Source organism: Bidens hawaiensis, unplaced genomic scaffold (assembly GCF_021521415.1).
Source record: "Bidens hawaiensis isolate Kalapana, Puna unplaced genomic scaffold, B.hawaiensis_p1.1 tig00037674_1, whole genome shotgun sequence".
Taxonomy (NCBI): domain Eukaryota; kingdom Viridiplantae; phylum Streptophyta; class Magnoliopsida; order Asterales; family Asteraceae; genus Bidens; species Bidens hawaiensis.
The window spans coordinates 100,731-172,819 of record NW_027496589.1 but is presented as its reverse complement, the minus strand read 5'-3'; the positions used below and the strand labels follow the sequence as shown (position 1 = coordinate 172,819).

The 72,089-nt window shown below is 36.3% G+C and overlaps 2 protein-coding genes, 1 long non-coding RNA gene and 1 other non-coding gene across 4 annotated transcripts; 3 read left to right on the top strand and 1 right to left on the bottom strand.

Moving 5' to 3' along the window:
• The first annotated feature begins 21,523 nt into the window (after positions 1-21,523).
• Positions 21,524-23,179, top strand: LOC143589632 (trans-resveratrol di-O-methyltransferase-like). The gene is made up of 2 exons (XM_077070341.1): positions 21,524-22,318; positions 22,469-23,179. The coding sequence occupies exons 1-2, from the start codon at positions 21,524-21,526 to the stop codon at positions 22,769-22,771; spliced, it is 1,098 nt and encodes a 365-aa protein (XP_076926456.1). The 3' UTR covers positions 22,772-23,179.
• A 994-nt stretch (positions 23,180-24,173) lies between these two features.
• On the top strand, positions 24,174-25,382 carry LOC143589631 (uncharacterized). Its single transcript, XM_077070340.1, has 2 exons — positions 24,174-24,915; positions 25,016-25,382. The coding sequence occupies exons 1-2, from the start codon at positions 24,270-24,272 to the stop codon at positions 25,192-25,194; spliced, it is 825 nt and encodes a 274-aa protein (XP_076926455.1). The 5' UTR covers positions 24,174-24,269; the 3' UTR covers positions 25,195-25,382.
• Positions 25,383-58,738: 33,356 nt separating this feature from the next.
• Positions 58,739-58,812, top strand: TRNAI-AAU (transfer RNA isoleucine (anticodon AAU)). The gene has a single exon. It is a non-coding gene; the product is annotated as a tRNA-Ile (tRNA).
• Positions 58,813-59,761: 949 nt separating this feature from the next.
• Positions 59,762-61,521, bottom strand: LOC143589629 (uncharacterized). The gene is made up of 3 exons (XR_013145317.1): positions 61,380-61,521; positions 61,123-61,228; positions 59,762-60,034 (listed from the first exon to the last, which is right to left on the bottom strand). It is a non-coding gene; the product is annotated as an uncharacterized LOC143589629 (long non-coding RNA).
• Between the last annotated feature and the right edge of the window lie 10,568 nt (positions 61,522-72,089).

Below are 72,089 nucleotides of genomic sequence, written 5' to 3'. Positions count from 1 at the left end.
CATTCCAACCTTGGAAAGGTGTGAAAGCCTGGCTTGGAAGCTGTTTTTCCATAAAGGATCTTGGTGAAGCCGCCTATATTCTGGGAATAATGATCTATAGGGATAGATCAAGGCGGTTGATAGGTTTGAATCAAAGTGCATACATTGACAAGATCTTGAAAAGGTTCAAGATGGAAAACTCTAAGAAAGGTTTGGTACCTATTCAAAGGGGAACGATGTTGAGTGCTTCTCAATGTCCAAGCTCAAAGGATGAGCAAGACAAAATGAGTGGTATCCCATATGCATCTGCTATAGGATCCATCATGTATGCCATGATTTGCACTAGACCGGATGTGTCATGCGCCTTGAGCATGACAAGTCGATACCAACAAAATCCGGGAACTAGCCATTGGATGGCTGTTAAGAGCATATTGAAATACCTTAGAAGGACTAAGGATATGTTTCTAATATATGGCTCTGGTGAGGAGGAACTCGTTGTAAAGGGTTACACTGATGCGAGTTTCCAAACTGATTGAGATGATTCTCGATCACAATCGGGATATGTTTTCGTTCTCAATGTGGTGCTGTCTCATGGAAGAGTGCAAAACAAGATGTGGTAGCCTTATCCACCACTGAATCAGTTGACATCGCCGCCTTATTGGCAGCTCAAGAAGCTGCATGGATTAGAAAGTTCATTACCGATCTAGGGGTAGTCCGTACCATTCAGGACCCTCTAGAAAACTTTTGAGACAATGAGGGTGCGATTGCTCAAATCAAGGAACCCCGCGCACATCAAAAGACTAGGCACATTGAGCGGAGATTCAACTACATAAGGGATGAAGTTGAAAAGGGAAAGATATGTATTCGCAAAGTTCACACTGATCAAAACATTGTGGACCCACTCACGAAACTCCTTGAAAGGGCCGAAGCATGAGGGTCATACTTGCTCCTTAGGACTTCGATATTCTAGTGATTGGATTTGATCAAAATTTGTATTTGGATATTGGAACAATTTTATTTTAAACTCAATCATATGGTTTTGGTTATGGTCATGTTCTTGAGTTATGTTCCATTTTAGTATATTTAAATCCGTGAATAATTTGAATTATTCTAAACGTCCGTAGTCGTTCATATTTGTGGGAACAAATGTGAAAGTAAGACTATTATGAACCTGGATTGGTAGATATTCATGAGGTATGAATATAGCAAAAGGTTGCTGCCAAGGTTCATAGATATTTATGGGATAAATATTGGACTGACTCGCTCTCAATTTTACTGCATGTAATCCTTGGGATTTGTGATCATAAGTAAATTTGAGTAAAGGCGAACTTCATAGGATCCTCCGACCTGAGATACATATTGGGTCTTGATATTCATCGACCATTATGCTTTGACTTAGTTTCTTCGCTGCTCTGAAATATGTCAGTACATAAGGCTATGCTCAAGTATAGTACAAGGTGATAGTGAGAGACGTATGTAGTCAATAAGGGATTTGTCTCTCTTATTCGTTGAGAGTTAAATGTCTAAGGCCTGAAAAGTTAAATCAACAGAGAATGATCACTCTGTGTCTCTGGATTTAACATGACATTTGTGGCAAAAGGATAAATGATAGTTTCACCTAAATCATTTTCAAGTGTGGGACTTGAAAGGGATGATGTTATTGAATGGCACTTCGTCATACGTATTAGGTGTAGTAAACCGTAGTTAGGCGGTATTTGCTACTTGCATCAATCTTCTATGTATCTTGTGCAAGTGGGAGATTGTTGGACTCGGTCTGCCCAAGAGATATATTAAATTGATGTGGCTAGTACGTTATGATCCAAGTCGGGTCATACCCAATAACAAGCTAGACAAACACCGATAATATTCGTTCATATATGATGTGATCATAACAAATGAATATTAACACTTGAGTTATTTGGAAAGGGGTTTCTAAATAAAATGTACTTGTGTAATAAACAAATCATATGGATGATTTATGTTTTATGAAAGAACATTACATAGTGTTATTTAAGTTGGTTAAATAACAATATGTGAATAATAATAACCGAGCATGTCTCTTAACATATAATAGGTTTTATAAGTTATAAGTTATAAACTTATAAAAGTATACATGTATGGATATATATATATATGTTTAAAGTTTTATAAAAGAAAAAGATAATAACTCTTTCAAATATATTATTTTTTTTATTATTGAGTGGAGACATGCAAAGGGTTTGATTGGTGGAGAGAAAGATGGCTTTGAATAAAACCAAACTTTTCTCTTTCATTTTTCATATAACACACACAACATACATGCAAGTAAACATCAATTCTCTCTTCCTTTCTTTCTCTTGATTTCGGCCAAACTAAGGCAAGGAAGAAGGTGTTAATCAAGTGTTTAAATCCTAGCTAAGAAGGTGTGTTGTTGAAGCTTGGGGTATACTAGCTTGAGGAGCTTCCATATTCAAGTTCTTGCCTTTCAATCATCATCCTTTTCACACTTCTTTGGTTACTTGAAAGGTAGTTTAACATGCATGAACTTATAGTGACATGCATGTGTTTGATAGTGTGTAATTCGTATTTGGATCCGGGTTTGGGTTTTGCATGTATTGAATTGGTTCTATACACTAAAACTAACAAGATTTAAAACTTATATCCGCTGCGTTTTTGGTAAAATAAGGATTTTATCACTTTGATAATCTTGTTAAAACCCAACAATCATAGCGAAGGAAATTCGCTCCTGAGAGGAACGCGATCATACAAGAAGAAGTTGAAAAACTTCTTAAGGCCGGTATGATCAGAGTGGTTAAGTATCCTCACTCAATGGTGGATGCAACGGCAGGACATGAGATGCTTACCTTTATGGATGCTTCCTCTGGATTTCAACAAATTCATATGGAACTATCTGATCAACAGGACACAGCATTCATGACTCCTACCCGGCATATACTTTTATATTGCTATGCCGTTCGGACTACGAAATGCAGTGGAAAAATTTCAAATATTGGTCAACATGGTGTTCAAGGATCAGTTAGGCAAGACCATGGACGTCTACATAGATGACATGGTGGTGAAGTCAAAAAGGGCAGAGGATCACCTCAGAGATCTTGAAGAAGCATTCAATATCCTGGATAAGTACAATATGAAGCTGAATCCATCAAAATGTCATTTTGATGTCAAAGCTGGGACGTTCCTAGGAAACAAGGTGACCAAAAGAGGAATAGAAGCAAGCCCCAAACAGATAGAAGCCATCATTAATTTAAAGTCTCATGTGAATTCTAAGGATGTCCAAAGACTGACGGGAAGAATAACTGCTCTCAACATATTCATTTCCAGATATTCAGAGAAGTGCAAAGACTTCTATGATATCTTGAGGAAGAAAAAAAAGTTTGAATGGACTCAAAGGCATGAAGATGCACTAAAGGCTCTTAACTGTTACCTATCCTCAGGGCCCTGCTTTGATGAAGTCGATTGATGGTGAGCCGTTGTCTTTATACTTAGTCGTATCAGGTAATGCAGTTAGTGCTGTTGTGGCCAAGGATCATGAAGGGCAACAGCACCCGGTATATTATGTAAGTAAAAGCCTCTTGGATGCAGAGGCCGAGTATTCTCACCTTGAAAAATTAATTCTTGCTTTGATTATGGCCTCAACCAATTTGAGATACTATTTTGAAACACATACTATTATTTTAAGAACTAATTATCCTGTTAAGAATGTGCTTAGAAAACCAGAATTTTCAGGAAGGATGGCCAAGTCTGCTGTGAAATTGAGTGCATATGATATTCAGTGTGAGCCCATAACAGCCATTAAGTCACAAGCGCTTGAAGACTTTGTGGCTGATTTCAGTAGTGACATGCAGAAGGAAGCTGATTTAGAGGTTCAGCAACTAGAAAAGACCAAGGATCCTTGGATCCTCTTCACAGATGGAGCATCCAACGTAAGGGAAACATGACTAGGTATCCTACTGAAATCGCCACAGGGGGACATAATACCCCTGTCCATTGCATGTGCAATTCAAGCCACCAACAATGAGGCAGAATACGAAGCACTTGTCGCAGGTTTACTTTTAGCCAAACAGATGAGGATCAAGTATCTTCAAGTTTATATAGATTCTTTACTTATAACTAACCACTTTAACGGCTCTTATACCGTGAAAGGTGAGAATATGATCAAGTATTTAGAAATTGTGAAGGAATTAGCAAAATCCTTTGAGTTGTTTAGTATCATACAGGTACCAAGAGAAAAAAATGTTGGGGCGGATGCCTTAGCAAACTTAGCATCATCATTGAAGATCTCGGATGATGTAAAGATACCTACCATTCATATATTGTCTCCGGCAATTGGAGAACAGGAAGCTGTGGAGGAAACAGTGGATTGCACAGGAGAGCTTAAGGATCCTTCATCCTCTCCAAAAGCAGAATCTTGGATCCTTCCAATCAAAAAATTCCTCCAAGATGGAGAAATCCCCACAGGGGAAAACCCTAAATCTTTCAGGTTGAAGGTATCAAATTTATTATTTTACAAGATATTGTATATAGAAAATCTCTTGCGGGTCCCTATTTGAGATGCATCAAGGATCCTAAAATTGATAATATCTATTCAATCACTTATTCATTTTCATATTCTTATTATTAACCTAATGATGATTTGTTCTTAAAGTTTGTTTTTTCCAAGTTTATCTTATGGGTTTGTCCCAGTTTTTTTGGGTTTACTCCCAGTTAAAATCATAAATTGTTTGCATCAGGTATCCTAAGTTCGATTATTAGGATCACAGAAGGATCAACGTCTATGGATTCAAGATCCTTAATTTGTTTTCGCAAGGATTACAAAAGGTTCAATACTTATGATAACTTAGATCTAATTTGATCGTATGGTATGATTTCTACTTATCTATTTACATTTACTTAAATGAAATCATTCATTAACTCTCTCTTGTAAGGATTTAAGATCCTTAATATAGTTTTTGCAAGGATATTATATCCTTAAGACTTTTTAACTTAAAGATATTTTTTAACGAGAATAAAGCTATATCAAATTTGCTTTCAAAATAAAATATAACAAATAAATAGCCGAAAGATATTGTTTATTAAAACTTACTTAATATTACCAAAAGCTAACCCGGACTTCACCATTTAGACATGGACCATCCATCCAGGTTAAAGTAAGTTGTTACTAATAGTTTAACCAAGTGCATGAAAATAAAAGGCAGGGGCATCAAAGGCTTCATCTGCACAAACAGAGGATCCCTCCATCTTTGCTACCCCTGATAATTGTCTTAAGGATCATATATCCTTTACCCTAGATTACTAATGTCTTAAAGTACACAACCAAATATCCTGAAAACATCAAAAAAAAAAAAAAACAGACCCAGGCTTGTCTTTATCACCTTTATTGCCCGTTTCCACAGCATCCCCCATCCATTGCTGCCTCCTTTCCCTCGTCCTTGTCACCGGCATCCTTCACACCACTTGTTCCGGCTTCACCCTCATCTGCAGCCTTGCTTCCTTCACCGGCATCGACCTCATTCTCTGCTGCTCCCAACATAGCCAGAGATTTCTTCCATTCGTCCACCTCCCAGTTAGCCCTGTCAAATGAAGGATCATTGTCCTCAGTCACGACCTGGATCCTTGCCTGCAAGATAAGCTTTGCCAGATGTGTGAAGTTGTCAACTGTATAAAAGAAAGAAACAAATCAGTACTTCAACCTTGATCAGTAAGCAACAATAAATACAGAAACCCTACCCCACCTAATCCACTTGGTAGGAAGGATATTTCCGTTTGGAATGGAATCTCGTTTGACAAATAAAAACTGATTCTTCCAATGAGAATCGTTTTGTATAACTTTGTCGAGTGGAATAGGCTGGTGAGGCTTGGATTTGAGCAGGAAACGAGTGGAACCATTGGTGTACAGGGAGTATATGTATGACAATTTGGAGAGTCCAAACTCGAGGTCATGGTCGGCTATGATTTCTTCAAGGGTCAATAATTCTCGCCATATCATCGGCATAGCCTGAATGTAGCTAATGGCGGTAAGGGTGAAGAACCTCTGGGTAAACTCCGGGAATGGGTACGAGTAACCGAGCAGGAAAGGACAGGCCGGAAAACAGACCCATACCTTTGAGGATATTTCGCTCGGGGTTGATGAATCATAGGGTCTGAATACGGTATTGGAAGGCAAAGAGGGTGCTATTTGGTCAATCTCGGGGTCAGTGAATTTGCAAATTTCTGACGAAGGGTTTTGCAGTACCCCTTGACTTTTCATATCTCTGGACGAGTTTGAAAAGTAACTATCGGTAGACATGGATCGATACTGAATATAAAAGGAGGAAAGAGATAAAGGATTACCTAAAATATAGAGGATTGGATATGAGAAGCTTCCGGAAAGAATGAAATATAAAGGGAGCCGGTTTTTATCTTTAATCCCTATTTGTGTCTTTTCACCTAATCGTTTTTGCAACTTTTTGAAATTTGAATGCAATTTGACATCTGTGAATTTATCATCATCCGCCAAATTGGGGGCAATTGTTGAGCCACAAATAATTAAGTACTGAGGATATGTTATTCTTGATGACGAATCTGGATCAGTTATCCTTCTGAAGGGTTCCGGAGCTGTATCAGGATCAAGGATCCTCAGTAATTGGTATTATTAACAATTGTTTCTTGTGTGTAGGTTGTTGTTTAATAAGTGCAACGGCTCCAAGACTTATTCCACCTGAAATCTCGCTACTTGACTTGTCAAACACGTGGTCAAAAGTCGTGATGAAAGATAGTGGGAAGATGGCGGATTTGTAGGTGTTGGTGCATAATGTCAGTAGTTCATAGTCTAGTGTCTGTAATCCAGTCTGTAATGTTAATTGTGTTTTGTTTATGTTTAAGCGAAGTTACTGACAAGTTCGCTTATCAGGCGAACTTGTTAGTCAAGCGAAGTTAGCAACAACTTCGCCTGAACATATCAGGCGAAGTTGTCGTGTATTTATACGCTAGGTCACGGTTAGTTTGAGTTGTTGAAGGTAATCGCATACAGACGTGTGTGAGTCGAGAGACGTGAGAACCAGAGAGTATTGAGTCTGTATTCAGTGATTATATCACGTGTTTCGGTTATAATATAACGTGTGTTCGTTTATTCGTATCGTGTGTTTGTTTGATTCGTGTTCTACGCTCGTAACAACCTACGCAGGGATTCCGCACCTGTGTAGATCGAGATATCCCGTGCAGATCCATCCAGGGAACCTACAATTGGTATCAGAGCAGTTGCTCAATTGTGTGGTTCGGGATATTCACGCGGGTGTAGAAATCGTCCCGTTTCGACTATTCGCGGGACGTGTTTTCTGTGTTTTTGTGTCATTCTTACCTCCTACCATCGTATTCAACCCTTTACACCGTCAAAAACCTCGAAAAACCCAGAAATCAGATCTGCAGAAACTTCGTGTTCATCAGGCGAAGTTGCCGTCACTGTTCGTAGGGTTTCGGCGAAGATATAAGGTTAAGCGAAGTTATCCACAACTTCGCCTACCTTCTCAAGTTCGCCTAACTCAAGCGAAGTTCTCTACAACTCCGCCTACCTCCTAAGTTCGCTTACCTCAAGCGAAGTTAAGAATCAGCGAAGTTCTTCAGCGAAGTTAAGACTTAAGCGAAGTTATCCGTAACTTCGCCTACAGTACTTTTCAGAAGAAATTTTTTTTTGTTTGTTTTTCGGGTTTCTTAGTTTTTGAGAAAGATGTCGTCAATTAACATCTCAGAGTTAGTTAAGATGGAAGTAGAAGCAGGGTCAGCTACTAAGGCCCCAAAGTTGCTTAAAGGAACCGACTTCGTTGCTTGGAAGGATCGGTTCGAACAATATGTCAAGTACCAGGATGCGAAAATGTGGGTATGCATCCAGGATGGTTATATTCCACCAACTATGGAGTACGAAGGTCGTGATCAGATCAAAAAGTACAGCAAAATGGAAGAAGAAGAGAAAAAGATGTATGAGGCCGAGAGCAAGGCTCATGCTGCTATCACTATGGCTCTTCCACAAGAGATCCTTCATACTTTTAGAAAGTACAAGACAGCAAGAGAGCTTTGGGAAGCTCTTGAGAACCGGTTTGAAGGAAATGTGGGAATCCGTGCTTCGAAGATCAAATTGCTCAAAACTCAATTCTCGGTCTTCAAGTATCTGAAAAACGAATCACTTGATGATATCATCACCAGATATTATCATCTGATGACTGAACTCAGCAACTATTCAATTGCATACAAAGAAGATGAGATTGTTGAGAAGCTTCTTGATGCTCTCCCACCAAAATGGGAGATGTATACTGTGTTGATGAGAGAAGATAAAGACTTTGCTGACTATGACCTTGAGACAGCAGTTAACAAGCTCCGAACCTTTGAGCTTAACATGGTTAGAAAGGAGACACCTACGGATCAGGTTCAAGATCCAGGTATGTATGGTGCTAAAGTCAACTCTATTTCAGGTTCGAAGACTGAATCAGCTGCCTACTACTCGAAGGGAGAGTCGGGCGCCAACTCATCACATGAGGGGCATGTGTCAGTCAACACGAATGGTGATGTTTGCTTTGTAGTAGGTAGATCTAGTGCATCTAAACCGCAAGCAAGCAAGAGTAGTTGCTCTCCAAGTATTCCTAGCAACAACTACTCTAAGATGCCTATGAGTGTCAAATCTGCTGAAGAGCAGTTTGCTCTCTATGCTTCTTTTATTGCTTCCTATGAGAACTACATTCAGGGGAAGATTGTTGATCCAGCTATGTTGGATGAAGACTATGACCAGATTGATGCTGATGATTTGGAAGAAATGGATCTGCAATGGCAGATGGCTATGATCGTGAGAAGAGTGAAACGGTTTATGAAAAAGACCGGAAGAAAGTTTGTCGGTGGAAGGCCAGGGTTTGACAAGACGAAGGTAAGATGCTACAACTGTCAGCAAAACGGCCACTTTGCTAAGGAGTGCAGAAATGAGCGTGTAGAACGTGGTCAAGGCAAGTCTACACAGCATAATGGGGGTAGTAAAGATTATAGTGCCATGATTTCCAGAGAAGATGGTGAATATAACTGGAACCTGCATTCTGAAGAAATCTTTGAACAGGCAAATTTGGCGAATGTGGAAAATAAAGAAAGTGAGAAAGCTACTGGAGAAGAAAAAGCTTTCATGGCTGATGCTAAAGACCAGCTCTCCGAGGTATGTTCTAAACCTACTTGTTCTAAATGTGAAAACTTGTCAGAGCAATTAGCAACTATAACTGATCAGTATGTTAGTTTGGATGCTGAGTTTAAAACTCTAAAAGAAGATCATCATTTTACAAAAGCAAGAGAAAATAGCTATAAAGTTAAAATAAAAGCTTGTGAAAAAGATATTAAAAGTCTAAAAGCAAAACTTGCTGAAAAAAATTCAAGTGATTGATCTAAGCTATGAAGTTTTGGAAGAAAAAACCAAACTAATAGCTGAAAGAGAAAAACAGATTGCTGATCACCAGGTGAAAGTGGTGGAACTGAATAGAAAACTTGAGCAGTTCAGAAATTCCTCTGCTATTCTTGATCACCTTGTTAGTGATCAAGGTTCCTCAGTTAAGAGGGGAGGAATTGGTTATCATGAGGTTCCACCACCTTATAATCACAATTACACTTTTAATCCTAGTAATCAGAAATCTATTGACTTTGAGGTTGTTCAGACAGTTCCAATTAAGATAACTAGTAAAGAACCAGATGTTAGTACAGGCGAAACAAGTCCGCCTGTGTCAAGTGTTAAAATTTCTGTTCCGAGTCCGGTCTCATCAGATTCGGATAAGTCATTCGAGTTGGGTAAGACAAAGGAGGAGGTTGTATTACCAAATAGTGGAGAGAAAGATAAAACAACTAAAAAGAGTTCTCCGCTAAACCCTTATGTCCCACCATATGTGAGACGAACGGGCGTTAGTACAGCCTCGACATCCAAAACAACTGTTGAAAAGAAAGTTGAGCATAGGTGTTGTTTTAGGTGTAATCAATTAGGGCACCTAGTTGCAGATTGCCCTCTGAAGCAGCGATTCAGAGGTGTGAGGCATACCAAAACTGAGACTAAGCCAAATGGTAATTATAATACTGGTAAAAGTGAAAACCATTCAAAATTCAGAAATCAGACTAATTCAGGTTTTCAAAGAAACCAATCTCAGTTTCACACTGCTGATAACCAAATAGTAAGTTATAATTCTTTCAATTCACAAAGGTTTGGAAGGCCTCACAATCAATCTACAAGGAGGTATACTAATAGGACTTACAGGAATTATACAGAGACTAACTGTGGAAAGCCAAAATTCGGGATGTATAGATCCAAGACCAATTGGTCTTGGGTCCCTAGATTCTAATCTTTTGCTTTAATCGTGCATGAACAGTTGAACAGGGCTACCAATAATCTTTGGGTTGTGGATAGCGGCTGTTCCCGGCACATGACGGGTAACAAAATCTTGTTACACGATTTGAAACCTGTTCAAGGAGGGAGAGTGAGCTTTGCTGGAGAAAGTGGAGGCAAGATTACAGGAATGGGAACGGTGTCTAATGGAAAGATGACTCTAGAGAAAGTAAACTTTGTCGAAGAATTGAAGCACAATCTGCTGAGTGTGTCGCAGATCTGTGATAAGGAGTACACCGTACATTTTACAAAGAATGAGGCGATTGTGTTGCATCCTGGTTTTCAGATACCAGAGGAGTGGATTGTGATGAAGGCTCCACGTGAGAGGAATACGTATATTATGGATATGAGGTCGACTGAAATGGCCACGGAAGAATCATGCCTTATCTTCGGAAGATGAACCACATTGTCAAGAATGGACTTGTGCTGGGCGTTCCCTTGAAAAGTTTCAACTTTGAAGACAAATGTCTAGCGTGCAAGAAGGGAAAGCAGCACAAGAAATCCCATCACACCAAGAAGGTCAATTCTATTGTCAGTACTCTAGAATTGCTTCACATGGATCTCTTCGGTCCCGTGAATGCAAAAAGTCTAGGAGGTACTTCTTATTGCTTGGTGATCACTGATGATTACTCACGATATTCGTGGGTATATTTTCTGAAATCAAAAGATGAAACGGCTCAGATGGTGAAGAATTTGATTACCAAAGTTGAGAACGTTATGGATAAAAGGGTTAAGTTCATCAGGAGTGACAATGGAACGGAGTTCAAGAATTTTGAAATGGAGATCTTCTGCCTTCAGAAAGGGATTGAGCACCAGTACAGCGCTCCGTATACTCCGCAACAGAATGGAGTGGCTGAGAGGAAGAATAGAACATTAATTGAAGGAGCCAGAACTATGCTGGCTGATTCCAAGCTTCCTGTGGTGTTCTGGGCTGAAGCTGTTGCTACAGCCTGTTATATCCTGAATAGAGTCTTGACTGTTAAAAGACTTAATAAAACGTGTTATGAGCTTATGCATGGGAGGAAGCCCAACTTGAGTGGTCTTGAACCATTCGGGTCCCCTTGTTCGATTTTAAAGACAAATTCTAAATTTGGTGAAGTAGCCGATGAAGGAATCTTAGTAGGTTATGTTGTTGGGACTCCCAACAGACGTGTCTTTAATACATCGACCGGCAAGGTTGAGGTGGTGTGTAACACCGATATCACAAGTTACCAACCGCCAAAACCAAGCAACGGACCTGCTGAGTTTTTCGACTATGATAGACTTTTTAAGTCTTTTAACATACCTTATTTGGATAGTGCAGAAGTAGAAGAAAGAGTTGCTACGAAGATGATCCTTGATGAGGAAGAAAATCTAGTGCAAAGACAGTTGTTTGATAAATGTCAACCTTCCTCATCAAATGCTATCGATACCCCTGCTGCCTCTCCTGAAGAAGAATTTTTCAATCAATTTCACTCTCAGCAAGGAACAACCATTGACGAGCTCTCTTCTAACTTGGAAGACAATTTGCATGTCGGTTCGGTTCCGACCACGAGAATTCATAAAGATCACCCTTTGGAGAATGTGATTGGTGATGTGTCCTTCGGTGTATAAACAAGACGTAGCTTGAATGAGCACACCTGTGTTTACACAAGCATTAAGGAGACAGGCATAATCAACGAATGCTTGTACACCTGCTTTATCAGCCAGATTGAACCAAAGAATTATCAAATGGCTCTAAAGGACAGCTCGTGGGTCGAAGCCATGCAAGAAGAGCTGGCTCAATTCAAGAAAAATGGAAGTTTGGACTTTGGTTGAAAAACCAAAGAATGTGCATGCGATAGGCACAAAATGGGTTTTTAAGTGCAAGAGAGATGAGAAAGGGATTATTATAAGAAACAAGGCGAGGCTAGTCGTTAAAGGTTTTAATCAACAAGAGGGGATTGATTATAATGAAGTGTTCGCTCCTGTGGCAAGATTGGAAGCCATTAGATTGTTTTTGGCATTTGCTGCTTATAAGAAGATGAAGGTATTTCAATTAGACGTGAAAAGTGCGTTCCTAAATGGGAAAGTTGATGAGGTTGTGTACGTTGAGCAACCTCCGGGTTTTCCTGACCCAGACTTTCCAGACCATGTGTACAAGTTAAGCAAGGCGTTGTATGGACTACATCAGGCACCTCGTGCCTGGTACTCAACCTTATCAGATTACTTGCTTGAAAATGGGTTTGAAAGAGGGAAGATAGATAGCATGTTGTTCTTCAAGAGAGAAGGAAGCGACTTCCTGCTGGTGCAAGTCTACGTGGATGACAATATCTTTGCTGCATCAAAAGTCTCCACGTGTCAGGAGTTTGAGGCCGTCATGAAGAAAAGGTTTGAAATGAGTGCTATGGGTGAACTAACTTTCTTTTTAGGATTGCAGGTTGATCAGAAGAAGGATGGGATGCTCATTCATCAGACCAAGTATGTCCATGATGTGCTCAAACGCTTCAAGATGGAGGACAGCACTCCATTCGATACTCCAATCTGCGTCAACCATAAATTGGGTGCTGAGACAGACAATGACGCAGATGTGGACCCAACTCAGTATCGGGCTATTATAGGTTCTTTAATGTACTTAACTGCTTCTAGGCCTGATATTATGTTTGCAGTTTGTCTTTGTGCTCGTTTTCAGGCAAACCCAAAGGAATCTCACATGAAGGGTGTGAAGAGGATCTTGCGATATCTCAAAGGCAAACCTAAGCTGGGGTTGTGGTACGCGAAGGGAGGAGACTTGGAGTTGGTAGCTTACACAGATTCTGATTATGGAGGGTGCAATCAGAGTCGGAAGTCAACTACTGGAGGATGTCAGTTTCTAGGAGGCAGATTAGTGTCCTGGCAATGCAAGAAGCAGACATCAGTCGCCATTTCAACATGTGAGGCAGAATACATGGCAGCATCCAACTACTGCTCCCAGGTTCTGTGGATTCAACAACAGTTACGCGACTATGGTCTGAATTTCTCACTTACTCTAATTTGTATTGATAACACTGCTGCGATCTCAGTAACTAATAATCCCGTAAAGCACAGTAAAACTAAACATATTGACATACGTCATCATTTTATACGGGATTGTGCTGAGAAGAAACTGAATGTGCTTGAAAAGGTGGATACGCTTGATAATTTCGCTGATTTATATACTAAAGCGTTTGACAAATCAAGATTTCAAAACCTTGTTGAGTTGAATGGGATGATCAATCCCGAGTAACCATGCTTTTTGTGCATATATATATAAAAAAAATGTCACTATCGCTTAAAATTATTTCGGTTACCTCAGTTTGAAGGACATATCCTCGGATATGTTTGGTCCTCATTTTCTACTTGTAGAGTTTGAGGGTTGCCATTAACCAGATGACTGAAAGTGACCGGGGTGATTATGATGTCTTTTTATTCTTTTGCTGAAAATTAGTCGATCATACTTAGTTAGAAGGACACATACTAGTATGTGGTCGGTCCAGCTGATCCATTGGATCTTCGGGATAGCCGTTAACCTGAAGACTTTGATTTGGTTGGGCCGATAGAAGTTAAATTTTTCTTTTAGGGAAATGAAATTATTTTTCAAGTCTACTACTTCGTAAGAAGTTCTGTTACTATTTTTTAACAGAAAATTGATCCAACCTTGGAAAATGATAGATTTACTGATTCTGTGTGCTTAACTAGTGAAGTTATTAGGCTTAAAAGGCTTTAGAACAGTCATTGTATGTCATGGTAGCTTTTTATGGTGCGTAAAAGTAGAAGTGATACTAACTAAATCTACTCGATTTTATGTGGAAACTTCTTAAGAGTTCTGCATGTCTGCATATATATCTTTCCGAATGATAGGCAGAAAAGCGATTACCCAGTCATACACGAGCATGTTAGTGTTCTGATTCTCGTGAAGAAAGTGTGTCAAGAGACTGCAGTGATCCAGATTCGGGACTTGCAGTTGTTCTCTATGTGTTTGATAAAAAAAAAATTATAAGTCATTGAGACATTCTTTAACTTGAAATGTCAATCATGATGTAAGAAAGAGAACGGGAAGCAGAGTCTAAAGATCGAAGAATACTTACAACTTAATCAGACACTACGGGTCGAAGTCAATTCGGGGTGACTTGGGGAAAGCCAAATACGCTTTGAGAATAGATAGGAGGCATCATAATCTATGAGTTGTTGCCCACTTAATTTTTGAGCTTAATTGAACTTAACTCGTATCACAGAAACGATGAAAACCATCTTAAGTTATTTACCTGCCTACAACTTGTTTCTTTATGTCATAATACAGCTAAACACGGATCTATGTGACAGTCACGTAATTAGTATGATTTCTGTTCGGATCTTTTCTAAAACGTAGTAGTCCCTGTCAAGACTGAAATTTGATCCCTTGTACTTTAATTTTTAAAAGTTTTTCGTACTTAGGTAGTTTATGATTTTATAACTGGTTACTTGGACTTGATCGTGTCATTTAATTCTTAAAGGGAAGTTTTTAAAACTTAATTGCAAAATGTTCAAACTATAGGGGTTTATTTTGTAAAATCGGCGAACTTGTGAATAACTTCGCCCTAGGCGAAGTTATCCACAACTTCGCCTGTATTACTCCGCTCCTATATAAAGGAATTTTTAAGGTCAAACAGTTTATTATTTTCTGATTTCAGCGAACTTATCCTCACGATTAACCTCGGCGAACTTATCGATAAAATTTTCGAATCCTTCTTCTTTTTTTCTTTCTCAGTTTCGATTATCGATTCACGGTATGTGGTGTCGGTACTTCGTGTTATCTGTTCATTCTTGTTTATCGACGGTCGTTTCGATCTCTGTCGTGACCTCGGTCGGTCGGACCTTAAAACCGATTTCACACATTGTTTTTACGTGGTCATGAACAAACTAATCGTCCAGAGGTTCTTAAAATCTTGCGTTTTTGAGTCCTCGATCTCCAAAATCGCCAACTGCACGTCGTTCGAATCGCCTTACTGTCGCCGATTCAGATTCAGGCGAACTTACAGTTTGGGCGAAGTTATCCGTAACTTCGCCTGAGGTTTAACTTCGCCTGAGGCGATGTTGTGGTGAGGCGAAGTTATCATTAACTTCGCCTGGACCTTTTTACTTATTAGTTATTAGACGAACTTAAAGATGAAGCGAAGTTGTTCCCAACTTCGCCCCACCTTTAACTTCGCCTATACAGATTTTATCACAACTTCGCTCATGGTAACAAGCGAACTTGTGTTATGCCTTAACGTTTATCTAACTTGGTTCGTTTGTTGCAGATATGGCTGCTGTTGCTGGTGCTGGAGGTGCTGGTGGCAATGATGGAGGAGATAATGAGAGACAATTCTTTCCGGGTCATAACATGTATATCACACTTGACCCAGACGCCAGTGGAGTAGATGATTTCCGCGAAATCATCACATTCCTGCTACGCTCGCGGATATTCCACGCCATTACGACAACTCTGCCGATTTCCTTGCCCAACATTGAGGATTTCTGGCAGACGGTGGAATATGACTGCCGCGTCGACCCCCCGGTGATGCGTGCAACGGTAAATGGTCAGGATGTTCAGTTCTCGTCTGAACAAATCCGGGTGGCTTTGCAATTCGGAGAGGAGACGAGGGACGACCCGACAGAGTTTGTTGCTCCGTTCCGTGATGGAGCATTTCTACGAATGGGATATTCTGGTCCCTTGGGGGATACACAAAGAAGGAAAGGTTTCTTGCTCGATCAGTGGCGCTTCCTCATGCACGTAATGATTGTCTGCATGTCAGGGAGGAAGGCGGGCACTGACGGGATGGGCGCGACCTTGCAGTCGGCGATGACTGCTCTGACTTATAACAAGCGTTACAGCTTGAGTCAGATGGTCTTCTATGAGATTGATCGACAGCGAAGGGCGATGGGGCGTGAGAGATTCATCATGTATCCAAGATTTCTCCAAATGATCTTGAATCATGTTGCTCCCACGTTGCCTCAACGTCGCCCTATCAGATACGTGGAGAGTGTGAACAAGCGTATCTTTGCTCAATGTAGAACTTCGAGTGCTAGAAGCAAGCCTGAACTGCGTCCTAGGCATACTCCACTGTTTGGGTATTTAATCAACCCGGAGTATGTTCCTGCTAATGGGGACGAGTTTAGAGATCCTCAAACACAACAGGCGGGAGCACCTCAAGCTGTACCTGCTGCGCCTGTTGTGTCAGCTGAAGAAGAGGTAGACCTTGACGCTGCTTTTGGCGGCCAAGGATTTTTTGACATGGACCGAGTTGATCTTCAAGAAAATATACAGGTCTCGGTTCCACAGAGTACGGGAGTAAATGTTACTAGAGCAGCTACGACGGTGGATGACTCAGATTTTGATGATGTAATGGATGAGGCAAGACGTATGATGGTGACTCAAGAGAGGACGTATGGAAGAGAAAGAGGACAGATGACGACAGTGAGTCAGAAGAAGAAGAAGACATTCATAAGTTGATCAGACGTTCAAGAAGGGACAGGACAGGTGCAGGTAGGGGAGCTGGTGAGAGCTCTAGAGTCATACGTTTCGCTCCACCCGCACTGTCCGGTATGTCAATTGTCCCTACACCATTACAGGTCACAAGGCCAAGCGCCACGGACGTTCCCATGGTGGCTACATCATCATATGTTGGCCTCCCATCCATCACACTCCAGCTGACGACTCCAGATATTGTATCGTTGCCGCCTCCAACGCTTACTCCGTCGGAGGTTGTTGCACAGGTTATTGAGTCGACAGTGGTTCACACTGCAGGGTTGTCGATCACGATACCACCTGCGGTTACGTCCACAGCTACTTCTGATGTCCCGGTTTCATTCGAAATCCCTCCTCAGTATACTCAAGACATATCTCACATGAGGTTCGATTTCGATGCAACCCTATCAGACTCGGAAAGAATAGCTCACTAGAGCGGGTCGTGGCAGAGCAATCTAGGATATATCTTATCCAGACCCAGGCTATTCAGCGCCTAGTAGCAGAAAATCAACTACAGTCGTCCCTCCTGGTTGAACATGGAAAAATTATAGATGCTATGAAGGAGTTCTTGGCATCTCAGGGGGAGACGAGCTGTAAAGGCGACGAGCTCAGGACAAAGAAGAAGAATGACAGAGACGATGATCCCAATGCATCGAAAGGTGCAGGTGGTGAGTTGCCAAGAACTACTCAAGCTCTTGGGACAACCACAGCTCAGGGGGAGTCTGCAGGTGCAGCTGGCGGTTCTGATGGTGATGAGGTGGTGATGGTAGATGACGAGGAGATGGGAGATGATGTGATCGATGCCTTGAAGGAGTTGGATGATGATATGTTAGATGTTGATGATGTGTGTGATGATGATGTGCTGCCATTAGAAGAAATTGAGAAGATTGGTGTACAGATAGTGATAGAAGATGATGTTGAAGAAGGTGAAATTGTAGAGGAGAATGTTGAACACGAGCTTCCAACCGTTGAGAAGTCGAATGTATGTGAAGATACAGTAGTTGATGATACAGAATGGGAGGAGCAGCCTAGATGGAAGGAAGGCTATGCTCATTGGTTTATCAAAACGAAGAAGCCAGTGGTACCTACAATGTTCAAGAAAAGTTATAATATTAAAGGGTACGCTGAGTCAAAGAAAGGCATTATCTGTTGGTTATATGATTAACAGCTAAAAGTGTTCGTGGTGAAAAGATATGATGGGATCCAATACTTTAAGAGGACGTTGAGATCTCTAAATACCTTACCTGAGTGTGAGGTAAAGGATTTGGCCAGACTGGGGTTGATTAATAGAAGTGATGATAATATGGCCAGATTTATTGGGAAGATAGTATGGAAAGAAAGTATTAAAGAGAAAAAGTTTGAGTTGTTAAAACCACAGAAAGGGAAATTAGTTGAAGATACTGAAAGAGGAATGAGAGCAGATGGCAAACCTTGGATGGTGATGAAATATAAGCCGATTCGGTGTTTGAAAGAGGTTCCAATAAAGACTATGCCTCAAGATGTGCTGAAAGATCTGAAATGGTGGTATGTGGATTGCCAGACTGCTGAAGCCGTGATGGAAGACAAAGACGAACAAGAAGTGCTAAGAGTGTATTATCCGATGCATCTTGTTAATTTATCTAAAGCTGATCTGCAGGTGTTAAACGAGAAGAAGATATTCTATATTCCTGCTTGGAAAGACGAAGCGAGGAAATATCAGCGAGTAGTCACGGTCTGTGTAAGAGAGGGAGTGCATGCATGAAGATTACAAGACAAGTGCTTAAAGATAAAGATATGAAGCTACTGCCAAGGGGGAGTCTGTTGGTGCATAATGTCAGTAGTTCATAGTCTAGTGTCTGTAATCCAGTCTGTAATGTTAATTGTGTTTTGTTTATGTTTAAGCGAAGTTACTGACAAGTTCGCTTATCAGGCGAACTTGTTAGTCAAACGAAGTTAGCAACAACTTCGCCTGAACATATCAGGCGAAGTTGTCGTGTATTTATACGCTAGGTCACGGTTAGTTTGAGTTGTTGAAGGTAATCACATACAGACGTGTGTGAGTCGAGAGACGTGAGAACCAGAGAGTATTGAGTCTGTATTCAGTGATTATATCACGTGTTTCGGTTATAATATAACGTGTGTTCGTTTATTCGTATCGTGTGTTTGTTTGATTCGTGTTCTACGCTCGTAACAACCTACGCAGGGATTCCGCACCTGTGTAGATCGAGATATCCCGTGCAGATCCATCCAGGGAACCTACAGTAGGGCTTTTTTGTTAGTTGTTATTTTAAGTTATAAAGTGAGTTTATGATCAAATCTAGGTCACTTCACACTTACTTACTGCATACATTCACGAACACTCTAAGTTAGATCACATACACTTAGTTTCATTGTAATCTTTTATCATAAACTCCACCCTTGTAATACGATTTTTACATTAATAAAGTGGTGATAGACGATTTGTCATCACCCGGGGTTTTTGTGCCGGCGATCCGATCAAGATCAAGGGTTTTTCCTCGTAACAAATCCTCGTGTTTGTGTTTGCAATCTTTATATATTCGATATTATCATCATAGCACTAAACCTCACCTTTCAAATTTGGTTAACTAATCCTTAACCGATTTTTGACCAAAACAACGTTTATTACGACACTGGAACTAAAAATATTGGCATTCAGTCGGTTTTCGTCATGCTCATTACGGTACCAGAGCTAAAACAAAACGCAGTGAGTTTACACGTATTCTGTCATGTTTCTGTCACGTTCGTTACAGTATCGGAACAAAAACAAAACAAAGAAAAATGTCTTCTGCCAAATGGCTCATTTGGGTACTTGTGGCACCAAAACTCTTATATATACTAACATATTTAAACAAAAAATAATAATTATAAAAAAAGGAAATAAACCCAAAATTATTTATTCAAAGAAAGGGAGAGAGTCTACACGTAAGGACAGGTCGGTATTACCCGGGCGACGGTAAAACTCAAGCGTTGTCGATCTTGGGCGTTGAGGGGTAAGTCGACACGAATTTGGTCGGTTCCGTTTACTTGCGTTATGGTAACGGAACTAAAAAAATATATAAAAATTGAGGTGGTCAAGTGGGGTTGCGTCAGATGGTAAAACTCAGGCGTTGATATTGTTAGTCTACGCAATTCGGTCGGATTCTGTCACATTCGTTACGGTACCAGAACTAAAACAAAATTGTCATTCGGTCGGTTTTCATTACGTTTTTTACGATACCAAAATAAAAAAAATAAATAAAATCCCAAAGTTCTTAGTTTACTTACATACGTGCTATACTCCAAAGTTTCTATTTACAATTACATGTGCGCTACAGTGTCAAAATAACAATTTTCAAGTGTATGTCTAGAGAAGAGAATCGAACCCTGGTGTCACTGCTACCAAAGGGGGAACTGATGAATTCATCCTACAGATATACCTTATTTGTAAAAAAACTAAAAAAGTAATTTGTGACATCAAACTTCTTTTTTATACTAATTAGATAATTTCTAATTATGACAAATATAGTTAAAATAAACTTTATTCATACTACAAATCTCAATTCATATCTATTATCATCATCAAGTCACTTTTCGTTAAGTTAGTGTCGCCATAATCGTAGCAGCTTCTATTAACACATTCCATGCTACATACTTGTTTCTTACCATCTATCTAAGGTGTAAATTTGGTAGTCAAAGGTTCAATCCCCATAAGGTACAATAATATTTAGCTGTTCTACAAAAAAAAAAAACTTAATTATTATGTCACAAATTACAAGATCATATGTTACAAGTTTAATTGTATAAGTTAAACTTCCTATAATTTTGTTATCCACCCACTATGTGCTTTTGTGTTGTCATTTTCATCTCCGTTAGGTTCCATGGCCATTTGACAAGAATTGATCGAGGCTTCAGGAAATAAAGTATCAAGAGTTTTTGTAAATGAAGAAATAAATTAGTAAGGACTTTTATAAACGAGTTTTAAAGAAGTATGAACTCAAATTTTGGTTTTATTGTAAATTTAATGATTTTATTATTAATGGAAATTGACGCATTGTATTATGATCTACTGTTAAAGTGACACGTCAACCCAAGTTTTTACTCATGATTTATTAATCTAGTGGTATGGTGTTCCTTCTTACAAATTTGAGGTTGCGGGTTCAAATATTTGCAATTACAAAGTAAATGCTGAATTATGATATTCAAGAATATTTCAAATCTTTCACTTAATTAGCTTATTCATTTGCACCGGCAGACCTTTTCACGGACAAGACCGAGCCGCGGCCTACCCACCTTTTTCGCGTAGTGGTGTATTTTTTCTGAAAAAAGAAAAGTATATGTATTGAGTCCGGCTCAGTTGAATTATTGTTTAATTTCCTCCGACCCATCTATATTATGCGTTTAAGATCCGCCGTTGTTCATTTGTATATTGAAAAAATGTCATACATTTACGTTTACGATGAAAATATATGTATAATATATTCCCATGTCCATACACTCGAAGAAGAGATAATCCTAAGAATCAACAGCCAAAGATATAATATTTCAGATGAAGATGTCATTTTTATATGTGGCAATTTAGTATAAAACGTGGAAGATATCCATGATATGTGGTTTGTTATGGTGATTTCAGTTAGCAAGTGGTTCTAAGTAATTATACATACATTATTAAATGTTACAATTCGTCTATATATTGACAAGTTATGTATGTTCACAGCATGTCAATTGTCTCTCAGATGGCATTGCAAAATGGTGAGCTATCTAAAGATGAGTTACTTGATTCTCAAAATCACATATGGAACCATATTTTCAGCTTTATAAAACCCATGTCACTTAAATGTGCAATTCAGCTAGAAATACCCGATATTATTAATTGTCATGGTTCATCAGTGCTACTTTCTGAATTAGTTGAAGCCCTCGGCATAAACCAGGAGCGAACTCCTTTTGTCCATCGGCTTATGCGTGTCCTTGTTCACTCGGGTTTTTTTGTGAAACAAAGTGTATTCACCACACCCAAAGGCAATGACGAGGAGGGAGGAGATCAAGGCTATGTGCTAACCACTACTTCTAGATTGCTTCTAAAGGAAGAGCCATTAAGCCTTAGGCCCTTTTTACTATCCGTGGTGAATCCAATACTAATGGATCCATGGGAAAATATGAGCAAATGGTTCCAAAATGATGATGCCACCCCCTTTCACACAACCAATGGGAGGTCGTTTTGGGATCTAGCAGGCCAAGATCCGAAGCTTAATCAATTCTTTAATGAAGGCATGGCTAGCGATTCAAGGATTGTTACGAGTGTTGTTCTTAAACATTGTGAGGGTATTTTTGAAGGGCTGGATTCCATTGTTGATGTTGGGGGTGGCACTGGGACTGTTGCCGACTCTATTGCCAAAGCTTTTCCCAATATTAGGTGCATCAACTTTGATCTTCCTCATGTAGTGGATGGTTTGGTTGGAAGTAAAAACTTGAGTTATGTTGGTGGAGACATGTTTGAAGCCATTCCTAAAGCAAATGCAGTTTTGCTTAAGGTATTCAAAATATTTCTCCTTTACATATATTGATGTTATGCCACACCGTAACTAATATCTCCCATATGTAGCCATTAGTTTCTTTTCGGCAATTTCTTTCAGTATTTTTATAAACTTATTTTTTATTATTTATTGTGTAAAATAAAATAGTTAATATTACACGATTGGAGTGATGACGAATGCGTGAAGATACTAAAGAGATGCAAAGAAGCAATTCCGAGCAAGGAAAATAAAGGAAAACTGATTATCATAGACATGGTCGTGAAGGTTCACAAAGAAAATAATGATGTACTCGAAACTCAACTTTTCTTGGATATGCATATGATGAACTTGTTGTCTGGAAGAGAGAGGACCGAAAAAGATTGGGCACAACTCTTTCTTGATGCCGGCTTTAACAATTACAAAATAAGCCCGATTTTGGGGTTAAGATCTCTCATTGAAGTTTATCACTAGCTCTAATACATACAAATATTTAGAAATTGGCATAAATAGTGAATGAATGTGGTTGGATATCGCGGCCAACCATGAGATATATGCATGGTTAAATTTGTTTTTCTTTTAAGTCTTACTTGTACTTTTATGCTCCAAATAATATACGTTTTTATCCTATTAAATTTTCAACCACATTTTGATGTTTTTTTTTATATCTACGTACTTTACTTAAAAAATGGCCTATCATGACTTTATTTGATTTTCTCTTTCATTTGCTATAGCGAGTTCCATGTCTAAAGAATCAAACCGCTGACCAAATTCCCTTCACATCAACGAATAGACCACGTTGTGATGTCCTTTCGGCCATATTGTTACTACATTTTGGGTTCTCTTTCACTTGTTATAGCTAGTAGATACCATTTCGATCATATGCCCGTCACATCAATGAATATATTCTGACTGGTCTTTAAATAAAAAGAAGCAAACTAAACTAAAAGAGACATGTAATAAGGGGATCAACAAAATGACTAGATTCTTACATTTAAACTATTATATTAATTATTATGTTAACCGGGTCTAAAATATTTTGTCAAAGAAAATTAAAGAACCAATATTACCATTTTTGTAAGAGAAAACCATCACAATTGTCAATATCTATCAGAATTAACCAGAATTTGAAATTTAATGTTTGATTTTGATGATATGTTTAATATCTTAACAAAGAATTTCATTATATATATTTTTATTTAAGATCGCATTGTATGGATTTACTGATTGCATAATAAAAAAGAAAAACAAATAATCATGATTTGTGTTACACTGTTACGTGTCTTTTCCATCAAATGGACGAGAAAGTTTTAGTTCCTTTGGAATAAAAGAACACGATACTAATATTCCATCAACATTTCAAAAATATTATTCCTCTCCTTTTCAACTTTAACGGATATTTAATCGAACAAGACTTTTATTTATTTATTTATAAAACTTAAACAATTATATAACACTCGATAAGATCAAACTCGAGACCCCTTTTACATCATCATATCATTTTCAATTCTTTGATTTTTGTTGGCTTGAAACAAAAGAATCATGTTGTTATATAGATCGAATTTAGACCTAACCATCTTTGTAGCACGACGTACCTAACCATCAATTTGTTGTTGTACGTAACCAAACGTACAGGACCACTAGACCTAACCCGATTGCTTTGGTCACTCAGTGTCAATTGAGATTGCACAAACGTAAGCAAATCTTTGTATTGACAGAAAAAAATACGACATAATTAGATGTATTACATTTATAAAAATTTACAAGAATATATGCTATGGACATCCGTTTCAAAATCAGTTTTAAATAGAACTATATGAATCACATAAACACTTAAACATTTCACTTTAATGATGATATAAATTATAGTTACGTGGGAATATATTGTAGAATATCTTGAGTTGGTGTGATATAACTTTATGGTAGCTAAACCATTTCCCTTTATGAGTTTTCAAAGTGGTGAATATATTATATGCTAATGAAGCTACAATCCACTACCCATGTGTATGTGGTGATGGATTCTATAGTTCTTGAAGAACCTTCACCTTCCTCTTCCACCGCTTGTGGTGGCAGCGGTGGTGGCAGTCGAGCAATTGACCGTCACAATCCCATCATCCGATATGAGAAAAGACTCGGTCAAGGTCGTGTCTTTCCTTCTCACTCCACCACCGCTGCCACCACCGACCAACCCCACCTCTGGAACCAGAAGCCTGAGGTGGAAGCTGGCGGTGATATAAAAAGAAAGAGTGTCGCATATGCTAAAGATGATGAATTTCTAAACACAAGTGATTTCATAAGTCCAGCAAGTTCTTCAAGGTGCTGGTTGAATAACATAGCTACATCCGAGTTTCACCATGTTATGCCACCATCATCGTCGCTACCACCACCATCACCTCCGCGTGAACATCTTGATATTAGTAATGGAAAGACTTTCAAGAAGAAAGATCATGATTTATTGTCATCTCCTCCGCCTACACCACAACCACCACCACCACCATCATCTCCGCCTTCACCGCCACATCCACCACCTTCTTCCAACCAGGTGGTGGTCCTGGAGGTGGCACTGCACTGCAGAGGCTGTGAAAGGAAAATGAAAAAACATATCTCCAAGATTGAAGGTATTGTTGATTCACTGCTTTCTATCAATACAAATATAGAATACATATATTTTTATTCTTGTTTAGTTATATAGAATCTAATATAATAATATAATTTCAGGTGTAACGTCATTCAAAATAGAATTTGCTGCTAAGAAGGTGACGGTGGTCGGAGATGTGACGCCTTTGGCTGTTCTGACCAACGTGTTAAAGGTTAAAAACGCAAAACTGTTGACTCCAGCAGTAATATCGGCGTCGTCATCACTGCCACCAGCTCAGACCGGTTCGAATGGTTCTTGATAGTGTTACTATGTCAAAATGGACCGGTCTGGCTAGACCGGTCCTTGGTTTCAGGTTGACTGATTGCGTTTTTAGTTTTTTTACCGTATGTTATTATACTACTTTTGGAACATAAATCTACATGACTATTCCTGTTAAATGTTACTTTGGATAAAAGATATATGTTTTAAATACATACTGAATGAATACTTAAGGGTATAATCTTCATGATAACATGCAATAAGATGAATACATGATAATCATAGATAAGAATTCACCTAGATCTATTTTGTTATATTATAACTATCATTAGCGGTATCAAGAAATTGAATAAGGCTTTACCCTTTCCAAGGTGTGGGGTTTATGTCCAGCGTTGGAACATGTCAAACCATGCATCATGCTGAAACAAGGAGTTCATGATCCCGTTTAATCCTTGACGAACTGTTGGTTTGATGGTTTAGTGATATGGTTTTCACAGTTTGAAACAGTTTTTTTCTCTTTTTTTTTCTTTTTCAAAATCATTAGTTTGTAAGAAAACTTTTAAAGTTATAACATTAGTTTATAATCATAATACATATATACTCCCTCCGTCCCATTATAAGTGTCATAGTTTGATTTTTTAAGTCTTTCTTGTTTAACTTTGACCGACAATATTTTTGTTTGTGTTATATAATATTTGATGTAAAATATATGAATGGAGTGGGTTTTAAATGTATTTTACATTGATATAATTTTCATCAAGTATTATATGACACGGAAAAAAATATTTACGGTCAAAGTTGCAAATGAAAGACTTGAAAAGTCAAACTATGACACTTATAATGGGACGGAGGGAGTATATTGATGTGCGAAAAAATATATATAAATAAAACACAAGTCGCAACTAAGCTTTAAAAACCAAACAATCTATCCTAGTTCACACAAACGGCAAGTGTACCGATCGCGTATAGCACAGATGAGGAAAGTCCGGATATCGAACTCGAAGACACGTGAAAACGTTTATAATTACTAAACTCTAACCAAAACTCACCAAAATATTTAATTAAGTTATTTTAGAATTTATTTAACTACTTAACTTAACTGAATGAAAGCTTTTGACAAAACTTTGAAAACTTTGGTTTAAATTCAATGAATAAAGACGTCTACATAGGAATGAATCATGTTGATAGAAATAACAAGACAACGGATTGAAAATATTCACGACACCGATTATAAAAGATGACACAACTAAAACTTGTTTAAGAAAGTCAAATTACCTCTCAGTCTCTCTAACAAACTCTAACTTGTTTTAGTTGATTTTAATGAATAAACCGGAAAAACAATTATTAACGTGTTCAAATGTCGACTCTCCTCTCGGTCTCATCGACACACTATCCTAATGGAGACAAATACTATGTCACCAAGGATAGAGGAACAATTTAACTTAACCCAAATTAAACCAATTAATCGCACATAAACACTCAAACTTGACAAGACAAAAACCCACTCTCGCGCGGTCTTAATTCTAACAAGTAAAAGCAACGAGACAATATTAGTTCTTATCACCTCTCGGTCTCAAAGAATGTGTATTTTAACTGATTTTAGATGATGTATATTACCCACTTATCCCTACGGTTGTACACCCCGCAAATAAACCCTAAACACCAAGTCAAGAGTCTAACAAGCAATCAATTAATCAAAACTAATTCAATTAACTAATGCAAGAGGATTATAAGTAATAACAAATAAAACACAGCCATCACACACAATCTAATTTATGGTTTAGTTAAACTTTACATCAATAATTTAAGTCTTGAACATTAACAATCCATTAAACAAGTCTAAACTACTCAACAATCATCTATCCTAGGTAGAACAAGCAAGTTTAGCTACTCATAGATTTTGGACAGCCATGCATACTTAAGAAAAACATCATAAACATGATTAAATTCATTCAAGATCCAAACAATATCAATCACAAGACAAACTATCAATCAATTGCAAAACAATTCAAAGCAAAAGACCAAATCAACAAAATTAGGGTTCTTGAACAATAAGTAAAGTTTATGAATGTTTTACTATCAAGTATGGCTGAGATTTATGATGTATAAGGTCCCTAGCAGCTACACAAGATCCTCTATGATGTTCCTCTTCCTCTCCAGCCGCCAAAGACACCTCAGCCGCCGCCTTTCTTTCTTTTTTCTTTCTTCTTTTTCCGGCTGCTGGTTCCGAACGGACTAGCTGTTAGGGTTTTAGGTTTTTTTGATTTCGGGTTTCTCTTGTGGATAATGGCTGGAAACTCTTGTTATTAACTTAATATAATATTATAAAAGGCATTTAAGATGTGGGCTTGGGTCGGGCCTTGACTTATAAGTTTGAAAGTTGAACAATTAAGCCCCTAAACTCTTCAAATTTAACTCTTTTTTCCACCAAACTTCATATCCTACAAGTAAACAATTATCTTTGTAACATTAAGCATAAACAAACCATAAAACTTAATAATTATACCAAAAAGCAATTAAAACATGATAAAAATGATACAGAAAGTAAATGTGTTTTACAACACATCAAACATCCCCACACTTAAACCTTTTTCGTCCCTGAAAAAGTCTAATGCAGTTGGATCAGAATCGAAAAATCAAAGTTAAATCAAACATATAGGTTATATTTTAAAGCTCAGAAAAACGCAAAAACCGCGATCATCGATATTGTTGTCCACCTAAACCCATGCATTAATCTTTACCGGGACAAATAAGATCCGACAATAATATTACTGTTGGTGCATTTTGTGACCGTCGCTATGCAATTCAGACCAGCGGAACGCCACAGGCGAAGTTAGCACAACTTCGCCTTAGGCGAAGTTAGAACAACTTCGCCAACGGCGAAGTGGTAACAACTTCTGCCTTAGGCGAAGTTATCACAACTTCGCCATAGGCGAAGTTATGAACAACTTCGCCTACTGGCCCAAGCCCAAGCCCGAGAAGATGTTTTGTCTATATATATGTGTGTCTTGTTTAGGTTTTGTATCCAGAAATTAGAGTATTGTGTGTTACAGTTTATTTGTCTAAAGAGAGACCGAGAGTGAGAGTCGTGTGGGACGACCCGAGGTAGAGCTCACCTCGGGTCGGCCGTCATTTGTTTACGAGTTTGGTATGTAATTCGTTTTGATTATTATATAAGAATCTGCAGATTTGTTTATCCCGTTCTTGTATTTGTTCGTGTATTTGTTCGTGTACGTGTTTGTGTTCTTCATCTTGTACACCAATAACGAGTCTAGGAGGATTCCGCACTCCTAGACCTCGTGCGGATCTCGTATCGATCGGCGACGCCCCCGGGGGGACTTACAATTACTTAGTGGTTTACACAATTAAGACCCGCTTATTTTCTGCTTTTACCGGACCAGACCACCCCAACTTGACTTAAACCTCAAAATTAGCAGAATTAAAACTTTTTTGCTCAATATTTATGAATAGCTAAGACGATCAAGGGTATTATTTATCCACCTAAGCTTAAGCATCAAAGTCTACCAAGTAGCCATTAGATATGATAAAGGTTCAATTATTTATAGCCAGTGCTCCCCACAACATGACATACCCCCGTTATCAAGAAATACCCCAAATCCATAACCATAGGTGAGTATGCAAAATTTTATCTGTAGGGCTTACATGTAGCGTGTCCCTTGTGGTCCGTTTCTTAATGGTAATGAGACGCGAGCAAGGGGACCCCACATGACTAACAGCGTGGATGATCAAGTCTGTAGTGTATTTGTACTTTCGTACTTTTTGTGATCATGTTTATAGACTTATAAGGGTTTGCTCTTTGGCTTTATTTTAAATATACACAACCCCACTTAGGAATTGTGAATACCCAGCTAAATAGATTGCATACAGACCCATGGTCTTCGGACCCGAAGCATCCCATCAATACAGGATTTAATGTTATAAAACCATACGCCGATGAGGTGTAAAACACTAAACTAGCATTTTAAGATTTATATCACAAGCTACACGGCATACTCTAACGTTAAACCTACCCAAGCATCATATGATAACGTATTCAAATTTTTTTAAAAACTCATGATATTTCCACTTTTTCATACCAAAATTTGAGGCTTGAGTATGGCCCGACCTTTCATTGCTTATTTTCCACGGACAAAACGCTTTACCCACAAAAGATTTCCGTTTAACCGTTTTATCAAATTTGCCCTTTCATTTTCAAGGCTGAGCCTACCGACACATCCCAAGTTAAGTGCGTTTTCTTTTATTTATCTCATATTATTAGTAGTTTGAAAAACTGATTTCCGATAAATATCATCATCTCCCACTTTAATGCAACAGAAACTAAAAACAAAGGACATTTTTTATTTTTTATTTTTATTTTTTATTTTTATTTTTTTTTTAACTTAAACAACGTACGAAAACGAAAAACGAGTGAAAATTTTTTATTTTTTTAAAATTAATTTTTTTTTATTATTATTATTATTATTATTTTCTACAACTAAGTAAAATAAATTCCCATCCCCACACTTAGAACGAAATCGTCCTCGATGAGAACAAGGAAAAGAAATAAAATAAAAATAAAACGTAAAGCATAAAACTAAAACTTTAAAGAACAGGAATTAAAATAGAGAACGGGTTACTCCCCTGGTTAAGATGCAAATTCTTCATCAGCTGTGTATGATTCGAACGAACGACCGTATAGCATTTCATTCGCGGCTGCAACCTCGGGTGAACCAGTTCCAAAACGCCATCAGAGCTACCATGCGCATAATAATACCTGTAACAACTCAAACTCGCTCGTATGTAGCGGCATACAAAACAGAAAACAGAAACATAAAAAATAAACATATTTTTGTGTTTTTGAATTTTTAATTTTTTTGATTTTTATTAAATATTTATTTATTTATTTTTTATGTTTTTATAAATATAAATAAAAATAAAACAAATAAAAACATATAATAAAGAGAATCATAATACAAACTCTACAACTCGGGCTGTCTCCCGAGTGGTGCATCCATCACGACTATTCCTCGGTGAATGAGTCAAGGTAGAACACCTCGACTGTCTGATCAGTTATCGGCTCTCCAATATAGTGCTTCAATCTATGGCCGTTCACCTTAAACTTCCCGCTTCGATCTTGTATCTCAATCGTGCCATACGGGAAAACCTCAGTAACCGTGAACGGTCCCGACCATCGGGATTTCAACTTTCCCGGGAATAACCTTAACCGTGAGTTATACAGTAAAACCTTATCCCCACACTTGAACTGCTTATTACCCTTCAATTTCCTGTCATGCAGTTCCTTCGTATGCTCCTTATACCGAAATGATTGTGCGTATGCGTGATCCCGGAGCTCCTCTAATTCATGTAATTGGTGGAAACGATTACCCTCTGCGGCAGGTAAATCAAGATTAACCCTTTGAAGGGCCCATGAAGCGCGGTGTTCCAATTCAACAGGAAGATGACAGGCCTTCCCATAAATCATCCGAAATGGTGTGGAACTAGTCGGAGTCTTGTAGGCTGTACGGAAGACCAACAGAGCGTCATCTAATTTGTCGGACCAATCCCGACGATTTAAACCAACCGTTTTCTCGAGAATACGTTTGATTCCCCGATTACTCACTTCCACTTGCCCACTAGTCTGTGGGTGGTAGGCGGTCGCAAGTCGATGGGTGACCCCATAACGCTTCAACGCCTTATCCATCTGCGAGTTGCAAAAGTGAGTACCTCGATCACTGATCAAGGCTTTCGGAACTCCAAAACGAACAAATAGACTTTTCAGAAAACGGACTACCACTCGGGCATCATTGGTGGGTAGAGCTTTGGCCTCAACCCACTTAGACACGTAATCGACGGCCACGAGTATGTATTTGTTTCCACGCGAAGCTGGAAACGGTCCCATGAAATCAATACCCCAAATATCAAAAACCTCACAAACTTGAATGGCATTCTGGGGCATTTCGTTTCGCGAAGAAATGTTGCCGACACGCTGGCAACGATCGCAACTCTTAACGAACAGGTGAGCATCCTTAAAGATAGACGACCAGTAAAAACCAGAATCAAAGACTTTCTTTGCCGTAGAATTCACACCGTGGTGACCTCCAGTCGGTCCCACATGACAGTGGCTCAAAATTTGCCATCCTTCCTTGACATCTACACACCTTCTAATAAGCTGATCAGCACCAATTCGGAAAAGATATGGATCGTCCCAAAGGTAAAATTTGATGTCAGCAAATAATTTCTTCTTTTGTTGGTAAGGCATCTTTGGGAGGTATCCGTCAGCGAGATAGTTCGCGAAATCAGCAAACCATGGAAAACCTTCCTCTTGTGCAGTAACAAACATCAGACTCTCCGTCGGAAACGATCGTCGATCCTAACTCCCGAATCTCCTGAATCAACTCCCTCTAGTCGTGAAAGATGATCAGCCGCCACATTCTCGGCCCCCTTTTTATCACGGATCTCTATATCGAACTCTTGAAGCAACAGGATCCATCGGATAAGACGAGGCTTAGCATCCTGCTTGCTGAAAAGATATCTAATATTGGCTTGATCCGTATAAACAATCGTTTTGGACAAAACCAGATAGGACCTAAATTTGTCGAAAACGAACACCACAGCTAAAAGCTCTTTTTCGGTGGTGGTATAGCTTTCCTGTGCGCCATTTAAGGTCCGGCTCGCATAGTAGATCGGATGGAAATGCTTATCCTTCCGTTGTCCAAGAACCGCTCCGACTGCGAAGTCGCTCGCGTCACACATCAACTCGAATGGTAACGACCAGTCGGGAGCAACCATGATCGGGGCGTTAACTAGTTTGTCTTTTAGAATATCAAACGCCTCGATACACTGCTCAGAAAAAATAAATGGAGCATCCTTCTCCAAGAGGTTGGTCATGGGTCTCGCGACTTTAGAAAAATCTTTGATGAACCGGCGGTAGAACCCAGCATGACCTAGAAAGCTACGAAATGATCTCACTGAAGTCGGCGGGGGAAGATTAGAAATGGTCTTGACCTTTGCCCGGTCAACCTCTATCCCCGCACTTGAGATTCGATGACCTAGAACAATTCCCTCGCGAACCATGAAATGACATTTCTCCCAGTTAAGGACTAGGTTGGTGTCAACGCAGCGGGACATCATCCTCTCGAGATTTGATAAACAATGATCGAAGGAACTCCCAAATACGGAAAAATCGTCCATGAACACCTCCATGGAGTCCTCGATCATATCATGGAAAATGGCCACCATACACCTCTGGAATGTGGCCGGAGCGTTACAAAGTCCGAACGGCATACGTTTGTAAGCAAACGTTCCGTAAGGGCAGGTGAAAATGGTTTTCTCCTGGTCGTCGGGAGCTATCGGAACCTGGAAGTACCCGGAGAAACCATCTAGGAAGCAGTAGTACTGCTGACCTGCTAAACGCTCTAACATCTGATCAATGAATGGGAGAGGAAAGTGGTCTTTCCTGGTGGCATCATTCAGTCGGCGATAGTCAATGCAGACTCGCCATCCTGTCACAGTCCTCGTGGGAATAAGCTCGTTCCATTCGTTGGTGACGACAGTCATGCCACCCTTTTTAGGAACCACTTGGACTGGACTCACCCAAGCACTATCAGAAATGGGGAAAATGATCCCCGCATCAAGGAGTTTAATGATCTCCTTCTTTACGACCTCTTGCATTTTCGGATTAAGTCGCCGTTGCGGCTGGACCACAGTTTTGAAATTTTCCTCCATGAGGATTTTATGAGTGCAGAACGAAGGGTTGATACCCTTGATGTCGATAATCTTCCAAGCAATAGCCTCCTTGTGCTCTCGTAGCACCCTCAATAACTTCTCCTTCTCGACCTCGGTCAACGCAGATGCAATGATAACCGGAAGCTTCCTCTCTTCATCTAAAAAAGCATACTCAAGGTGGGAAGGTAAATCCTTAAGCTCTAAGGAAAGAGGAGGACTCTCGACCGAAGGTCGGTCCATTGGATCGTCTCGTACGATCTCAGCAGACACGCAAGATTCAGGGGTATGCGACTCGGTGTCGTCATTTAAGGACTGATTGGTTACGGCAACCATGTTAATCTCCGGAATCTCCCTATCGAGAATCTGGGTGTCGGAGGCAGATCCTCCACAAATTTCGCTGAAAAACTCCCCGACATGCTCCATGATGGTATCAATGAAGTATAAGGAGACATCAGCAGACTTGGGGTGTTTCAGTGACTGTCGAACGTCAAAGGTGACGTTCTCATCCCCAACTCTTAAGATTAATTTACCCTCGCAGACATCGATCAATGTCTGTGCAGTGGCAAGGAATGGTCGGCCCAAGATGAGTGGGACACTATCGTCATCGTTCATGTCCAGGATGACAAAGTCCACCGGGAAGATGAACTTGTCGACACGAACAAGCATGTTCTCGACCACCCCTCGAGGGTATTTCACAGAACGATCAGCAAGCTGGATACTCATACGGGTAGGCCTCGGTTCGCCTAGACCCAACTTGCGATACACGGAATACGGCATGAGATTAATACTGGAACCAAGATCTGCCAGCGCATGGACGACCGTATTATCACTCAAGATGCAGGGAATTGTGAAACTCCCAGGATCGGACATCTTTTACGGTAACTTTCTCTGCAAGACTGCAGAGCAACCAGCACTCAGAGGAATGGAAGAGACTTCGGCTAACTTCTCTTTGTTTGAAAGAATATCCTTGAGAAACTTTGTGTATTTGGGCATTTGCGTAAGTGCCTCAAGGAAAGGAATATTAAGATGAAGTTGCTTCAGAAGATCAAGAAATTTGGAGTTCTGCTTCTCGTCTCTATCCCTACGGACTCTCCCGGGAAATGGGAGTCTAGGTTTGTAGACTCTCGGTGGTGTGCTGGGTAATGGCTGGTTCTCGGCCTGTGCTGTACTTCCTGGGCTGTGCCTTTGATGCACCCTGGCCGGTGGAGACTCCAACTGAATCTCCTCGTCTACCTGCTCCTCAACATCTACCGCAGGCTCGTTAACGACTCCTCTCGTCGCCTCTTGAATCACGGGCTCGCTACGTGCCCCCGCACAGCTCCTTGTCGTCACAGCCTTCGCAAACGCCTTCGGATTTTATTCAGTGTTACTTGGAAGTGTACCTGGCGACCTCTCATTTAGACGACTTGCTATCTCTCCCATCTGACGCTCAAGATTTTGAATTGACGCTCCTTGATTTCTCATGAATGACTCGTGCTCCCGGAATTTCTCTTAAGTTTCTTTGTGACGGGAGTCCTCTCGAGTCATGAGTTGCGACAGCATCTGTGTCTGCTGTGCCATCATCTCCTCTAACGTGGGCTTCTTCTCCCCACTACTCGGTCCCTCACCGGAATCCTGGAATAGGCTCTGACGTTGCTGGAAGCCGGACTGATTTCCGTTCCTCCAGTTGGAATTTTGGCTACCTCTCCACCCCGAATTATATACTCCCTCCGTCCCATTATAAGTGTCATAGTTTGATTTTTTAAGTCTTTCTTATTTAACTTTGACCGACAATATTTTTGTTTGTGTTATATAATATTTGATGTAAAATATATGAATGGAGTGGGTTTTAAATGTATTTTACATTGATATAATTTTCATCAAGTATTATATGACACGGAAAAAAATATTTACGGTCAAAGTTGCAAAAGAAAGACTTGAAAAGTCAAACTATGACACTTATAATGGGACGGAGGGAGTATATTGATGTGCGAAAAAATATATATAAATAAAACACAAGTCGCAACTAAGCTTTAAAAACCAAACAATCTATCCTAGTTCACACAAACGGCAAGTGTACCGATCGCGTATAGCACAGATGAGGAAAGTCCAGATATCGAACTCGAAGACACGTGAAAACGTTTATAATTACTAAACTCTAACCAAAACTCACCAAAATATTTAATTAAGTTATTTTAGAATTTATTAACTACTTAACTTAACTGAATGAAAGCTTTTGACAAAACTTTGAAAACTTTGGTTTAAATTCAATGAATAAAGACGTCTACCTAGGAATGAATCATGTTGATAGAAATAACAAGACAACGGATTGAAAATATTCACGACACCGATTATAAAAGATGACACAACTAAAACTTGTTTAAGAAAGTCAAATTACCTCTCAGTCTCTCTAACAAACTCTAACTTGTTTTAGTTGATTTTAAAGAATAAACCGGAAAAACAATTATTAACGTGTTCCAATGTCGACTCTCCTCTCGGTCTCATCGACACACTATCCTAATGGAGACAAATACTATGTCACCAAGGATAGAGGAACAATTTAACTTAACCCAAATTAAACCAATTAATCGCACATAAACACTCAAACTTGACAAGACAAAAACCCGCTCTCGCGCGGTCTTAATTCTAACAAGTAAAAGCAACGAGACAATATTACTTCTTATCACCTCTCGGTCTCAAAGAAGGTGTATTTTAACTGATTTTAGATGATGTATATTACCCACTTATCCCTACGGTTGTACACCCCGCAAATAAACCCTAAACACCAAGTCAAGAGTCTAACAAGCAATCAATTAATCAAGACTAATTCAATTAACTAATGCAAGAGGATTATAAGTAATAACAAATAAAACACAGCCATCACACACAATCTAATTTATGGTTTAGTTAAACTTTACATCAATAATTTAAGTCTTGAACATTAACAATCCATTAAACAAGTCTAAACTACTCAACAATCATCTATCCTAGGTAGAACAAGCAAGTTTAGCTACTTATAGATTTTGGACAGCCATGCATACTTAAGAAAAACATCATAAACATGATTAAATTCATTCAAGATCCAAACAATATCAATCACAAGATAAACTATCAATCAATTGCAAAACAATTCAAAGCAAAAGACCAAATCAACAAAATTAGGGTTCTTGAACAATAAGTAAAGTTTATGAATGTTTTATTATCAAGTATGGCTGAGATTTATGATGTATAAGGTCCCTAGCAGCTACACAAGATCCTCTATGATGTTCCTCTTCCTCTCCAGCCGCCAAAGACACCTCAGCCGCCGCCTTTCTTTCTTTTTTCTTTCTTCTTTTTCCGGCTGCTGGTTCCGATCGGACTAGCTGTTAAGGTTTTAGGTTTTTTTGATTTCGGGTTTCTCTTGTGGATAATGGCTGGAAACTCTTGTTATTAACTTAATATAATATTATAAAAGGCTTTTAAGATGTGGGCTTGGGTCGGGCCTTGACTTATAAGTTTGAAAGTTGTACAATTAAGCCCCTAAACTCTTCAAATTTAACTCTTTTTTCCACCAAACTTCATAACCTACAAGTAAACAATTATCTTTGTAACATTAAGCATAAACAAACCATAAAACTTAATAATTATACTAAAAAGCAATTAAAACATGATAAAAATGATACGGAAAGTAAATGTGTTTTACAACACATCATATATAACAACATGTCCCAAAAGTAGGAAAAAATATATAAATAGCCAAGTTTAAACGACTTGTTGGCATCAAGTTTCAAACTGCACCAAACCGTCAAACCACAAAAACCAAACTCTTTGAATCTTAAACCAGCCAAACCGAAACCAACTGTCTTGCTTCATATTAAAAAGGTCCGGTCGGTTTTAATGGTTTTTACATTTCTATACTAAACACATGCAGAATATTTGTTCCAAATGAACATAAACATGGCAAATTCTTTCAAAATAGGTTAATCCATAAAATCCAAAAAATAAAAGAGAACCAAATCACCATACAATTTTCATGACAATGTCTAAGTTCTTTGTTTGGTAATTTTAGCTCTAGAAAGTGAAACTCTCTTTCAAACTGTTACCTTCACTGGTTACGGTTTATACGGTATCAATCTACAACCTCCTGCAATAAATCATTTAGCACCAACTCTGCAATTAACATACCTAAACTGTCGATATCAGTCGTAGGTTGCACCCACTCCGAGTCCTTGTCGTAATAAATTTCACAAAAATCCTCACGATAATCCTTTTCTATCTCGTAAACCACATTACGAATCTGATCCTCAAGATCCGGTTTCAATAACCCAAGTTGACCTTCTCTTTTCACAGGGTTGATCCACGGGTACACTGCCGTTGACTTTGAGGCTCTAATGAGCATTTGTTCAACATAGTCATAGAACACGCCTTTTTCAAACCTTAATAACGCTGTATCTTCATAATAATACTCAAGACAATTAAGTAGTATGTGATCAACATGATGATGTAGGGTCTCATCTGTATCATGATTTTCTAAAGTTTGTAGGATATGTTCCATATATGCAGATAGTTGACCAAAGTGTTTGACTTTTGGTATAAGTCTGAGTTTGGTAGAAATTATCCTCGACTCGACTGTCAGCTGATGAATATCTTTCTTTAGATCTGAAAATGTTAAGGAAAAGAGTTCAATAATAATGGATTAGACGGTTATGATGTAAAGCATACAAATTTTTAGAGGGGACATTTTAAACTTGTTTAACTGTAATTAGGTCATTTGAGTTTATATCTTATCTCCAACTTGTTAAATGCATTATTAGGTCAAGATTGGTATCATTTCCGATACGTAAAAGATCACGTAGTATGCAGGTATGCAGGCTGAAATATTTATGACTCGAATATCATTAAGGATAATTTTCCAAAATAAGTAAATGAATTGACCGACCATTGGAAATGTAATATTAGGTCAAGTCTTGTAATCGTATTAATTTGAGACGCGTATTAAGTATAAAAAGTTCAAACCATTTTGGTCCGTTACCTTACGTGAAAAAATTTGTAGTCACTATATTAACATGATATTGAAGAAACCTTTTTTGTATATATATGTATAGTTCATATACATTGACTCGAATAGAAATTTCTTATGTGCGAATAAAACGTACAACGAAATAGTTCATATTATATCAGGATTCAGGACTATGAATACTATGTATATAAAGCTTTCTAAACATCAAATGCAATAATGATGGGAGTTGAAAAATAAATTTAATGTGTTAAGAACAAAAAAGTATATGCAATAAGAAGAGTCAAATAATTACCTTGAAGACGAGCGTTAAAACTCTCAGTGTCATCCGAAGCGAATGCTAGATCTTCTAATTCAGGTCCATACACCTGTATTGAAACCGTAAAAAAAGATTAAATTTCTTGACAGTTGAAACAGAAAGAATGTTTGTTAATTTGAGTATATCATTAATAGGCATCAACCAAACAAGTAAAATAGGGATGTGTCAAGATTTTAAGTAAACAGCAGATTTGATTTACAAACAAATTGATATTTTATCTACACTCCTCTTCAAATATATGTTAATTAATAGAAAAAGGAGATAGAAAAAAGATGACCATAAAAGTTTCTATATTGTTGTAGAGTTATAAGCTTGCCGAGACGCATTTCAAATTTAAAAGTAATGTAATGATGTTTCTTGACCACCCTAGCAAATTTCGAGCCTGTATTGTTTCTAAGGGTACTAAACCGAGTAAATACACACACGATCTCAATCTCGAATATTTGAAGCCATGAGCCTAATCAGATTAAGCTCATAGCATAAGTGTATGATCATGAATGCAACTAGGACTACTAGAAGCTTAAAAAGGAATAAGGTTATTATTAATTGAAGTGCAGATAGATTTCACAATCATATTCACAACGAGATATATACATACGCACGTGTGCACGCACACACGTATCAATACTAGTTAACGATGTTTATAATTGGATCTCAACTGCAGCTAGATTTTACAATCATATATTATAGCATGTTTTCTTTTAACAAATCTTAACTAATAATTCTATAAGGTAAGTAAGAAAACCTACGCATCAATGTCAATATCAGAAGCCGATGGCTGATATTTAGCCGGATCCTCATTCTTAAAGCAAATCTCGGTTGACTTTAGGGAGGACTGAAACCTTTTATTGGATCTTACCATTTTCAATGGTAAGTCCTCTTGATAGTTAAAAACATCCTTTTGCACCTTTCTTCTACATCGATTGGAGGACTCAGTGATCATCTTCTCATCAACTTCATCTTCATCATGACCAACATTTTTTGTATGATTTGGGTCAACAAACGATGGTTGAATAGATGTTGACCCGCTGCTAGAAGCCATAAGTGAACCCAACCCGTTAGGTGATGCAAATACATCACCAACCGCAACCAAACTAGCGACTTTGCCTGATTCTTTAGGTTTGGCTTCTTTTCAACTCACTTATTGCTTCCTCATCTTCATTAATGTCAGTCATACATCTATCCAACAAAATATTAGTTGCTTCACTCATCAGAGACGATTGAGACATATGCGATATTGAATGTGTGAGTCGGTCATGATGGTCAATGATGATTCTAGAAGATACTGTTATTTCTTCTGATTCACTAAATGAACCGCTACTCTCATCATATCCATAATAATCAGCATTAACACTTATATAATCTTCTATCACTTCACTACTTAACTCCGGTACAGTCTCTTTAGTACCTATCCACTCGCACACATTCTCGTTACAAACAAGTTCTTTGTTCTTTCCACGTTTGTCTTCTGGTTCACTAATCAAACCGCTTCTTAAGACGTGCAAACTCTCACCAAATCCATAATAATCAACCTTACCACTTTTAAAACCTTCTTTTACTTCATTACTTATCTCTGATACGGTCTCTTTAGCACCTCTCCACTCGCATGCAGTCTCGTTACAAACAAGTTCTTCGTTCTTTCCACATGTGTCTTCTGATTCACTAACCGAACCACTTCTTAACACATGCAAATTCTCATCATTTTCATAATCAACATGACCACTTTTAAAACATTCTTCCACTTCACTGCTTATCTCAGATACGGTCATATTGACACCCCTCCACTCGCACGTAGTCCCATTACAAACGAGTTCTATGCTCTTTTCACTTTTAAAACCTTCTTTAACTTTACTACTTATCTCCGATACGGTCTCTTTAGCACCGCTCCACTCGCATGCAGTCCCGTTACAAACAAGTTCTTTGTTCTTTCTATCTTTAGAACCTTCTTTAACTTCGCTACTTATATCTGATATGGTCACTTTAGCACCTCTCCACTCACATGCGGTCCCATTACAAACAAGACGTTCTTTGTTCTTTCCACGTTTGTCAGAAGAACTTTTAAAACCGTCTTTAACTTCACTACTTATATCTAATCCGGTCACTTTAGCACCTCTCCACTCGCATGCGGTCCCATTGCAAACAAGGCGTTCTTTGTTCTTTCCACGTTTGTCAGAAGAACTTTTAAAACCGTCTTTAACTTCACTACTTATATCTGATACGGTCTCTTTAGCCCCTCTCCACTCACATGCGGTCCCATTACAAACAAGACGTCTTTTGTTCTTTCCACGTTTGTCAGAAGAACTTTTAAAACCGTCTTTAACTTCACTACTTATATCTGATACGGTCTCTTTAGCCCCTCTCCACTCACATGCGGTCCCATTACAAACAAGACGTTCTTTGTTCTTTCCACGTTTGTCAGAAGAACTTTTAAAACCGTTTTTAACTTCACTACTTATATCTGATACAGTCTCTTTAGCACCTCTCCACTCGCATGCAGTCCCGTTACAAACAAGACGTTCTTTGTTCTTTCCACGTTTGTCAGAAGATCGATTGACAATTTCAGAAGAATCTCGACGTCGACCCACCAGCTTAGCTAAAATACTTGTTGACCGTTTCTTGGATGAGATTCCATTTAATATTCCTTTAGGTAATAACTTCTTCATTTGAATCCCGTTACTTTGTTTAGAAGTGATTTTTCCAACTTCAGACTTTAACTACAACAAATATAATCACTTTCATAAGTTGCATACAAATATATAGTAACTAATTATATATAAAGTTATAAAACTTATAAGTGACGCACCTCGGTAGGATTAATAGCACGGGAACTAGATTCGACAAATCTTTGACTCGGGAACTCATCATTTTCTAGAAAAAACAGATTTGTTTGTTCAAGTTAATAACTCAAATACGAAATCGATAACGAAACTTGTCATTAACTAACTATAAGCAGAATTAAAATACAACGTGAAGTTGAGAGAATCAATAAACTAAACACCAACAAATTACAACAATTTAATTTTAACAAAAAATAAGTTAAACCTAAATTATTTGTCCTACAATGAACAATATTCATCATTACTCACACAACTTGAGAAAACAAAAAGCCTGGTATCTCAAAATCCAAATAAAACTATACATGGCAAAGAAAGCACAATGAACAATTGGACAATGACCTATAGCTTCCACAGTTGGTATGAGTGTATGATCATAAAACACACTTTTTTATCTAATATTATAGAAATTACAAAAATATGCTAGGGCTAGTAACACAGATCCAATTTTAACATTAACAAGCTTAAATTACATAATTTCAAACATTATTGATAGCATTAAATTCAATCAGAATTGCCAGATAAACAGAATTTTACCTCCAAACAGGCATCGAAACTTCGAATTCCTCTTGTTGATTCTCTCCATTTCAACTATTTGATTCTGTAAAAAGAACACGAACAATCTGATTAGATCGAATTCTCAAATTATTTAATCTTCAATCTACTTAAAAACAAGAATCAATCAAACACAACTATATATATTGATAGAGAAACATACATATAACAAATATATATATATATATATTGAGAGAGAAACATACATGTATAACTATCTATATATATATATATATAGAGAGAGAGAGAGAGAGAGAGAGAGTTCATACATTAATGATCAATCCGATTATATATATCCTTGAACAAACTGTGTGTTTTTTGAAGTTTCATATCAAATAATATTACAGGTAAGAGTTGGACTGGAAATAGTATAAAGATATGTTTCGCGGGCAAGTGTTGGGTTCCACTTCCACTTGTAATAATATCCTTACGCCATGTAATCCCTCTTCACCTCTTAATTTAATGATTTTTTTTTTCACTTTGATGAATTAATGGATATTAATTTAATGTGCTTTAATGTTTGATATAGTTGGTTTATTATTAGGAATTATAATAAATGATAATAAATTAACAAAATTAATAAAATGTTGATTAGTTATTATTATTACTATTATTATTATTATTATTATTTCAAAAATAATAATGACTTAAAGATATGTTCTAATTAAAGCACTTTATTATGTCTTTAAATTATTATTTTTTATATGATTTTGCATAAAATAGATTAGAGATATTTACATCATAATTAATACTACATATTCACAGTTCAAAAAAGATTACTACATACTCACATCCTAATTAATCTCTCACCTACCCACTGATTATACCTTTTGCAGCTTATCGTGGTTTTAATGCTTGACGTAACATGTAGGTAGAATTTAACTATTTATTAAATAACTTTCTATATAATCAACAATATCAACATGAGACTTAGGTAATAAAATTAATTAGTTTTGAAATTAAATAACTAAGTTTTATATATTGACATTAATTTATGTATGCTAATTATATTTACAATAAATATATATATATATAGGGTGCAGTTACTGTACGAAAACGCTTAACGTACATTAACGTACGCGAGACGCTCAAAGGCAATAAAAACCTAAAACGCTCAGAAAACGCTCACAAAACCTTAAACGCTCATTAAACGCTCGTTAAACGCTCAAAAACCGTGTTTGTGAAAAAGTGAAAAATTGATCGATTAATCATCCAAAACTGTTTTTTCCGGTGAAGCAATGATTGATTGGATATGTATTGACGATTCCGAGATGTTTGGATGTGATTTCATGGATCGATTCGCGAAAAACAGGATTCGCGTACGTATTTATACGATAAACATTAGTGTATTGGATCTTTTCACTATATATATATATATATATATATATATATATATATATATATATATATATATATATATATATATATATTATATATATAATAAAATATAAGTATATTCTAGATCAAAGTCAAATATTACATGATTCGTATTAATTATCAGGGGCATGTTAATTCTATAAATGTGAGCAAAAATGAGAAGAATAAGAATAATTTCTAGCTAAAAAGACAATAATAAATTAATAAAAAATATATAACTCAAAGTTTAATTAAAAAAAACTAAAAAGTAAAAACACAAAAATGTTTTCACCGTTTTCATCGTTCTCAAAATAGAAAAAACACAAACGCAATGTTAAGAAAAATGGATTAATGTGTATTTTATTTATTATTGTGCTTTGTGTTTATTTTTGTTATTGATTGCGTCTATTTTTCTTAACATTGTGTCTTTTTTTCCTTGACATTGTGTTTTTTTTATATTGTGTTATGTTACTTAACATTGTGTTATATTTTGTTCGGCAATGTATTATATTTTACGATATAGTCTTTTTTTATTTATCATTGTGTGTTTTGTTTTTTTCGGCATTGTGTCTTTTCGTTGTTTTTTTTAAACGAGAATGACGGATGAACATTTTTGTTTTTTAACTTTTTTCGTTTTCTATTTATATATTGAGTTATGATTTTTTTTTTAATTTTTTTAGGGTTTTTGTTTGACACAAATTCTTATTAGACTTCGCATTTTTGTCACCCTTTTAATTTTAACTTTTTCCTAATTATTAAAGATGTTTATTTCAGAATCCGGAAAAAAAAGGCATCTCACATGTATAAAAGAAAAGTCGGTTTATGTGAAGTTTTAAACGAAGCTTACAAAATATTTATGACACGACACGTGAATTTTAGACTGATGATAAACGCATCCTTTAAGTAAAAGGTGTCCTTAGACTCAACGATTTAAAAGTTTATACACATAATTATAGTTATATTTTCATAGTTCATTCATGTGTTATGACTTTAGCAATTTGGACTCGTCTTTGTTTGTTAGATGAATTGTCGTAATTGGTTTTTAACTCGTCATTACAGCTAGACAAGTTAGAGCATTGATACTTAAAAGTAGTGTTATAATCTACCAGGTATCAATAATTTTAAATGTAATTCTTTTGTGTAACTATAACGATAATAATATTATATTCAAATTTTATACTTTAGTAATGCAAATTTAAGTGCCTATACAAGTACTTGTTACGTCTGAATTCAGAAAATGAAAATAATGCATTACTATTTATAAACAGAATAAATATTTTATATAGGTATGGGGGTGTGGGGTGGGGGGGGGGTTGTGGATAAAAATAAAAAACACAGTATTTATAACGTTTGACCAATGACCATGTTAAGACCTTAAGATTTTACAAAGTTGTTGAATATTAAAAACGTGCATTTATTAAATTATAACCAAACTCAAATCTTATCTAGCAAATCATTATCACAAACAATTTGGAGCGTGGTCGGCTCTTGTTGTAAGGTTCCCTTATTATTTTTATTATTTTTTTAAAGATATGTGTTTAATCGGTTCACTCAGCTACTAAAACAAAAGGCCAAGGTCTTTAATGTAGTGTGTTTAACCATATGTTGGGTGTCTTTGGTGGGCATGGAATGAGTTAGTATTTGAAGGAAAAGTGGCTAATTTATGTAATGTGGTTGAGGAGATCAAGACGCTTAGCTTCTTGTGGGTAACAAAACCGAGGGAAGAACGCGAGTTTAACATGGGAGAATGGGCGGACTTCTAATTTTATGTTATAATTGGGTGGTTGGGTGGTGTATGTCATTTGTACCACGCATACTTGCTAGTAATATTAGGTGGTGGTTGTTTTGTTGTTATTAGTGTCTTGCTTGTAACAATAGTTTGTTTATATAATAAAGTTTGGTCGGCTATTATCACAAATTTATAGGTGTTAATCCGAACCCAATTCATGTTATTAGTTAAAAATTTTAACCCTAACATGACAGCCTGTCCACATAAATTCGGGTAGCCCCGAACAAGACACGTCTATCTCATTTTCTGAATGTGCCATATATGTTGGCGAATTGTAAAAGCATTCCCAACTTATCCCCTTTTTATCTATATAATTACACTAAAAACACTATAATTCTTAATTCTATTCAATTAAATAATATTTTTTATACTTTTATCATTACAATTTGTTCTCTCCTATACTCACAACCAATTCAACAAATATTAAAAAATAAATATGGGCAAACAAAGTTTCTCCAAATTTACAATAAAAACATTACATTTCTCTTTGTGACCTTATAATTTACACTAGCAACCACTCATAACCCCACCCTATAATTTGTAAACTCTCATATAATTTTAGGAGATAGGATGAGAATGCTGTAAGAGCATTCTCAACTCATTCTCTATAATTATGTGAGGGGAATTGGTAAATTATAGAGTGGAGTTTTGAATGGTTAGAGCATTCTCATTCCATCCACCAATACACCCCCTATCTTCATAATTTTAAAAAAATCATTCAATTATTCTCTCCATCCTATCCCTTATTCATATTCTCTATATCTATATAATGGAAATACACTACAATAACTCTTCATATATGAAAAGCCACTGTAGCACTCCCCATCTCAACTGCATCGTACTTTCACCCACCGGCCTCATCAGTTCTCCCGCTCATCTTCTATCGGCCTTTTTAAACAAATCAACCAAAGGCAATTGATTCTCTCTTAAGCAAAATCAAAGAGTTCTGGTTCGAATCTAAACAATCGGTGTCCCTGTGGTCACTAATACAAGCTGCAATAGACACCCCTCTCTCTTTATTATCTCTCATTTTCATTTTCATTATGTTTATTGTAGGATTTCAACTATTTTCATGAAGTTTACCACAAATTAAGAACACCATGTAACATCCGTCAATTTTCAGACCCGAAAACACGACCCGTCTTAAATTTTTATTATGATTAACCGGACGTTGCTATTTATTAAAACCAATAATTTATTATTTTGGTTGGTCTTTGACCATTTATTTAATTACACCACTCGTATTTGTTCGTTATTTGATAAAATACTAGAACTATCCAACTTGTGCATTTTAACCTTTATAGCTTAACATATCTAGCTTTTAAACAACAATCATAAATCAGGGACCAGTTATGCCAACCTACCAAACCTCTTTCTCCTTCCCGTCACCACCGTCGACCCCCCCCCCCCCCCCCTCTTGTTTTATCGACCCGTAATACACGCCGAAAATTAGGGGATTTGCATTGCCAAATCAGTAATTAACCTAAAAAGCGTTTACCTGTTCGTTTAATCTTGGAAAATGACAGCCTTGTATACCAATTTCGCTCATCATGAACCGCGACCTGAACTCATCCCTAATCGCTATATATACTCGTCTAAAATTCAATTAAACTTGCACGCACACTTCTCAGACCATTACGAATCATAACCCTAAACCAATTGCAACCTAGGAGCCGTGTAATATCGACATCTGAACCCATTCGTGGCCAATAACCCTAACTCGCCATTATCCTTCAATTCGTACTCGTTTATGGTAATTGATATATTGGTTGTGATCGATTTTTGTTGAGTATTAAAACCCCTCTGTTAGTTTGATTAAACAGAGGGTGTATACTCGTCAATTTGGGGCTTTATCGATTTAGGGTTCTAAAGGGGTTGGGAACTGATTTGGGGTTCTGAATATTTATCTCTTGTTTCATTCCTTTAACAAGTTAACACACCAGCCTTGGCTGGTGTGTGTTGCGTTAAATCTTTGAGCCGCCCAGGGACCCGGGTTCGAAACCTGGGGTGCTTAGTTTTGTGTTTTTAATTTTATTTTATTTGTTTTTGTTTTAAAAACTTATTCCTTTAATAATAGTTTGTAAATCAATATCATTTCTCACTCGGTTAACAAACCAAACCTCATTTAACCTTCAAAATATATCTCGATTAATGTTTCCGTTCATGTAAATATAAACATGCATGTTTTACATATATCTATAATATTTATGTTTTCTAGATTTAAAACCTAAATTGTTAAAAGAGAATTAAACTAAGAATAGTTTTATTCGTCTAAACGAGCCGGCTATCAAAATAAGTTTTTCGTTTAAATACATAATTATATAATAAATATTAGCAATTTTATAGTTAAAAATCACCTGTGAGAATAATTAATCGTTACGTTTTATTCAACTTATACAAAATATATATAAAATATATTTAATTCTTTACAAATCCCAAATCCGTTGTAAACCCTTATTATCGAATCTTGTTCTTTTTAGCATCCAAATATTTATTTTAGTTGTACCATGAAACTAGGGCGTTTCGTCGGGACTCGTCGCAGAATCTAACTAACTTGTTCACTTTACCCAACTCCCCGTTATCATCTACCTTATCTCGAAGGTGAGTTTACATACCCCTTTTTCCATCTTTTATATTTTGGGGGTAGCATATATACCTTATTCAATTTTATTTATATTTTATTTCTACATCTATTCAAAGCACAATTCAATACATGTTTATGTGTGATTATTGCATGCTCTATGATTATGCTCTGTGTGCTTAAATGTTTATTTTATGTTTGGCGGTTGGTATCTCATCCTCATCTAGTATGATCATACATTTACCCAAGTACTTTGATTTCGTATCAATAAGAACGGGTCCACATCTGTTTAGTTGTTTACATTTTCATAAGAATTGTAATATTCATCATTTACATATGAATTGTGATTTATATATATATATATATATATATATATATATATATATATATAAACTAAAACTTATGTATTCTCACCAACATTCGTGTTGACAAACTCTATTTTTATACATGTTACAGGTACAAGTAGTTGATACTATTCAAGTTGGAAGACAATAGTTTGACCTTAGGATATTATTCAACATACAAGAATACGATGTAATTGTTATTGAATTTGTGTACGTGTTTAATGTTAATGAAATTAAATATTTATTGTCGTTTTAATTAGTGTCTTTGAGCTACTGTCCAATTAATACGTTACGCCCCGGCATGTTTCGCCTTTGGTCGGGGTGTGACACCAAAGCTAAAGCAACACTCAAATAAGTTACTGAAACACAATATTTGAGGTTTAATTAAGGATCTAGCTACTGCCTATTAGGGGTGTTCACGGTCCGGTTTTAACGAGTTTTAGGTCAATTGGTTATGTATTATCGAAAACCAAAACCGAACCATTGAAAATTAAAACCGAACCATTACTAAAGGTTTAGTTTCATGATTTGGACAAGTTGTAGAATCTTTTTAAATGATTTACTAATTCCTAAGCGGTATACAAATATAGCTTTTCTTATAAGAACATAATAGCTTTCATATTATAAATTACATGAATACATAATTATATTATTAATAGAACAAAAGTTGTTTCATTAAGTATTATGAAATATTAAAATAAGTTACATGTATAGTGTATACAAAAGGGTTGTGTGTGATTGTAATGTTAATTTTGAAGACACCAATAACCAGACAGTGTCTCTGTAGGATAAATATGTTTTCATATGGAAACATAATAGATAAAAATACTATACGACCCGGCCCGACCCAACAATCTATTGCTTTTGTTAATCTTTTGTTTGACTCGTTAATGCTTTTCTAAGTAACTTCACTTTGTTTGGCTGGTTAAAGGTAAATTCTTGTCATTCTGCTGCTCTTGCTGTTATTCTATATGTTCCTGTGATTTTTTCTAATTTGTGTTTTTGTATTTTGAATATGCATTTGTGTGTGTGTGTCATATTCATTTGTAATCAAATATATTCTGAATCAAATCATTTTATAAAAGAGCCCAAGTCAGCCCTACTCTGAAAATGCCATACGAAAGATGGAATCTTTAGTGGTATAAAATGTTTAAACTAGTTGTATCGAAGAAAGTTGGTCAGTTCGTTTTTAGTGGTATAACGGGCTGGTGATGGCTGTTTAACCTTCTAAGGCTTTTAAATGTGCCATACACAATTGTGTATCTGTGTTATATTCAAGCTCGAGTTGGTAATTATTCATGTTTATATAATATATGATTTTTTATTTTTAGTATTTTCAATACAAGATAGTATGTATTATTTAGTTATTTTTGCTGTAATTTTATATATTATATTGGTTTTTCTTTAAATATTTTGCTAATATATTAAATTAAGATCACATAAATAATGCTCGTTTTGGTTTTCGGGGTTGATAAGTAAAGCTCGGCTCGGGCCTAGGCTTGTTGATTAAGCGAACTTATTTAGGCTCGAGCTCGTTTAAGCGTGGCTCGATTCGAGCTTTTAGTGAGTCGATCTCGAGTAGCTCGTTAGTTCTAAACAAAACCTTAGGTGCTAGGTTCCAGTTTTTCATCATAGAACATAAAATCCCTAGATCTGGAAAGTAACAAGTTTGACTCACTAAAGTTAATTGTTGGTCATGTTAGCTATTTGCGTATTGAGTAATTAACCCGTGAATTGGGTATAATTACAGGGAGAAGCGAAAAGTGGCCTGCAGATAGGTGTAGTAATTGCCAACAATCCAATATTTATAAAACACCGAGAAAAATTGAAGCGGCTCGTGAAATTGCAGCAAATATGGCCAGCTCATCTAACAAAGTCATGTTGAATGTTGATAATCTGTTGCTCAGTAAATGAGTCTGAAAAAGAAGTAAAATCAAGATGTTTTTATTTTGTTTTTTTAACTGTTCTAGTTGACTTTTGATTTGTGATGGAAATCATATTTGGTTGATAACATGGTTTCAAAAATTGAATTGCATATGTGGAATTGCATCAGAATCCACAAAATTGTTCAATGAAGTACTTTTTTGGATGAAGCTAATTAGAACCTACACATAAATTCAACTCATATGGCCATACTGATTATAATGTTTGGTTTAAAATAATACAAGTTTAAGCCAAGCTTAGACTCATTTAACTTTTTTAGAAGAGAAATAAAATAAGACAAAACATTAAGTAGTTAAAATTGTTAATGAGTAGAAAAAGAAAAAATAAAAAAATAATAATATAGAGATAAATATAGATGATAGGATGTGAGGTGTTCTTTAAAATGAAGGCAAATTTTAAAAAGAAGTGGTTTTTTGTTAAATTATAGGGTTAAAGATGATTGAATGGATGTGAATGCTCTTATGAGTGTAAATTATAAGGTGGAGAGAGAAATGTAGTGATTTTTTATAAATTTGGGGAAACAAAGTTTACCCATATTTATTTTTTAGTATTAGTTGAATTGGTTGTGTGTAGAGGAAGGAGAAAACTTTAATGACAAAAGTATAAAAAGTATTATTTAATTAAACAGAAAAGAGAAATATAGTGTTTTGTAGTGTAATTATAGAAATGGGAATAGAAGACGGGCTGTGAATGCTCTAAGTGGGTTATCAACAAGTGTATCTGTAAAATGAATAATAAATATTACAAGATTGTTTTAAAAAGAAAATGAGATATAATTTACAGTTGCTAGCTAGAGTAATAAATAATATGATTAGTTTTTATTAGTATTAAAATCTTGAAAATAGATTGAAAATTGCAAATCTTTATAAAAATGATTTAAGGAAAAAATAAAAATAAATATATAATTATCAAAGTTTTTTAAATTCTTAGAAGGATTAGTGGGTCAACCCAAAATATTTTTAAAACAGGTTATCCTAATTCATTTTTTTAAATGTGCCGTGTTAGTCATCCAAAACTTTTATTTCGTATATGGTGTCACACCCCAACCTACGACGGAATATACCGAGGCGCAACTGATTGTATAGTAACTCACAAGAAACTATTAATACTAATGAAAATAACTAATTAATTTATTTCATAAACTGAAGTACATATAACATCCTAATTTTCGTTAGGTTTTTTATTTATTTATATCTACAAATATTTACTCCCAAGTGAAATTTTATCTAACGAATTACTATAGTATAACATTTATTCGGTTTGAGAATTGAGAATTTTATTAGGGGTGTTTAGTTATATTAGTTAAACATGAGGACTAAACTTTTTTTTTCAGCGACGACTGCTATATCAAGAATTGAAAAACTTTAGAAGACAAACCTCACCAATCAATTAACCATTATTACAAAACGATTAGAATAAAGTGGCAGACAAACGGGCAACAAGCTGCGCCGCAACCCCCTTTTAAATAGCAAAACCAGTCCTACTAAAAACAAAGCTTTGGGACCTATGAGGCGAATATGTTCCATGTACGACACGCTGAACCCTACTCAAAAAAGGCCTGAAAACCAAATGTATCAAAAGCAAATGGGAGAAAGACATATTGATTTTCTAAACAAGCTTTCTCGTGTTTAACAACTTTGCCCGATTCAGCCTTCAACGCAGCCTGACCCACAACCAATGTTGTAAAACTCGCTAGGCGGTCCCTAAGCGGCGACCCCATTGTAGGGAGTACTCGAACATGATAAATATAACATAAATTAATTACTGGATATTATATATATATGTGTGTTAAGATAAGTATAATTAACGTAAAAATAAGCATAATTCATATGAAAAAAAATAATTCAAAAAATTCATGTTTTGTTGTTATTTTTAATTTTTTAATAAAAAATAAAAAAATTGAGGCCGAGTTGACCTTGGAGGCCGAGTGTAAGGCCCTGGTCCCGGTGCCCTACATTTCATGTCGGATTTACTTATAAACACAGTTCTACAAATCAGAGTTAATTAAAAACTTTCGCGGAATATAAAACTTCAACCCATCATTACAAAACATTCTGATCTTGTCTTTAAAACATAACACAAGACATCATATTTTAAAATATCATTTCTTTCCATCCTCAGATGTCAGCCGTTCAATCCATGCCATGTGTCATCCTCATGCTAGCTCATAATACATATTTACCTGCGTGCATACTAAAAGTCAGCTACGCTGAGTGAGTTCTAGTTATCCAAACAACATATAATACCTTCACATATCATACATATATACGTATCCGAAGATACATATTCATACTTAACCTATTAACCTTCTTACATACAAACATATTTACTTACATGTATCCGGAGACACATAATAATACCTTGCCCTTAAATATCCATAAGAGGAACATTACACAAAATTCATTACAAAAATGTCTACTATAGTCCATAGAAGGAACATTATATATTATCCATAGAAGGAACAATGTGTATTATCCATAGAAAAAACACTACATATTATCCATAGAAGGAACGTGTATTATCTATAGAAGGAACACTATATATATTATCCATAGAAGGGACAATATTCACTATCCATACAAGGAACTTTATATATTATCCATAGAAGGAACAACGTTTATTATCCATAAAATGAACATACACTTAATCATATAATATCCATCTAAGGAACACTAATGGGGTCCACCGTCCTTATCTACGTTGTTACATTCCACGTCTATGTCCAAAGTAAGTTAGAGGGATTTTCCATCATAACTTACTATGTCGGACGTATAATGTACCCACGCAAACAAGCATACCACATCATAACATACAGACGCATTGGGCATCCTTCACCTTAATCTTCTAGCGATCACTTTCCCTAGCAATACGCGCAATATTCGAAGTTCGTTCACGTACCGACAAGCATTCATTTATATCTTCAATAACTTTCACATAAATCATATATGACATACACTTACCACTTAAGGTAGGTGTATTAACTAATCACATTGAGTATGCACACAACCCCAAAAACATAACAAGAAAATGGGGCTAGAAACTCACCTGAACTCGGTTCCTTTCAGGGTTAATGGTAACTCCTTTCTTAAACTGGGCACGGTTAACTGTATAAAAATTACACGTATCAATCAACTATCACTATCCATATCGTATTTCTAGTTTAATATAGCCCTCAACGAACGGGGGTCCGAGGGCAGCGCCCCAGGCAGCAAGTCCTAGGGGCGACAGCCCCTAGCAGGTTCCAAGGGGCAAAGCCCCTGGCTGGGGTCGAGCTGCCAAGTCAGCTTAATTCTGTAAGACGAATGAAAGGTTCATTCGTTATAAAGATACACGAATGTATCCTATTCGTTATGATTGCGTAACGAATGATCAGTCATTCGCTACCCATAACGAATGAACATTAGTTCTTATCCAATCTTTGACTCTCGTAGTCAAAGTCAAAATTGATAAGAACATAAACGGTCAAACACACACCAGATCTGCAATTATCCCTCAAATCACGACGAGACAACACCAAATTGGTATCATTAGGCTCGTAAACCCAGCGCTTACAAACCCCAATCAACCAAACGCTTATACATCGTGTTTCAGTGGTGCGGTTGATCGATATTTCTATACGGCTAAACATTTGGTTAATTAACCCATTAAACGCTAACGGATTTCAACAAGAATCATCACGTTTAACTTGTCCTTATCATTTGTACAGATTTAGGGGTAATAAACGAGCCGAACAAGTTTTCGTTACAAAACATACCTTTAGACGAATCGGTTTACGAACACGATCTAGTATTGATATAAGTCTAGTCCGTTAAGATGCTTTAACGTCAAAAAGCTCAGGTCTTTTCCTTCAGATCTTGGTCCGAGATATAGGAGAGTGTTTGTGTGTGTTTTTGAGGGTGTAGGCTATGGAGTAGAGATGGATGGAAATGTAAAGGATTAAGGTTTAAGGGGTATTTATAATCCCTTAAGCCCATGGACCTTAGTCCCATATGTCATTTTTGGTCCATATTTAATTCCATCTAATTAGCCTACTTAACTTATCTTTCTTATTTTATTATTTCTCTACTAATTCAAGTAAGCTTTCCCACCATAAATAAATAATATATTAAATATTATTCTTTGGAAATTTTGGAATGTTACACTGAGTAGTCCCGAGTACTCCGACTTTTGACCGAGTTGACCTTGGCGAGTAATGGTGGCCGAGTTGGGAAAAGGAAGCAAGGTTGATGTCCGAGGAACTTGGAATCACCGATTTCAAGGCATTGGAATCCGACTTTTACACCACTGCCCACAACAAACCCACGGTCGCTGAGCCCAACAATAGGAAACACTCCTGAAAGATCCACATATGCATGTTTCCCCGTGCCCACCCGAACACAATTGTTTAATTGTAAAGTTGAGTGTAAAAGAGGCATTTAAGGATTTTTTATTAAATAAGACGAGGAGAGAAGGTTGAAATCCTCCACCAAAGTCGCGAATGTGAGTGATTCCATGTGATCATGCTATATCCTTAATCGATTTCTTTAAACCCCGGTAAGTGAATTATGAGTTTTGACTATGAAATTATAGAGTTAGTGTTTCATATTGTTCTTAGTTCAAAACTGAGTATTGGGGATTTTTGGTGCTCGATTTTCGTGTAGGAAACTCAAAGTTGAATGATTAATTGAAGTTATTGAGTTTTAGATAATGTCAAAGTTTGATTCTTAAATTGTCAAATTAGTAATTATTTGAAAATAACTTGTGAATCCAAAACAATGGTGATTTTAATCAAGAAAAACTTAAAAGATGGTATTTTGGGGATAATGAAGTAAGTAGACATCTTTGATGATTAAAAGGGTATGTGCGTTTATATGGATAAGAAAATGGTGAATTATTGTTCATGCCCACAAGGTGTTCGATGAAATGCTAAACTAGAAAACATAATAGTAAAAATGTGTATGAGTTGTGACGATTACTTGTGTGTCATCATTTGTTTTAAGAGTAAAACTAAAGGGCATGAGCTTATGATAAACTTAGTTAGACTCAAATTTTAATATGTGTTCTAATTGAGTGAGAGGTTGACTTGTTATGAAGATACGTATGTCATAGCTTGGAAGGCACTAAGACAAGCGAGTAACAAACAACACTCCTCTTACAGGCAAAGGTGAGTGACTCGAATTGTGTTTGGTGAAACTAGTGGGTTGTAACTAGTTTTATACCATTTAATTATTATTGCAACTTTGTATATTTTATGATATTATATGCGTGACCGAATATTAGTTGAGGTGTAGTGTCTGTTAACCATATGTTGTTACAAGGAGTAAATTATAATATTGAATGAGTTTGGATCGTATTGCTTGATTATTAAGGTTAAGGTTGTCTAATACAAATTGTTGACTATGGTAAAACTTAACAATTCCGTATTGTTTTGACTGGGTTTTGAGGGTTTAAACTCATAAAGAAAGAATACAAATTGATAATGCGTCGAGTGTTTAAGTGCTGAAAATTCAGCTTATTTTCAGGTTTTAACCGATTTTAAAATATTCATAGTAAATTAACCGAACATTCGTTCGGGACATATCATATACCGGCGACACTCTTTATGGGTCTATTTTTATTAGATTTTTAGTTTAAAACAAGATACCTACCATAAGTGGACGAAAATACCGAATTACTATAGCTGCGCATATATGTTTTTAAACAAGAGACTTTAATGTATTTACAACGTTATATGAGAATTGCGTGGAATGTGTTTTGTATACGGTTGTATCTCTCAAGGTGTTCATATTAAATTACATGATTTGAAGTGAGTGATATTTTGATAGGGGTGTGTATGCTAAACTAAGGAGTCATATACGTTGTGACCCATATGTGCAAATACACGTGTTTCACTATTTCATGCTTGTGAATGTGGTTGTCTGAATTACTACTTATAAACGGGGTGTAATGGTGTCTTATTACATTGGTGTAAATTATTCTGTTTGTGGTTTGTTTTGTAGTATGTTGTTATTCTAAGTTAACAAGGCTACTTGGAGGTGAAAAAGGCTTAATGTCGAGGTCAGATGAGGATGAAAACATAAGAAAAGAAAAGTCGGGCTTTAAACGACTACATGGAGATTGTGCTTTGGGGATAGAATTGATATATTTTAATTATAATATATATAATTGAACATCAAATATACGAGGTATGTGTCCACACTTGGTTTCGACTAATCTATTATGGTGGTAACAATCGAATGAGGCATGTCGGATTTTTATAAAAACTTGTGTTTGTGACAAGTGTACGTCAAATTGTTTATTAGCATTTAAAATATATAGAAGTTACACCTTTTTATTGATAATGGTTTTTAAAGAATAACAAAAAAAAATAATAAACGGGCCTAAATTCCGCAAAACTCTTTAATTATGTGGTTACGATATTTTGGTGTATTAGTACATCACAATATAAACAAAAGAAACACTACATTATACAAATTAGCTTTTCATATAATAACTAGTAAAACTATTTCTTCCCATCATCCAATTCTCAAACTAGCAAACATGTAACAACCGTAAAAATAGAGTTTGATCAACAGAAAGTTGAGTAAACAATACACAAGTTTAGATTTATTATTATATTGTAAACCAAAACAACTCGTATGCGAAATAAAAATAATTACAACATTAATATTATATAACAATCACCAAATAAAATAGATGTGGACCCTTTTGGTCTAGCACACGGCCAGCTTACTGGGGTGATGTATGCCTACTTGATGAGGATGAGGTGGCCCAACGACAAACAATAAAATTCAACATGTAACCATATAGCATGTCATCGATAAGCAATAATCCATAAACACATAATATCGAATTGTGGTTGACGAGGTATAGATGTAAATAAATAAAATTTGATACGTATGGTACACATGTTACCCCCAAAAATAAAAGATTAAAAAGGTGTGTGAATTACTCACCTTTATTATCTAGACGAGATATTGATAAAATAATATTAAACGAGGAAATTAATGTGTTGACTAATCCGACAAAAAAAGGCTTGCAAATTTGAGATAATAAACTAGTGTAAAAACCTAGAATATCGCCACTGGAATCACAACAAACGGACCGAAAGCATAAAAACAAAGATAAAATTCTTCTGGACCGAAAGCTAATTCCGACTAGAAGATTGGCTAATTGAAAAGATACGATAATTAACTTTTATGAACCCTAAACGAGTCGGGATTAATTGACCAACAAAACTCCATCAATCTGTAAAATTTTGAGGGATTTTGTTAGTTAGATGAATACAAACGTTTTTCATGAAAACAACTTACCCGAGATTAGATTAAGGAAGTCGAAGAAATAAGCTTGAAAGACCTGTTTGAGTTTTGAAAGTCAAACCGTGAAGAACACCTTGATTAAACCTTGAATTCATAAGAAAATGTGAAATTGACTAGTTGTATAGCAGAGAATAAATGCGAGAATGACTTGTTTATATAAGTATCATATTTGAGCTTCATTTTTATCATCATTTTATGTTATATATGATGATAACGTGTTTGAAACTCATAATGACTGAGATAATCATTAAAACTTGATAATTATCTCATATTAAATGCTATAATTCATAAGTTTAAGATAGAATATGCTTAATAACATTCAAGAACTTTTGCATTTGAATTATAACATGATTTAGATAAATATTAAGAGATAAACGAGCTGAAAATAATAACAAAAAAAAAAAAACGAAATCCGTTGCACATGCCACACGTAGCACACTACCCTCATCCTACGCACCACGCGGGGAGGGTGGTTCTACCATCAGTTTCAATTTTGACGATATTAGACCTTGTAGTTTCATAAATGTGTTTTTAGTCCAAATTAAGTGTTTTTAAGGATGTTTTTAACATGCTTAAATACCAAAACAATATAAAATGAATTAAACACCATAAAATCCTAAAAAACACTCGATTTCATTAATAATAAATATCCTAATGCAAGCTTGGATCGGGTAAACAAATAGAAATAAATAATTGAAAATTGACGAATGTCACATATGGTTCAGTTTGTGTCAAGAAATTGCCGTACCTACCCCCACAATGCTAATGCGTTTCAAACCTTCACTAACCGCTATCATACATATCACATTAAGTCCCACACTTCCTTGAAAAACATTCATCTTTTTATAATACTCTAAAATTTCAAACCTAGTGGAGAATAGTATGTGACAGCGGAGGATCCCACCTCTACGTTAACTGCAAGTTTGTATTTCCGGACAAAAAATTCCGGATGAGCTCCGTGTGTTGTGGATGCTCCACTTAACATGTGAAACATACGAAGTGAAGATGTTTGATTTGAATATTGTTTATTTGTTTTATGAATTAGATCAAGATGTTTGATTTTTAAAGCAGATGCCAAATGAATTAGTCTTTGTTTTACATAGAAAGAGAAATTGTTGAAAACTTCAATTCTAAATCACTAATTGATAAATTTAAAGACCTTCAATGTCGTCGGGCTAGAATATTGATTTTCCTTCGTCGTTCCTGTGTAAGAACCTTGTTATATTTTTAGGATTTTTGGATTTTATTTGATAAAATAAATTTGTTTTTCTTTTTTATTATTTTTTTTTATCTATAAGAGTCATCTCAAACTGTGTCAATAGAGATTTCGAAGGACACTCAAGACAAGTTTATTTTCTCTTTTTCTTTCTTATTTTAGCAGTAAACTTCAAATAAACCATAAACCCCGGCACTTTATTCAAACCAACAATCAAGGCATAAGATAGAATAGAGTAAACTAATACGGAATAACATTCATTTACAAATTTCAAGTGAGGCATTTAGTTTTTATCTGCAGTGGCGGACCCATGAATTATTTTTTTGGCGGCGACATCAGGACTTAACACTAATTTTAAAAGGGGGCGATCGAGATTTTCACATATAAATAATACTAAAAAAAAAATTTAAGGTGGGCGGCCGCCCCCCTTGATTTGCTAATAGGTCCGCCCCTGTTTATCTGATTTTATTAACTTGATCCAATTAAAAACATAACATTAATTCTTTCTAAAATAAGTAAATCTTTCAAAATTAGATAAACTATAACTTCCACATGAGCTTAAACTTTTAAGTGTTAAATTTTTTGTGTTAATAATGAAAAAGAACAATAGTTTGTTAAATATCATCTGAAATATTGTATATCATGATCGGCCTATTAGCTCAGTTGGTTAGAGCGTCGTGCTAATAACGCGAAGGTCGCAGGTTCGAGACCTGCATGGGCCATAATATACGGTTTTTTTTTTGTTTGTTAAAAAGGTCGCAGGTTCGAGACCTGCATGGGCCATAATATACGGTTTTTTTTTTGTTTGTTAAAACTTAAAACTAGCCTCGTTCATTCTTGGTTTAGATTGGGCCAACGGGATATTATATGGGCTGGAACACTTCATTTTTCGATATTGAAGTAAACACTGTTATGGTTACACAAAAGACCAATGGTAACATCATCTTCGGGTATTTTGGGTCGACTTCCTTGGGTTTGAGAATCACAGATCTAGAACCGAAACTGACCCTAATCTATCCCGGGTTATTAGGATACGGATTTTGTCGGGTTAGGTTAATTGGGTTTCTAGTATTTGGTCTAATAAACTTAAAAAAATAAAAATGCTAAACATTAAAGCAAATTTATTATCTTCACTTAGCATAAAATTAGCAATAAACTTACATATTTCAAACACTCAACCCTTAAACAAGTGAAACAAAATAGGCCAATGATAACAAATCCAAATTAAAGCAAAATTGTCGAACACACTAAGGAACACATTTGTAGTGGAATTGATTTGCAATTAGCAGTCAATTTGTTATATTCAAAATCAAGTGACTTGATGAACCAAGCGAATGATGGAATGCCTAATGAACCGATCGAATAAATAGTCCTAAAACATTTGTACGAAATTTAGATAATAACGCCGTTAAGTTTTTTAAACGAAGGTCCAACGAGAATTTTTTTTAAATGTGGGAATTCCAGGCTTCGGCAATAATATTCTCAGTTGAGATTATTATCGGGCAATGACAAAAATGTGGGATTAATAAAATCCAATTTGTCTTTTTTAATAACAATAAATACAACTACTCTTAAATTATTACATTTCCGGTTTCTTTAACAACCACGCGACTTGAACATTCATTCACCTTTTGAAAAGTTAAATCTTTATCATAACATCTTGGTACCGCTAATGTCTCTTATGACGTGATTCTGAGCATTTGAGATCGACAAAGACAAGAAGCATTTGCATGTAATAGCATTACCATATATTTTACAACTAAATAAAAAAATTACACACTCTATTGTAGATACAAATGATTTAGTGCATTTATGGTGATATAACTTGATCTAATGATGATTAAGAAGAAGATCGTGAAGATAGCTACTGTGTTTGATGAACCCTTCTTGTGTTATTGTATGCCTCAAAGAAGTCTTTATTCTCCTTTTCAAGCTCACTCCACACTAAATAAACGAGCCATCCATGTCAACTTACAATAATGTATGGAAACTAATGATAAGAACATTTTTAATGCTATAATTTTACCTTCAATTAATATATATATATGATTATTTTAGACATAATTGAATTTTAATGATCAAATTATCAACTATTAGCCGATAACAACCTATACATGAATTGTGATAATTGATAATCCAAAATTTCACTTTTGTTTCGAAGAGCAATATCGATAGTATAATCATCACATAATTTACACTCAATTTAATTGCATATGAAACTCAACTTTGCTGGTACGTTTCTCTATTTCGTGCATAAACATTATTGTGAGAGAAAGTGAGTGAAATCTATGATGATTTTGCTACTTAGATTGCTCTTGGCAACAAAAATGAAAGTTAGCATTATCATATGAGAAAGTGTAAGTATGAATTATTATCATTTAATAAATAGGTCATAGTTAAAATTATGAAAATTCAGTTTCTCCTTATTTTAATTAAATTAATTTTAATATATATTTAATGCGTTTATAGTTTCACTTGTTTTGTGGGTGGACCCGGTTTTGTCTATCTTGGGCATCGTTACACAACAACAAAGCCAGTCAAAAAGAAATTTAAGAGTGAATGCACACAATGATGGTTTCCTTTACATGAGACGAAAATAATTCGATTATAAGTTGTTATATCTAACTAGCTAACGAATAGATTGGTTGTGTTCGTATTTGACTTGTTTAATTAAACTTTTCATGTTCTAGCTTACATGTTTAGCCTTGTTTACTTGAAAAGTTTCACCTAGCAATCTATTTATTTAAGTAGGCCGTCGACCTGCTAACTCGACTTCCATGACTTGTTTAATACATTCTTTGCAACTCATCCCATAGGTCGTGTTAAGGCTAAATAATTAAATCTCCCAACCCAGTATAAATGACAATACCCCAAATTTCCTTGAGTGTCCGTATCATTGTCATGCACCTTTATCATAAAAAATGAAGTTCTCTAAAATTTCCTTTTCCTTTTTTTTTAAGTTTACATCTCTAAGTTGGAAAACATGAATGGAATTTTATATCGCAAAAATAATTAAAAGGTAGGATTATTACCCGTAGAAGTGATTGCAGGCATGATGTTTGCATACTTAGATAGAGCTTCCATGCATTCTTCTTTGCTCATATTGAATAATAAACACTCTTCTATTAGATGATGCACCTGCAAATTAGCGTACATGTAATATCACTTACGTGCTATACTTGCATATACAAATATATATGCACTCATACAAACACAGATGGGTTTTATTTATGAGTACTATGACACGTATATTTGATGCAAAGATTAAGAGAAAAGAAGAGGAACCCACCATGTGAATGTATGAAGCAGAAGATTCAACCATTTTTATCCTAAAACAAAAACCTTCTGTCGCTCTTCAAAGTTGTAAATCAGATATTCAGATATATATACAAACAAACATATATGTTTATATATATATATATATATAGAGAGAGAGAGAGAGAGAGAGAGAGAGACTAGGAGACCATAGAGAGGGGTGGTATATGGATATACACCCAAAGACAAATATTTTAAGTTAAAAAAACAAATATATATTTTAAGTTTAATTTCTATCACCTGAATTTTTTAATTTATTTTATTTGGTATTATGAATTATTAAAAGTTGATATTCAACTTTTATCACCCGTGAGTGTAATAGTGTTCAGTGTGTAAAATATCTAATGACCTGTTGCGTCACATAATTAAACTACTCTAATCATCTAGTACGTAATGAAAACTATAAGTTGAAGTTGATTAGTCCTAACAATAATATTATCCAAAATATAATTTATATGATTAATTGATCTCAGTGAGTAGTTGATATTTGATAACATTATAATTAGAGTAACAAAATACATAAGTGTTTTGCATGTTACCTACAGATTATTATTGTTTAATTATTTGTTTTACAATTGTTAAGATAAAATAAATAAAAGAAAACAAAAGACACATAACTCTGTGGTAAAATACTGAAAAAATATTAATTTAGAGATGATGGTCATGGGTGTGTATAATTCTCACGTGAACTGAAGAATTTGATTGGTTTAGACGACTCGGAAGGATATTTAGGGAGCTCGGATTTGCCACGTGGTTCTGCCCACGTGAAGTTGGGCCAGGTTGCTTCACCCACAACAAGGAATTTGATTGGTTAAGACGACCTCGAATTATCACTAAGAGCATTCTTATCTCATTCTCTATCTTCATCTCTATAATTACATTAAAAAAACTATGTTTCTCTCTTCTGTTCAATTAAATAATATTTTTATACATTTATCATTATTATTTTCTCTCTCCTCTACTCACAACCAATCCAACAAATATTAAAAAATAAATAGGGGCAAACAATGTTTCCCAAATATTTCCCCAAATTTACAAAAATCACTACATTTCTCTCTCCACCCTATAATTTACACTCACAATCACTCACAACTCCACCCCATAATTTACAAACTCCCCACACATAATTATAGGGGATGAGATGTGAATGCTCATATTTACTTAACTGATTATTTTACAATTCTTGTTATGCGTACAGGACGCTATGACCCTATCAAAGCGTCCAAAGCATCAGGAAACACCACCCTTTTGGACATTTTGGGTGGGGTTTTAGCTTTAGGCGTTTTTGGTAAAAACGCCACTCTCACATTCTCTTCAACCAATTATTTATTTCTTAATAAACTTCAACCAGTCAGATATTTACATTATCTTTTATTTATATCATAATAATAATAATAATAATTAAAGGGACGCCACATGCCAAAAACGTTAAAGGGTGATGCTTTACCATTACACATGATCTTATTAAACTACTCATTGCGGGAGGCGTCATGACTGACGTCAAAGTCACCTAAGCCATTAACGTCCCACCAAACCACAACACATGCAGCACCAACCTCTCTCTCTCCCTCCCTCCTCCCTGCAGTGTCATCTGGTTTACGCATAAGAAGCTTTAAAGTTGGGGTCTACCCCACTAACAAACAATCACATCTTTTTTTTGTTTTTTTAAATATATAGTAAAACCTAATTAACCTACAACAAGCTTGTAAAAATATTGGTTATTAATGCTCACTGTCTACGTGGCACTAACATGACACTTAACTAGCCTTTGCTAAGTGAATCACAACACACAATCTGATGAATGGTAATGGTATTAGTACCGTGCCAAATTGAAACCGTGTTATCTAATACCAAAATCGAAGTTACATAGAATCGTATACCGAACATTTTATTGTATAAGCAAATTCAGGAATGATACAAGATCTGTATTTTAGTTATTTCTGGTTTCAGAGTTGTCAAGAATATATGAAAGTATTGAAGGAAACTGTTGTCATATTATTTTACCTTTAATATAGTTTGATTTGGTTGTTATGGTGTTACATATATTTAGGAATCAAGTTTGATTTTGTTTTTATGGTGATCCACAATCATAGGAGATAATTGTGGACCTCCATTCCTATATATTACGTTGTATCTCTGGCATATCAAATCAATGAATTACATTCACAAAAGTCCAATAATTATCATGGTAATCAGAGCCAAAAAAAAAAAAAGAAAAGTTGATTTCTTTTTTTTCACTTACAGCTTTCTTCTTCCTAGTTCATCTTTTTTTTTTCTTCTCACATTCCATGTCTACCTCCAATGATTCCTCAGCCACAAACAACCAAACTCCACCAGAAAAACAAACCTTACACCCGGCCTACAATGTCACCAACATCAACAACAAAATACGAACCCTCGATGACAAGAAAGTAACCTACTCCTCTTGTGTTAAACTCTTCAAATTCCATGTCCGTGCCTATAAGTTCTCAATCACATAGACGACACCGAACCACCTGACGAATCTGACCCAAAATTCTCTACCTGGTTCGAACTTGATGCGCTCATCCTCCAGTGGATATATAGCACATTATCCGACGATCTATTCGGTCGTGTTCTTGACACCGATATCACGGCTGAGCCGCATGGCTAAAAATACAAGATATCTTTGTCAACAAAAAACACGCCAGAGACGTCACCCTTGAAACCAAGTTCACCAACACCACCCTCAACTCATGTTGTTCCTTTGATAACTATTGTCAAACATTGAAGGACATTGCTGAGCAACTACGCGATGTCGATCATCCGGTCAATGAAATTCGCCTAGTTATACAAATGGTTCGCGGACTTCACATTGAATACGACACCATTGCTGCAATCATAAACCAAAACAAACCCACATGGGAAGTTGCTCGAAACATGATTGAAGACAAACAAACTCGAATTGCTGCTAGATCCAACAACAGCCGTGACACGGTACTATTGCACTATAATACCCCTGCTCAAACCGATTCAACGCGGTCTCCCTATCCCAACGGCTACCGGGGTCGGAACTATGACCCGGCTAAAGCCGCTAGAGGTCGTGGTCATCAAACGCGTGAGGGGAGACAAGGCGGCAGCGGCCGACCACCTACATCCACTGGTGGTCGTGGATCCAGTTCTTGGGGAACACAATTTCATAACACGTTGGGCCAACAACACCACCAAACCAGCACGGCTCCCACATCTCAGTCTAACTTAATCCATACCCAACAGTCGGTCACACAACAACCTTGGATACCTCCACCCACACCATACCCGTATCACCCGACCCACTACCCTCAACAATCCGTTGCTCACTTTCAGCAACCTCATCAAGCCCATTTAGCCCAACAACCCACTTAAAACCCCCCCCCCCCCCTTCCTGGTTTCGGTCACCAAAATGGGAATGATCTCTTCCCAAGTGACATTGGTGTTGCACTCTCAAACATAAGTTTAAACTATCAAGATCCTCACTGGAACATGGACACGGGGGCCTCGTCTCACATCACATCCGATCCAGGTACTATACTAATCCCAAACAAAACCTACAAACTTAATGACATCGTTCACTCACCATGTGTTATCAAAAATTTATTATCTGTACGTAAATTTACTATTGATAACCAAGTTTTCGTTGAGTTTGACCCTTTTGGTTTTTCTTTGAAGGACCTCAAGGATGGACGGCTCCTTTCCCGCCACAATAGTAGTGGAGATCTATACCCTTTCACCGAGCCGGAATTTACGTTGCTATCTTCCACCACTCATCCACCATGGCATGATCGTCTCGGACATCCCGGAGCGAACGTGCTAAGCCAACTTCAACATACTTTTAGCATTTCATGCAATAAAAATGTTGACTCGTCCTTTTGTTCTTCATGTCAATTGTCAAACAGTAAACGTTTACCTTTTATGGATTTGGTTTCTCGTACTTTTATGCCTTTTGACATTGTTCATTGCGATTTGTGGACATCTCCTATTTTAAGTAATTCTGGTTATAAGTATTATATGGTTTTGATTGACAACTATACACATTATGTTTGGGTTTACCCACTTAAATTCAAATCCGACACCTTTAACACATTCACCAAATTTCACAAACTCATCCAAACCCAATTTCACTTACCTATTAAAACGTTTCAATGTGACCTCGGCGGTGATTTCGACAATAATAATTTCAAAACGTTTGTCGATAAAAAAGGTCTCCTTTTTCGTTTTTCTTGTCCCCAAACCTCCCAACAAAATGGTCGTTCGGAACGGATGATTCATCGCTTAAACGATGTCATTCGAGCTCTTCTGGTTCACGCCCGCCTTCCACCCCAATTTTGGGTTGAGGCACTACACACAACGGCGTACCTCCACAACATCTTACCCACCACTCGCATAAATTTCCAAACAGCCGCCTATGCCTTATATTTCCGCCAACCCAAATATGATCACATTCACATTTTTGGTTGTGCGTGTTATCCCAACATGTCCGCCACTCAACCAAACAAAGTCTTACCGCGATCTTCCCGATGTGTTTTTCTTGGCTATCCATCCGACTTTCGCGGATATAGATGTTATGATCCGGTCACGGGTCGCGTACATCTTTCACGGCATGTGATCTTTGATGAAACCAACTTTCCGTTCACTGAGTTAACCTCCCCTACTACTTACACTTTCCTTGATGACCCCACCCCATTAACCCTCACTTCTTTCCCTCATCCTACCCCACCGCCACCGCCACCGCCACACCCACCAATAATACCAATACTAATATTATCAATCAACCTACCCTAAACTCACCTACCCCAAATACAAGCCAATCTGTGGAGCAAGACCCATCACCACCTCAACATCCCATGAAAACCATGCAAAACTCACCATCACCCCAACCTCACCTAAACCCACCAACAAACCAATCTCCCATACAAAACCCCTCCAACCAATATGCTGAACCAGACCCGACACCACCACCACCTCAACCTCCCACAAATGACCATCCCATGAAAACCCGCTCCAAAGTCGGTGTATCCAAACCTAACCCCCGATATAATCTCGTGGCCACAACAAACATTTCACCCGTACCTAATTCTCATACCAAAGCATTATCGGACCAGAACTGGTTACGTGCCATGAACAATGAATATAGTGCCTTGCAGGCTAATAATACATGGGACTTAGTTTCGAGGCCCGTAAACAGCCCAGTCATAAATTCAATGTGGTTATTTCGTCACAAATTTAATGCTAAGGGAACATTGGAGAGATACAAAGCTCGCCTCATGTGTAATGGGAAATCTCAAACAGTTGGCATTGATTGCACCGAGACATTTAGCCCGGTTGTCAAACCGGCTACCATTCGTACGGTTCTATCATTAACCGTGTCACGATCATGGCCGATACATCAGTTGGACGTTAAAAACGCCTTCCTCAACGGCGATCTTCAAGAAACTGTTTACATGTACCAACCACCCGGTTTTGTAAACCCTGCTCACCCCAATCACGTTTGTTTGCTAAAGAAATCTTTATACGGGTTAAAACAGACGCCGAGAGCATGGTACACTCGCTTTTCGGCTTTCATTACGTACTTGGGCTTTCGCAACAGCATGTGTGACACGTCTCTATTTATTTACCAGAATGGTAACCACATAGCCTATCTTCTACTTTATGTGGATGATATTGTTCTCACAGTTAACCATCCGAACCTTCTCAACAAATTCATCAACAAACTATCCATTGAATTTTCCATGTCTGACTTGGGATCCCTTCATCACTTCCTCGGGATCACGGTTACCCGTGATCATCAGTCTTTGTTCCTTGCTCAGACTCAGTATGCTCGAGACATCCTACACAGGGCTAACATGACTGCATGCAAACCATGTTACACTCCCGTTGACACTAACTCCAAACTTAGTGCCACCGACGGGACTCCACTACCGGATGGTTCGTTATACCGAAGTGTAGCCGGGCACTTCAATATCTCACCATCACCCGGCCCGATTTATCATATGCGGTGCAACAAATCTGCTTATTCATGCATGCCCCGAGAGATATTCATTTTGATTTTATGAAACGCGTATTACGGTACATTCATGGCACCATCGATCTAGGTCTACGGCTATCCGCGTCACCAAGTCACTCGTTAGTTGCGTACTCGAATGCAGATTGGGGGGATGCCCAGATACTCGACGCTCAACGTCGGGTTATTGTATTTTTATCGATGATAACCTGATCTCGTGGTCCTCAAAACGTCAACCGACCATCTCTAGATCAAGTGCGGAAGCCGAGTATAGAGGTGTTGCAAACACGGTTGCAGAAGCCACATGGATTCAAAATCTTCTTCTTGAGCTAAAGACTCCAACAAACAAAGCCACAGTTGTTTTTTGTGACAACATCTCAGTCGTTTACTTATTCGGGAACCCGTGCAACATCAGCGTACCAAACACGTTGAAATGGACATTCACTTTGTTCGTGAAAAGGTTCGAATAGGCCACGTGAGAGTGCTCCATGTCCCATCACCACAACAATACGCAGTCATCTTTACCAAGGGCTTACCGAGATACTTATTCGAGATATTCAGATCCAGTTTGAACGTTACAACATATTCACGCTCAAGCTGAGGGGGAATATTGAAGGAAACTATTGTCATATTATTTTAGCTTTAATATAGTCTGATTTGGTTGTTATGGTGTTACATATATTTAGGAATCAAGTTTGATTTTGTTTTTATGGTGACAATCATAGGAGATAATTGTGGAACTCCATTCCTATATATTACGTTGTATCTCTGGCATATCAAATCAATGAATGACATTCACAAAAGTCCAATAATTATCAGAAAGGTCAAAAACTAAGCTGATAAACTAACGTGTATAAAAAAAATACTATTTCAATATACTCCTGACCAGGGCGTCTCAACGTCTTTGAAGGCCTAAAACGAAATAAAATGTTGAGGCCTTTTTTAAAAACAATTTGATATAAACCCTCCTCCTTTACTCTGGTTTGGGACCAGCGATAATAAATTATTAAGTTTATAGTTGATGGAGTTAAAAAAATTTTAAAATAAAAATTTTGTATGTAAATATATTTGTATGAAATTTACTTTTCTTGATAATAAATTATTAAGTTTCAAGTTCTTCAAAAAAATCTTGATTTTTGTTTCTTTTTGCTTTTTACCTTATCAAGCATTTAATGTACAGCCATACATAATAATTGAAAGGAATTGGCCATTCATTTTACAGCTTTGAAAGGAATTGGGCCTTCATTTTGGTCTGTGGCTCATTTTTAACACACACATATTACATATATATAATACATGCTATAATAATTAGAGGCCTAACAAAATTGGAGGCCCAAGGCAAAAGGCCTGACTTGGCTGGCCCATGGGCCGGGCCTACTCCTGACTTTTTTCAACCATGTTTCACGGAGATTAGGAATAGTTTCTCACTTTTAATTAACACAAACAAATTAAGAACCTAGTGAACTCACTATACAATAGAATGAAAATTTTTCTCCTTTTCCACAAATTTATAAATGAAAAATGTTTGATATAAAAAATAGAATGAAAATTTTTAAAGGAATTATTCATAGGAATTATTATATATTTATATTCAAAAAGTTAAAATACAAAAGACAACGAAAATAAGAAGTGTGAGAAGGAATCTAACCATTGATCATAGATTTGGATGGTGGAGATTAATTTAAAAATAAAAAATGTTGAAAAGAGCATGAAGGTAATAACCCACTTATGATAATTTTCTCACTCCACATGCAAAACAAATGTCAATTCCTCTATCATTTTAAAACGTCTTTTTATACGACATTTTTTTTAGAATTTTTTTTACCATAATAACAAGCGTTTTTTTTCTTTAATATGAATATCATATTGCTATATAAAAATAAAAAAAAGTTACTGGTTTTTTCTATATTGTATTATTTGGTTGTCCATTGTGTTTTTTAATTGAGTCCTCTATGCATTACGTTACAGATTTTGGTCATTGTGTTTTTCAATTGATACTCATGTTAAAGATAAAAATGAAAACAAAGATTACGTCATTGTGTATTTCGTTCGTCATTATGTCTTTGTGCTCAACATTTGTCTTTATATTTATATCTGTCTTTTAGTCATTATGCTCAATATTCATTCAAATTGATAAAAATAATATTATGTTCATTGTGTATTACATTCAAGTCATTGAGTAATATGTAGATTCTATTGTGTTTTACGTTTCAGATCATTATGTTACATGTATTTACCATTGTGTCTTACGTTTCAGGCCATTGTTGTGTTATATATATTCATTATTGTGTTTTGCGTTTCTAACATTATTTTGGAATATGTATTCATCATTGTGTTTTATGTATTTGATAATTTGTTAGTATTTTCCATTATATTTACATATTATTACACAATGGTGTTATTAGTATTAAAAAAACACAATGATCAGTTGAAAGACATAATGGAGAAAAAAACAAAATGACAAAAAAAGACACAATGTTACGCAAAAAGACACAATGACGTAATTTTTTTTTATTTTTATATAACAAAATCATACTCGTATTAAAGATAAAACAAACGCTTGTTATTATGGTGGAATTTATTTTTAAATAAATATCACATGAAAAAGTTATAAACGTTGAAAAATGATAGGAGAATTAGCATGTGACTTGCATGTAAAGAGAGAAAATGTGTACTATTACTTTTATATCTTTTTTTCTTTGGTCCATACTTGACACATATCAATTAATTGTGGCTTCTCACACTTCTCATTTTTATTAACATTTATAGAATAACTCAACCCATATACTTAACCCCAAAACATTAACAATTAGTTCGGGGGTAACAACTAAAAAAAATGTAGTGTTCTTTTACTTTAAAATCAACATGTAGAATTTAAGGGGCGTGTAATTAAATCTAAATAAATAAAGGTAAAACCATATAATGTACATGCATGTAATGTTTAGTAGTAATCATCGAGGTATTAGTGATATACAAACCTAAATAACCTGGATAGTTAAGGGTAAAGAGTTTATTGTATCCACTAGTATTGTGTGGTCGGTGTTACTCTTTTGTTTGATTATAAAACAACTTGAAATTGTAACAAAGTTGAGAAGCAAGGACAAACAAGAAAGAAATAATCAATTGTGGTTTCATGTACGGTTCTTAAATTGTAAACTTAACTAAGATAACAATGTTGAAATGGCGACATAGACATAACCTAGTTCACTTTCACCAGTAACCTAGATTAGAATCCATGTACTTACACACCAAGCATATTCCTTGACCAAGCTAGGGGTATTATGCTTGCACGAACGAGTAGCCTGTGACAAACTATTTGTTGTATTAGCGCGAAAACATGTACACATAAAAAATTTCCCACATTCACATGCCAATGCCTACAACTATTCAAATGATTAAACATTATATCATTCAATAAAATTATGTCACTACTTGTTAAGAAGATAATGATGGACGTATTCAATTTTCTATATAGACATAACATAGATATTAACCCATATGCCACAATCAATATAAACCCAAGTGTCGAATACAACCATCAATCAAAGATAAACAACATGATTAGGCAAATGATAATCCAAGTTGTGATTGTGGGGGGTTGTCCGAACGTGGAGCGTTGATAGGAGCCAAGTGTAGTGATTAGATACCCTTCAACAATTCTAGACAGACCAATCACACACAATTCAAAGAACGAGTGTTGTCGATACTCGTTCAAATCCTTAATAGTTTGCTTTCGAATGCAATCCAATCTTGTATCTTAGTATTTCTATATAAGATTTAGCATTGTGGATGGAGTTTAGATGTTTCAAAGCCTCTAGAGAACTCATGGGCTGAAGTCAAAGGTTGTAAATCGAGATATCCCAAAACAATGCCGTCTCTGAGGATGCGGGGCACCTCAAGGGCCCCGTGCATGGAAAAAACATCGGCCCCTATATATTGAATTTATATTTGAAGAGAAACCAAAAAATGCTCAGATTAGTCTATTGGAAAAAAAGACTAATACTTTTTGGTCTTTGAATTACACGAAATTGGAATTTTATAACTTTAGTTATGGATTTTTGCTTTAGAAAAACTATATATTAGATATACAAGTAATGTAAAAGATCTTAATACAAACAAAGAAATTGACTCAATCAATAAAAAGAAAAGAAAATAATGTTGTAGGTAGGTATTGAACCTACGTCCAACATCAACCATGTAAACAATGGAGCATACCATGTGAGCTACAAAGCACTTTTAGTTAATTTTTATTTGTATCTAATTTATCTATTGCATATCCTGAATTCTTTAATTTTGGGCCCAAAAATTTTTGGGCCTTGTGCGATTGCACGGGCTGCACGACCATGTCCCAAAACCCTGGTCATTTTTGCCTTTTATTAACCTCAAAATAGACTTCGCGCGACCTGAGCATCGACCAACGCTCAACGGATGTTGACGGGTGCCCAAGTATATTTGGTCTTCTGTTTCACGCCCGTTCGATTAATTTAAATTTACGGTATATCCTAATTTTGTATCTAGGCATATCTTTAGGTATCTTTTATAGATGACAATTATTTTTCTTTTTAGAAATGACAAAATTCATTTTTTTCTACTCTGAATGACAAGTCGACACATGAAGAACTTTTCGTGGTTTTAGCGATGATGAAACGATAATTGTACACCAAAGACTTGGATAGTGATTTTTTC

Excerpts from the sequence above, each read along its gene's own strand:
- LOC143589632 (XM_077070341.1), top strand. The coding sequence starts at position 21,524 with ATGGCATTGCAAAATGGTGAGCTATCTAAAGATGAGTTACTTGATTCT. Across the intron at positions 22,319-22,468 it reads CAAATGCAGTTTTGCTTAAG|TTAATATTACACGATTGGAG; the intron begins GTATTCAAAATA and ends AAAATAAAATAG.
- LOC143589631 (XM_077070340.1), top strand. The coding sequence starts at position 24,270 with ATGCTAATGAAGCTACAATCCACTACCCATGTGTATGTGGTGATGGAT. Across the intron at positions 24,916-25,015 it reads ACATATCTCCAAGATTGAAG|GTGTAACGTCATTCAAAATA; the intron begins GTATTGTTGATT and ends ATATAATTTCAG.